Here is a 65,641-nt window from a genome sequence, read left to right on the forward strand (position 1 = left end):
ATCATCAGTAAAGTAATGGAAGGGGTCATCAACAGTGCTATCAAGTGACACTTGCTTAGCAATAACCTGCTCACTGACACCCAGTTTGGGTTCCGCCAGGGCCACTCAGCTCCTGACTTCATTATAGCCTTGGTTCAAACATGGACAAAGAAGCTGAACTCCCGAGGTGAGGTGAGAGTGACTGCTCTTGACATCAAGGCAGCAATTGACAGAGTGTGGCTTCAAGGAGCCTTAGCAAGACTGGAATCAATGGGAATTGGGGGAAAACACTCAGCTGGTTGGAGTCATACCTAGCACAAAGGAAGATGGATGTGGTTGTTGGAGGTCAGCCATCTCAACTCCTCAGGGTAATGTCTTCAGCCCAACCATCTTCAGCTGTTTCATCACTGACCTTCCTTCTGTCATAAGGTCAGAAGTGGGGATGTTCACTGATGATTGCACAATGTTCAGCACCATTCGCGATTCCTCAGACACTGAAGCAGTCCATGTCCAAATGCAGCAAGATCTGGACAATTTCCAGGCTTGGGCTGACAAGTGGCAGTAACATTCGCACCACACAAGTATCAGGCAATGACCATCTCCAGCAAGAGAGAATACAACCATCGCCCCTTGATGTTCAATAATATTACCAGCACTGAATCCCCCACCACCAACATCCTGGAGGATACTATTGACCAGAATCTGAACTGGAATAGCCATATAAATACTTTGGCTACAAGAGCAGGTCGGAGGCTAGGAATAATGTGATGAGTAACCCACCTCCTATCTCCCCAAATCCTGTCCACCATCTACAAGGCACAAGTCAAGAGTGTGATGGAATACTCCCTACTTGCCTGGATGAGTGCAGCTCCCACAACAGTCAAGAATCTTGACACCATCCAGGACAAAGCAGCCCACTTGATTGGCACCACATCCCCAAACATTCACTCCCTCCACCAGGAATGCACAGTAGCAGCTGTGTTTATCATCTACAATATGCACTGAAACTCACCAAGGCTCCTTCGATAGCACCTTCCAAATCCATGACCACTACCATCTAGAAGGACAAGGGCAGTAGATAGATGGGAAAACTACCACATCGAATTCCCCCTCCAAGTCACTCACCATTCTGACTTGGAAATATATCACTGTTCTCTCACTGTCACTGGGTCAAAATCCTGGAACTCCCTTCCTAACAGCACTGTGGGTGTACCTACACCACATGGGCTGCAGCAGTTCAAGAAGGCAGCTCACCACCACCTTCTCAAGGGCAACTAGGGATGGGAAGTAAAATGCTGGCCCAGCCAGAGAAGCCCACATCCCATGAATGAATTTAAAAAAGTGAACCAGATGTTGACACCTGAATATTTGAAACACCAATTATAACAACTTCAACTCCAGACCAACAAAGTCAGCCCAAAGCAGTTGAGACTACCACTCCTCCAAACTTGAAAAGAATGAGATCTGGAAGAGGTGTAAAGCCTCCAGACCTCTGAACCTGTAAAGTCAGACACTTGTGAGGAAAAGGATATCATGTAAGTATTATTGTAAATATATTAGGGTAAAGACTTACGGGAGCCCTAGTAAGGCCTCCTTGAGACTGTAAGGGTTAATGTGGGACTGGGGAAACAGTATCGTCCACTTATAAGAACATAAGAAATAGTAGCAGGAGTAGGCCATTCGGACCCTCAAGCCTGCCCCGCCATTCAATAAGATCATGGTGGATCTGCCCCAGATCTCAAGTCCTCTTTCGTGCCCGTTCCTCACAGCCCTGAACTCCCTGATATTTCAAAAATATATCTACCTCCTCTTAAGATGCTTTCAGTGATCTAGCCTCCACAACTCCCTGGGGTAGAGAATTCCAGATATTCACTACCCTCTGAGAGAAGAAATTCCTTTGCATCTCAGTCTTAGCTGAGTATCCCCTTATTCTGTAACTATGTCCCCTAGTTTGAGAATTCCCCCACTAGTGCAAACATCTTATGATGTAGAGTCACATGGGAGTAGTGGAGCGTACTAGTGAGTCTGGTAGAAGTCAGCATGAAGATAACACCTAGTAAGGACTATATCCTATGTATATGTAAATAGTTATGTAATTAATAAACAGTTATTGTTCAACCATAGAAGCCTCTAGGACTCTTCATGAGACAACATTCAACCTTTTCATAACTCCAGGACATCTTAGTGCACTTTGCAGCCAATTAAGTAATTTTGAAGTGGAGTATTATACAGTGGAAAGAACGTTGCAAATCTGAGGGAATGCTGCACTATCAGAGGTACTGCCTTTTGGATGATGAGCTGACCTTTTATGTCCTCAGTGGTGATTGTTGTCGTATAAGGGTCTGGCCCATATAGGGTTAACATGGGATTGACTACTGTACCGTCCACACAGTGATGTAAGAGAACACATGACCTGCACCTAGGGGTCAGTCTAGTGTTAGACAGAGCCATGTGCACAAGCAGGCATGGAGATAGTTCCTAGATTGAACCCTTTACTGTATATATGTACACAGTTCTTCTTGTTAATAAATACATAGAGTTAACCTAGCTAAGACTATGAGGACTTCATTAAGACCTATCAAAAGCCCTAAACTATAGTGGCAATGAATGGAAAACCTCAAAACCATGCAAAAAATACAGAATCACAGAACCACATTGCAGAAGAGGACCTTCGGCCCATCAAGTCTGCACCGACTCATGAGAAACACCTGCCTACCTACCTAATCCCATTTACCAGCACTTGGTCCATAGCCTTTAATGTTATGATGTGCCAAGTGCTCATCCAGGTACTTTTTAAAGGATGTGAGGCAACCCACCTCCATCACCCTCCCAGGCAGCGCATTCCAGACCGTCACCACCCTCTGGGTAAAAAAGTTTTTCCTCACATCCCCCCTAAACCTCCTGCCCCTCACCTTGAACTTATGTTCCCTCATGACTGACCTTCAACTAAGGGGAACAGCTGCTCCCTATCCACCCTGTCCATGCTCCTCAAATCTTGTACATCTCGATCAGGTCGCCCCTCAGTCTTCTCTGCTCCAAAGAAAACAACCCAAGTCTATCCAACCTCTCTTCATAACTTAAATGTTTCATCCCAGGCAACATCCTGGTGAATCTCCTCTGCACCCCCTCCAGTGCAATCACATCCTTTCCTATAACGTGGCAACCAGAACTGCACACAGTACACCAGCTGTGGCCTCACCGAGATTCTATACAACTCCAACATTACCTCCCTACTTTTGTAATCTATGCCTCAATTGATAAAGGCAAGTGTCCCATATGCCTTTTTCACCACCCCACTAACATGCCCCTCCACCTTTAGAGATCTATGGACACACATGCCATGGTCCCTTTGTTCCTCAGCACTTCCTAGTGTCATGCCATTCATTGAGCACTTCCTTGTCAAATTACTCCTTCCAAAGTGCATCACCTCACACTATTCAAGGTTAAATTCCATCTGCCATTTATCTGCCCATTTGACCATCACATCTATACCTTCCTGTAGCCCAAGACACTCAACCTCACTGTTAACCACCAGCCAATCTTTGTGTCATCCGCAAACTTACTAATCCTACCTCCCCACAAAGTCATCTATGTCATTTATAGAAATGACGAATAATAGGGGACCCAGCACAGATCCCTGTGGTACGCCACTGGACACTGGCTTCCAGTCACTAAAGCATCCTTCTGTCATCACCCTCTGTCTCCTACAACTAAGCCAATTTTGAATCCACCTTATCAAATTACCCTGTATGCCATGTGCATTTTCCTTCTTTATAAGTCTCCCATGTGGGACCTTGTCAAAGGCTTTGCTGAAATCATATAAACTACATCAACTGCACTACTCTCATCAACACACCTGGTCACCTCCTCAAAAAATTCAATCAAATTTGTTAGGCATGACCTCCCTCTGACAAAGCCATGCTGACTATCCCTGATCAAACCTTGCCTCTCCAAGTGGAGATAGATTCTCTCCTTCAGAATTTTCTCCAATAGTTTCCCTACCAATCACTTGAGACTCACTGGCCTGTAGTTCCCTGGCTTCTCTCTACAACCCTTCCTAAATAGTGGAACCACATTAGTTGTTCTCCAGTCCTCTGGCACCTCTCCTGTGGCCAGAGAGGAATTAAACATTTGGGTCAGAGCCCCTGCGATTTCCTCCCTTGCCTCCCTCAGCAGTCTGGGACACAAATCATCCGGACCTGGAGATTTATCCACTTTTAAGCCTGCCAACACCTCCAGTACCTTGTCACTCCCTATATCAATTTGCTCAAGAATCTCGCAGTCTCTTTCCCTGAGTTCGATACCTTCATCCTCATCCTCTTGGGTGAAGACGGATGTGAAGTAATCGTTCAACACTCTACCAATGTCCTCTGGTTCCACCCATAGATTACCTCCTTGGTCCCTAATGGCCCCTACTCTTTCCCTGGTTACCTTCTTCCTATTGATATACTTATAGAATTCTTAGGATTTTCCCTACTTTTACCAGCCAGAGCTTTCTCATATCCCTTCTTTGCTCTCCGAATTACTTTCTTAAGCTCCACCCTGCACTTTCTGGCCTCTGCTGATTTGCTCCCCTTGTACCTGCTAAAAGCCTCTCTTTTCCTTCTCATCGTATCCTGAATATCTCTGCTCATCCATGGTTCTCTGGGCTTGTTACTCCTTCCTATCACCCTAGAGGGAACATGTTGAGCCTGTACCCTCCCCATTTCCTTTTTGAATGCCCCCCACTGCTCCTCTGTAGATTTCCCCACAAGTAGCTGTTCCCAGTCTACCTTGGCCAGATCCTGCCTTATTTTACTAAAATTCACTCTCCTCCAATCCAAAACATTTTTTTGCAACTTGTCTATTTCTTTGTCCATAAGAAGCTTAAATTGTACCATGTTGTGGTTGTTATCACTGAAATGCTCCCCCACCACCACCTCAGCCACCTGTCTGGCTTCATTCCCCAGAATTAGGTCCAGCACTGCGCTGTCCCTTGTTGGACCCTCTACATATTGACCTAAAAAGTTCTCCTGTACACATTTCAAGAAATCCACTCCATCCAAGCCCTTAACACTATGCCTATCCCAATTAATGTTGGGAAAGTTGAAATCACCTAATATAATTACCCTATTGTTATTGTTTTTGCACATCTCTGCAAATTGTGCACATATTTGCTCCTCAATTTCGTGCTAACTATGTGGTGGTCTATAATAAACACCTAACAATGTGGCTGCCCCCTTTTTATTCCTAAACTCTACCCACAAAGCTTCATTCGATGCCCCCTCCAGGATATCATCTCTCCTTACTGCAGTAACCGACTCCTTAATTAATAATGCAATGCCTCCTCTTCTTTTACCCCCTCCCCTGTCTCGCCTGAAGATTCTATATCCTGGAATGTTGAGCTGCCAATCCTGTCCCTCCCTCTACCACATCTCAGTGATGGCTACTCTATCACAATTCCATGTGTCAATCCTTACCCTTAACTCATCCGTTTTACCTGTAATACTCCTGGCATTAAAGTAGAGACCATCCAGCCTTGCCTTACTCCCTTGAAACTTAATGCAGCTGTACTCCCTCTGACTTGATTGTTTTACTGTATTATGATGTGTCCCTATTCTGCTAACAATCTGTGTCCCCTCCCCCTGCTGAATTAGTTTAAACTCCTCCCAGCAGCACTAGAAAACCCGCCCGCAAGGATGTTAGTCCTGATCTGGTTCAGATATAGACTGTCCCACTTGTACAGGCCCCACCTTCCCCAGAAATGATCCCAGTGATCCAGGAATCTAAAACCCTCCCTCCTGCACCAACTCTTAAGCCACATATTCATCTGCACTATTCTCCTATTTCTGAGCTTGCTAGCACGTGGCACTGGGTGTAATCCAGAGATTACAACCTGAGAGGTCTTGCTTTTTAGTCTACTGCCTAGCTCCCTGAATTCTTGATGCAAGACCTCAAAAATTAAAATCCTGCAAGACTGAAGAAAACTTCAAAGAAGCATCCTGAACTGAAGAAAATCTTGAGAAGCAGGCATGCAGAGGGAAATTGCCAGGGAAAGGCTCCAAAGAAAGGTTTGGAAGCTGAAGGCAGATGTTTAAAATTCCTTGCTGCAGCAGAAGACTCCATAGGATCTCTTGGAAGTCCAGCTTCAATTGTCAGAGTGCAGAGTCAGCAGACCCAGCAGAGTGAGCTAAAACTTTTCAATTCCAGGATAAAACAGGACTTGAGAAACTTTTAAATAGTTCAGTAGTCAGAAATTGCCATTTAAAAACTACGTCGGAAAAACCAGATCCCCTAGTCTGCGTCTGAGCTTGCTCTGGAAAGAAAACAAATAATTAATTCGGAAGAATCACGACTAAAGAATCACCTTTAAAGACCAGCAAAGGCCAGAATTTGACGTTCTCACGACCCTAAAGCATGGCACTGAAATGGAGAAGTCTGCAGATAGTCAATCCAAGGAGCCATATTTTAAAATATTATCAAAGCTGAGAGCAAGCACCATTACACTGGGACCCCGCCAAGGTGTGGGTGAACCCTTTGTCTTCAAATGAATGGTGACACCATCTTGAATTGCAGCAACTTCATAAAGCTGAACCTACACTTCATTTTTTTTTAGCCATGGATCAGAAATCCACTCTTCCAGATCAATTTGGGCTCATCCAAGGCCTGGATCAAGTACATAACTGGTTGAGAAATTGAAAGAGAGAAAGGTTAATTAGATACATGTTTGCTTCAGGACTAGATAAAAATACAGAAACACAACAAGTTAATACACTGAAACAAAAACAAAAAATGCTGGAAAAACTCAACGAGTCCGGCAGCACCTGTGGAGAGAGTTAATGTACTGCTTTATCGGTAGGCCCAATTGTGGATGACATTATTGTTAGACAAGGAATCAATGAATCATCTGTTAAGTTTGAAGAAGTACTAAAATCATTTGATGTTTATTTTAACCTACGAAGTGACAAAATCATTGAAAGGGCTAAATTTAATAAACATATCCAGCAGCCAGGAGAACCTGTTGACTCATTCATGAATGATCAGTACAGGATGGCTGAAGGCTACAAATATGGAGACCTAAAATCGGAACTTATTAGGGATAGAATAGTTGTAGGAATAGCGGACGATGCACTCTTAGACATGCTGCAAGCAAAGGGAGATCTAACCCTCAAGAAAGCTATCCAGATTGTTAGGCAGTCTGAACTCAGTGTATTGCACAGGTCCATTTTAAGGGGAGAAAGTAAACTGTGGTACAAAGGAAACCCACAGTCCAGTTAGTAAAAGAGCACAGAAACAGGGACCCTCCAGGCCAAGGGAAGCAATACCCTAACCCAGTTCAGTGACCATGCCAGTACTCTGGAGCAAATCACCTCCACAGGTGAGATCAATGTCCTGCAATTTCAGCTCAATGCTTCCAATGTGACAGAATTGGATGATTTGAAAAACTGCACAAGGCCAAAACAACTAAATGCACAGGAGACCCAAAGTCGATTCATGAGGTCGAGACTGCAGACCAAAATGACATACAGCCATGCTCCTTAAACGAGGTCAAAGGTCCTGGATTTTTGTTTTGGAATGCGGACATCTGGGCTAACGGCCAACTCACAAATTTTAAATTGGACAAGGGAGCCAGTGTTATGGTCCTACTGGACAAAGAACCGTGGCTAAGAGACCCCTGCCTTCAAACAACAGACACACCACACCATGGGCCAGGAGGAATCTGACTCCCAGCCATAGGCATGATTCTGGAACCACTAAAGTATGGTGGCAAACAAATCTTTGAGCCAACGTATGTCTTCTGTTACCAGCTTTTTTCTCTCTCAAGCCTGTGTAGCCTTGAATCTCCTCAAAATGGCAGAAAACACTCTGTCATAAATTGCTGCAAGTTCCTGAGTACTCAAACAAGAAAGTGTATCTTGACAGGGACTTCAGCTCTGAACTGTCTTCTCTTTGCCCATTTTTGGTACAGGTGCCGGAAAGCCCTCACTGGTCAGACCAGCCAACCACTCAGATGGTTACCATAATGACTCCAGTGGAGGATTGACCGGAGACCAAACAACAACCAGAAGAGCATCAACCTCTGGTTCCAATGACTGTTGATGAGGTCAACACTGACTACATGGAAAATGCTGCAACTTTCCAGCCAGCATGACAGACGATGCTGGAACCAAGTAGCAGCTGTCCACTGCCAACAGCACACCACACAGTCAAACACAAAACCACAGCCTCATAACAGGAATGACCATCTTGCATCACAGACCCACAAGATGAAGGAAAAAGAGGAAAAAATCAACATAGAGGCCAGCACAATATTGACCACCCAGCAAGAAACAGGATGGAACAATAACCACCGATCACCACAATTTCCAAATCTTCAAAGAGCTCAATAATAAGGAATGGAAAAAGAGGATGAAAGGATAACCAGGTGTCAGGGCAACCTCCAAATCAACAGAGGTTACATGCAATGACAGAGTCTACCACTCCTCCAGCAGTAGTGCGAACAAGATATGGAAAGGTTAAATGGCCTGTAGACCGCCTGAACAAATAAACTTAGAGACTTGAATTGGGGAGATGGGGTAATAATGGTTATGTAAATACATGCTGTGGAATTTTACGCCAGTGGGATTTTACGGTCGTTCCAAAGTCAATGGCCATTTGAACAGCTTGCTGCATTTTACGGCATTGCCCTGCTGCGACTGACTACAGTACTGCCCACACTGTGATGTAGGAGAACACACAACTTGCACCTAGAGGTCAGATAAGTGTTGGACAGAGCCGTGTGCACAGGCAGGCATGTATACAGCTCCTAGCTTGAACTTTTTACTGCATGTATATATATTGTTCTTGTAGATAATAAGTAAATATTAACCTACTTAAGGCTATGAAGACTTCATTAATACCTACCAAATGGTATCCAACATGCTACAATAGTTGTAAAATATTCCATAACATTCTTTGAAGAACAAAGAGTTCTGGTGTCTTAGCCAACATTGATCCCTCAACCAACACCACTAAACAAATTATATAGCCACTCATTTTATAGAAATTTGTCAGACTTTCCTATATGCAGTTTAGCAGGTGCATTTCCCGATGTTACAGCAGTGTCTACACTTCAAAAGATACTTGATTAACTATCAAATGCTTTGTGATGTTTTGTGATCAAGAAAAGGCATAAATAAATGCAAATTCTTCATTTCTTAGTAATACTGACCCAACAAAGTGGAAAAAGAAAAAACAGAATTACTATTGGAGCCTACTTATAGCACATTACTATAGCTGGCTGTTTCTGTTAAAATAAACAGGAAATTCTGATAATTATAAAACTGTTTAATTAATCAATAAGCTATTAATCAACACTATACAAACCTTACCATTAGTACAATAACACAAAACACATTTCCCAACAAAAATATAATAGGGTATTATGGGTAAGAGAGCATATTTATCTTTGATAAGGAAAAAACTAAAGCTATTTGTGATGAGCCTTTATAACTTTTGATAATGAGTTTGGCAGTATCATGTTAGTGCTATAAAACACAAAAAAATCAAATTTTTTTTTTTTGGTATGCTTTTGGAGAATGGTTCCTTGAATAATAGTTAGATTTTGGAAGGGAGCTGGATTTCATGCTATTGAAAAGGAGGAAAAGATAACTTTGATGGCATTTGAGGTAACACACTGAAGGGGAAACTTAATGATGATTCCAAATTATGAAGTATAAGATTGTCATTTGGAGACAGGGTAATGTACCTGTATGTGGGAAGGGTGGCTTTCAAGGGCTGCACATTTCCATTGAAGGCTGAAAATCATCACATGCACTGATAGTAACTATTAAATTTTCTTTTGCAGAATCTCAGAATTTTTATGGTGCAGAAGGAGGTTGTTTGGCCCATTGTGTCTGCACCAGCTCTCCGAATGAGCAACTCATTTAGTCCCATTCTCCCCATAACCCAGCACATTCCTTCTTTTCAAATTGCACTCTAATTCTCTTTTGAATGCTTCAGTTGAACCTGCCTCCACCACCCAGGCAAAGCATTCCAAACTTGCTGCATGAAAACATTTTCCTGACATCATTATTGCTTCTTTCACTAATTACTTTAAATCCATGCCCTCTCATTCTCTATCCTTCCACCAATGGGAATAGTTTCTCCTATCTACTCTGTCCAGACTCCTCTTGTTTTTGGATACCTCCATTAAATCTCCTCTCAACCTTCTTTGCCCAGAGTATTTGAGGAAAATAGCCATAGGTGCAGATGAGGGGAAGCTAGGTAAACATATAGAACCATAGAACCATAGAAAAGTTACAGCACAGAAGGAGGCCATTTGGCCCATTTTGTCCATGCCAGCCCGAGGACACCCAGGTGCCCTTTCTAATCCCACCTTCCTGCACCTGGCCCATAGTCCTGCAGCTTACAGCACCTAAGGTGCAGATCCAGGTACTTTTTAAAAGAGTTTAGAATTTCTGCCTCTACCACCAACTTGGGCAGCGAATTCCAGACACCCACTATCCTCTGTGTAAAAAAGTTCTTCCTCATGTCCTCCCTACACCTTCTGCAACTTATCTTGAATCTATGACCCCTGGTTCTAAAACTCTCCACCAAGGGAAACAATTTTATCCTGTCCACTCTATCTATTCCCCTCAATTTTGTACACCTCAATCAAGTTACCTCTCAGCCTTCTTTGTTCTAAGGAAAATAACTCCAACCTATCCAATCTCTCCTCGTAGCTACACTTTCCTGGCAACATCTTTGTAAACCTCTGCTGCACTCTCTCCAGAGCTATTATGTCCTTCCTGTAATGTGGTGACCAGAACTGCACACAATACTCCAGTTGTGGCCTCACCAGTGTTTTATACAATTCCAACATTATATCCTTACTTTTATATTCTATACCTCTGCCAATGAAGGAGAGCATTCCATATGCCTTCTTTACAACCTTGTCTACTTGAACTGCTGCCTTCAGGGACCTGTGTACCTGTACGCCAAGATCTCTCACTTCATCTACCCCTCTTAGTATATTCCCATTTATTGTGTAATCCCTGTAACTGTTTGACCTCCCTAAATGTATGACCTCACAAAATCCAACTGCCACTTTACTGCCCACTCCACCAACCCATTTATATTGTTTTGGAGATTATGGCTATCCTTTACACTATCCACTACTCGGCCAATCTTTGTGTCATCTGCAAATTTCCCAATCGTGTCCCCCCCACCCCCCCCCCAACGTTCATGTCCAAATCATTAATATATAACACAAACAGCAAGGGTCCCAACACCAAGCCCTGTGGAACACCATTTGAGACAACTTTCCATTCGCAAGGGCATCCATCGACCATTACCCTTTGTTTCCTGTTACAAAGCCAACCTTTTATCCAGTTTGCCGTATTACCCTGAATCCCATGGGCTTTTACTTTCCTGACCAACCTGTCAAGTGGGACCTTGTCAAATGCCTTGCTAAAATCCATGTACATAACATCCACTGCACTACCTTCATCAACCCTTCTTGTCACTTCCTCAAAGAATTCAAATTTGTGAGGCAAGACCTTCCTTTAACAAATCCATGCTGACCATCCCTGACTAGTCCATACCTTTCCACATGACAGTTAATCCTATCTCTCAGGATTGATTCTACTAATTTGCTCACCACCGATGTAAGACTAACTGGCCTATAATTGTTCAGCATTTCCTTTGATCCCTTTTTAAACAATGGAACTACATATGCATTTCTCCAGTCCTCTGGTACCTCCCCTGTATCTAGTGAAGATTGGAAAATCTTCCTCAGAGCATCTGCTATCTCCTCCCTGACTTACTTCAGCAGCCTCGGAAACAATACATCTGGCCCTGGTGACTTTTCAACTTTCAAGGATTTCAATCCTTTGAGTACTTCCTCTCTCTTTATGACTATCCCATCTAATATCTCGCAGTGTTCCTCCTGGGCTACTATATCTACATCCTCCCTTTCCTTTGTAAACATGGAAACAAAATATTCATTCACAACCCTTCCCACAGCCTCTGCATCTACACGCAAGTTTTTATCTTCATCTCTGATAGGTCCCACTTTTTCCTTAACTAATCTTTTAGCATTAATGTATTGGTAAAACATCTTTGGGTTATCTTTAACTTTACTTGCTAATCTTTTTTCATGCCCTCTCTTTGATTTCCTTATTTCCCTTTTTTACTTCATCCCTGCACTTCCTATATTCACCTAGGCTATCTGCAGTGCTTAGTTCTTTGTGCCTATCATAGGCTTTCTTTTTCTGTTTGATCTTTCCCTGTATTCCTCTAGACAACCAGGGGGGTCTAGATTTGGCAGTACTACTCTTATTTTTATAGTGGACATGTCTACTTTGTACATTTAGGATCTCGCTTTTTCATGCTTCCCACTGGTTTTCCAATGTTTTATCCTCCAGCAGTGCTGTCCAGTCCACCTCAGCCAAGGCATTTCTCATTTCTGCAAAATTTGCCTTCCCCCAGTTCAAAACTTTTACTCTTGCCTTATCTCTGTCCTTTTCCATGGTAAAGCTAAATCTAACTGAATTGTGATCACTGTCCCCGATATGGTCGTCAGCTGTCGCTTCATCCACTTGCCCTTCTTCGTTCCCTAAGACTAGGTCTAGAATTGCACCTCCTGTCATTGGGTTTGTCACCAATTGGTTGAAAAAATTCTCCTGGACACACTGCATGAATTTTTCTCCCTCAGTACCCCTTATAGTGTTTGAATCCCAGTTGATATTAGGATAGTTGAAGTCTCCTACTATTATTGCCCTCTTGTTCTTACAAGCAGAAATTTGCCTTTGTTCTTCTATCTCCCTTTCACTATTTGGGGGTCTGTAGTATATCCTCAGGGGTGTGACTGCCCTTTTTTTATTTCTAAGCTCAATCCATAAAGCCTTGTTTGTTGACCCATTTAGTATATCATCCCTTCTCACAACTGGAGTTGAGCCTTTAACCATTAGTGCTACCCACCCCCCTCCCTTTTTATCTTATACTCAATTGTGTCTGAAGACTCTATAACCAGGGATATTGAGCTGTCACTTTTGTCCCTCTTTTAGCCAGGTCTCCGTTATAGCAATGAAATCCTGTTGTCATGTGTCTACCTGTGCCCTTAACTCATCTACCTTGTTTGTAATACTCCTTGCATTGAAGTATAAACAGTTTAACCCTGACAATTTCCCTTGCTGGACACTTAAACTTTTCTTCTCCTGTAACTCCATGTTTATCACAACGTCCGTAGCTATTGTTCTACCTCCATTTTTCTGATCTGAATTTGATCTATCTGATCCTACTCCTGGGATCCCGTCCCCCTGCCACACTGGTTTAAATACTCCCCAACAGAACTACAAAAGCCCCCACAATGACACTGGTCCCAGCTCTGCCAGGGTGCAGCCCGTCCGGTTTGTACAGGCCCCACCTTGCACAGAACCGGTCCCAGTGCCTCAAGAATCTGAATCCCTCCCAGCTACCCTGAGGGAGAAAAGGGTCTGATAGGATTAGAGAGTGGGAGGAGGCTTGTGTAAACCAGAACAAAGTAATTAGGGTAAACGGCCTTTGCGCTGCAGGCTCAAATACTTGTTGGAGTGCAGCTGGGGAGGTGTCAATCACCCGTGACGCGCGGGGGGGCGGTGTTACGCTTGAATGACATCTTTGTGATCCAATAAGAGGCGGGTGTGTGTAGGCGGGGCCTGGAGGCAAGGATTTAGGTCGGGGAGAGTGCGAGCGGGATTCAGGGGTTGATTAACGCTCAGACGGGGAAGATGGCAGAGACCAGGGATCCAGCCAGAGACCAGTTAAAGCAATGGCAAGATTCAAGAGCCGACAAGGTGAGGGGATGGCCGGCGCTCACAGGGTTTAGGGAGCTGAGGGGGCCCGCTCCCACAGCTGGGGGAGGTGCTGGAGATTGAATCCCATTTACTTAACGCTTTCGGATCTTCAGCCCCCTTGAGAGATTTCACTCTCCGTGGGGTTTTTTTTTCGTGGTAGTGCTCCTTAACACGCTGTTTGTCATGTCGATAACATAGAAGAGGTAGCAGGGCAATGCATTTGGACTGGTGACTTGGGGTTAAAAGACCAGCCGTGCCCCAGTTATCCCCCCCCCTGTGCATTTAATGCAACATGAGCACAAAGGTTCTTTCAGTAGAAGCTGCATTGACTTAATCTGAGATTCCAGGTCCAATTTTGGCATTTGTTATAGCTATTATAATAAGAACAGATTATTCACACTATCCGTTTGCTGTCTTTACGTCTTGCATTAGGTCCAATCCAAAGTGTCATTGACTAAAACGTGTTTGCATTAGGAACGTTGACTGATTTTTGTTTTTTTTTTTGCAGGCCCTACTTATGAGTTCTGTTTTGAACTGAGTGAATGCTGTTGTCTGAGTTTCTGGCTGTGTATGTGTGCATGTTTGTGTCTGTCTGTCTGACTGCAATTCAGTGGATCCAACTTAAAAGTTTCAGTCCACAGAGGATAATAAAAGCTGAGCAAACTCCAGTATGAATAGGGTGTGTCACTTTGTAGGTGTCCCTGGAGGATCCATCCTTATTCCCATGTCTGTTTTCTTGTCTATATGCTGCCTCTTGCACAATAACATAAGAAATAGGAGCTACAGTAACCCATTTGGTTCTTAGAACCTAAAATCATGGCTGATCATCTACCTTTGGCCCACCTACCTGCATCATCCCCATAATCAGTAATTCCCTTTGTACTCAAAAATCTGTTGACTTCTGCCTTGAATATATACAATGACTGAGCACCCACAGTTTTCTAGAGAATTTCAAAGATTCACAAACCTTTAAGGAAATTTCTCCTGTTGCCTCATAAATGGCTGACCCCCTTATTCTGAAATTGTACCTCTGTTTTAGATTCCCCGGCCAGGGAAAACGTTTTCTCGGTATCTACCCTGCCAAGCCCCTTAAGAATTTTATGGGCAGAATTTTTTCCTTGGTGGGTGTGTGCCTGAACCGAATGAGTGTAAAATAGTGCGTGACAACGTTGGGTGAGAGTCCTGACATCATGCACTCGTGATATTTGGCTTGGTGGGTGTGTGCGCGAGGCAACAGTGTGCCCACCAAGTAAGCGACCTATTAAAGTTCTTAATTAATTGAATCAAATTTTGAGCTGCCCATCCATTCATTCGGTTGACAGGTGGGCGAATAGGCCAAGTGGCCTTCGCATTTTTGCGAAACCGCATCCACAGGTGGGGTGAGGTTTCAACCAGTGATTTTAAAAACAAGATAACTTTTAAAACTCAATTTCCTTAGTTTTCAATTCTTTATTTGTAATGTCAACAAACCTTTAGCTCCCTGAGGCAACTCTGTGCCTTCAGGAAGATTTCACTGAGTGCAGCCCCGCGCATGTGCACACTTTAGCACTTGTGCTCCTTGCTGAGGCTCTGAGTGACTTTCACACTGGCTGGCTGTTAATTGTGCCGCCTGTGTGAAATTGCAGTCAGGGCCCGATTGCGGCTGATTTCATGGCTGTTCCTAGGCTCGCCCAACCGATGAGGTAAAAATCCTGCCCTGCATTTCAATTAGATGACCTCTCATTCCATTCTTAACTCCTCTTGGGGCAAACCTTCACTTCCTCTATGTCCTTCCTTTGTTAAGGAGACTAAAACTGCATACATACTCCAGCTGTGATCTCACTTATAGCCTGTATATATGTAGTAACACTTCTGTACTCTTGTACCCCAACGCCTTTGTAATGAAAGCTAACACCATTTGTCTCTGGGAAACATCTCTGAAGTGTTTGGAAGCCTGTGAATGGCCTCCATCTGACTAATTTTGAAAATTCAGATTTTAATATTATGAAAGAAGTGAACACTGATGCACAGAAAAAGACCTGCTGCTCCATCCAGCCTTAATCAACCTTCAAATCAAAATTGGAGCAGTAAATTGGGCCTCAAAAGATCAACTCATCAGTCAGTTAAAGGCCACAAAGCTAATCAGAGATTCCATAGTGGAGGATATTCATTAAACGGCAAGTGAACACGTTTCGTGTTAGTTTTTTTTGAGGGAAGCAAAAGAGAAATGTTTGTAGACATTTTAAGGGGGAAAAGTAAATCTCATAACAACTGTAAATAGGCAGTTAATATGAGCATTGTACATTTACCTGTTTGGTGTTCAGTAAATTTGTATAGTCTGAACTACAGTCTGATGTTTATTCTGTGTCTGTAGTTAAGTAGATCATGGGGTATACCATTTGTTCAGTGAAGTGACCCATAGTGCAGTGACTTCTCTTCAGCCCCTCTGTCGCAGTACTTTTCCCTTGATATTGGCAGGCCAAGAAACATCATGAACTACACAAAGTCCATCTACAGTAGAGGCTGATGTTAAAGAGCCAGAGGAAAGTACCAAAGACTTTTTTAAAAAAAAAAATCCACACATGTAAAACATCCCTAAAATCCTTACTTGCAAGATCACCAATTCTATAATTTTTCATTCAGGTTTTCTGATTATTGGATAATAGACCATTTTAAACTTTTCCTATTGTCTCCAAATCATGAAAGGCAAAGTGTCATACTGTAAATAAGGTTAATGTTGTGCATGAGTCAACACCATTTAGAACAAGCATTTAAAGAGTTTAATCCAAGCCTACAGTTCAGGATATTCTTTGAACTTCTCAATTGAATACATCTGCTTCAATATGTGTTCCTAACAGTAAAGGTTTGGTTTGGAACTGCCTGGAGTACCCAGAGATCCAGGTACTTTCCAAAAATATACCGTAAATATATTTTCAGGTGGCTGAAGGAGTAGTTTAAAGAATGCTTGAATTATCTCCCACCACAATGGATCAGTCACTAGCCAATTGGCTTCTTAAATGGGATATTTTTCACCATGTTTAGTCTTGTGTTGTTGCATAGAAAAAAATATCAACATGGGTCTCTGTCCAGCAGACTGGCTGGCGATTGATATTTGTTTCCATTGCATGATACAAAATAATTTATTTTTTGATTCAAGCATTTTGCGTAGGAGCAAGTTGAAAGGACAGTAATGAAAAAAGAAGTTTGGCGTGCATTGTACATGATAATCCTAAATATTCGTACATCTAGTAACAGTTTTTTATATGTCTTGTTTAAAAAGGCTGAAGTTAACTAGGGAAGTAGGAGCTTACATCTTTCGTGTCTTTTTAATCGCAGAGGAAGCTTGTTGATCAAATGAAGTCCCTTTTCTTTTAAACAGAATATGGCAGCATTGGTAGGTAGGTGGTCAGTGAATGTTTTTCACCCTGGAGGAATGTAAACAATTGTGTCCTTCAGGGATCAGAGTTGAGAACATTTTATATATCTATTTAAAAAATGTTTAGCTGCAATTTAATGTGGAGAAATGAGGTGAAACATTTTGGGCAGAAGGATTGGAAATTTATACTTAAAAGGGAAAACTTTAAGCAGAGCAAAATATTTAGGAATTCAGATATGCAGATATCTAAAAATGAGAGGCCAAGTTGGCAAAGCTTTTTTAAAAAAAAAATTACAATTCTATTATTTATAATTAGGAAGCTATGTACAAGAGCAAAATAGTAATGTTAAAATATATACTGTACAACAAAGTACTGAAGACAAGAGACTGTAACCTGTTTGTTGGGGAACAAAGCCTAGCATACTTCTCAAGGCTGAAGTGTTATATTGGGAGTGTGGAACTTTATGTGGAAGAAGATACATTCCCAGTAATCTTGATGAATTTAGAAAGAAAACAAACTGCAGAAATTGGAAAAAAAAATGTTGCAAATATATAGTTTGGTTGAAATTTGCAGACACAGTTTTTGAGATGAGAAAATTTCTTGCGCCTAAAATAATAATCTCTCTTGCATTTATTTGTAGATCCTGAGTTACCTGTATTTTTCCAGCATTTTCTTCTGTTCTTGACAAGTTGTAGTTTATTTAAGTGGGAGGCAGCAATAAGTGCACTGGAAAAATTGAGCCTTAATGTTTGAGTAGGTTTGGGTCCCTGTAGGGTGGTAACTGGATCATTTTTCGGTGGTGAATATGTTTAGTGTCAGATTGGATGTAGGGGAAAAAAGGAAGAGGAGTTCACCCATGTGTGAAAACCGACAATGTACTTTCAGATGTTGCTGAGCAGCAACTTGTAAGTGATGAGGGGTGACACCCTGGGGATAACCATGACCAGAAACTGAACTGGACTAGCCATGTAAATACGGTGGCTACAAGAGCAGGTCAGACGCTAGGAATTGTGTGACAAGTAACCCACCTCCTCACTCCCCAAAGCCTGTTCACTATTTACAAGCCACAAATCAGGAGTGTGATGGAATACACACCACTTGCCTGGATGAGTGCAGCTCCCACAACACTCAAGAAGCTTGACACCATTCAGGACAAAGCAGTCCACTTGATTGGCACCACATCCACAAACATTCATTCCCTACATCACCGCGCATAGTAGCAGCAGTGTGTACCATCTACAAGATGCACTGCAGGAATTCACCAGGCTCCTGAGACAGCACCTTCCAAACCCATGACCACTACCACCTAGAAGGACAAAGGCAGCAGACACATGGGAATACCACCGCCTGGAAATTCCCCTCCAAGTCATTCACCATCCTGACTTGGAAATATATCGTTGTTTCTTCACTGTCGCTGGGTCAGAATCCTGGAACTCCCTCCCTAACAGCACTGTGGGTGTATCTACACCACATGGACTGCAGTGGTTCAAGAAGGCAGCTCACCACCACATCCTCAAGGGCGATTAGGGATGGGCAATAAAATGCTGGCCTAGCCAGTGAAGTCCACATCCCATGAATGAATTTTTTAAAGAAAAGGATAGCGCCTTGGAATACACGTAAGTTACACGGAGGTATGGGAAGAGAAATCACTGATGTAAATGCACTGTCCTTTTTGTGGCTGGCTAGAACCTTAGGATAGCAGGATGACAGAGGTAGTTTGTGGAGATGAAGTTTCAATGGAGGATTTGTTAATTGACAAAGTGCTGGCAGGATAAGGAGGGAGGTTGAATTATAGTCACATACTGCGTTTGGCCAGTTCAGTTTCAGTGTCATTAGTGGAAGTGAAATCAGATTGGAGAGCCCGAATTAGAATGTTACAGGAGCTCAAATGTGTTCTGGTATTTAGACCAAGAAGATTGGACGCGTAACAATTTAAAACAGGCAAGGCAACAAATCTAGAACTGTGCAAACACAATTGTGGTCAAAAGATTTTTCAGCCCATGTTTACATCTGGTAACTGGAGATTTGAGGCATTTGTTTTGGACCAACCAACTGAGAAACAGAAAGGGGAGCAGCCTACTGGAGCAGATGGTTCAAACCTTGTGTGCCTGGAGTTGGATGTTAAATGAAGGTTTATTCCAGGAAATTTGACTGCCCAGAAAAAGAGAATTGCGTGAGTTGGTAGTTGCCATATTTTTTTGCTTCACCTTCAATGGCTTAAGGCTTATTATAATGGCTTGTGTCCCTTCATGAGTTTTGTAACTTTCAAATCATTTCTTTAGAATGTAGATACCTTGACCACTGGAGCAGGCCAACCTGTTGGTGACAAGCTAAATGTCATTACGGCAGGGCCTCGAGGGCCACTATTTATTCAGGATTCCGTGTTTCTTGATGAGATGGCGCACTTCGACCGGGAAAGGATCCCTGAGCGTGTTGTACATGCAAAGGGGGCAGGTGAGTTTAAAGTTGACTAATGAATTACCTTAGTCATTTGTGAATTGGAGGTTGGAACTTTCGGCTCTTCAGTAAAACTGTGTCCCACCCACAGCTGATTGTCAATCTTACTATAATTCAGGTATGTTGAGTATCAGGAGGACATTTAGCAATAGGAATTTATAAAATAACACTCATTAGGAAATGCTCAAGGTCAGTCTTTAGAAAATTGTTATCACTGACTCCATCAATCCCCTTATAAAGAGCTATATGCAGTGTTTTAATGATGGGTTTGCACCATCTTGAGCTATAGTATTCATCATGCATCACAAGTTGTGCCGTGGAATTCCAGGAGTTGCTTGAATTTGTTTATCTTTTCCCACTGAGCCTCCTTAATTTTTTTGCTCGGTTTCCAATTAGCCAATAATTTCCTGCAGAGGTGAGTGCTGTCCCCTTTTTTTGATTAGTGCCTCTAGTCTGCTCACTGTCGAGGGCATTTATTAAATGTGACTTCAATCCTCTCCTCCCCTAAATAACCAAAGAGGAATAATGTGGCTCACCACCACCTTCTCAAGGGCAGTTGGGGATGGGCACCAAATGACCCCCATATCTCATTAAAAGAATAAAAAAAATTCAATTGAACTTTCTGAAAGTGGGATTTCAAGAAAACTACAAACTGGTTGAGCAAAGGGATGATTTCCTTTTGAGGCATGTCTTTTTGTGATGAAATGGTTTGTGAATTTTTTCTTTAATGTGGCTAGCCAATCGTGATGGCCATGATTTCATTGAGCATTTGTTTTGTGTTCAACAATTACTCCCGAGTAACAGTACCAGTTGAATGCGACCAAAGATGTTCAGTTTGGACATCCTCCATTTTTCCAACAGTCACAAAGTAGTTGGGCATGGTAGTGCATTGGTTATGGGTTTTGGACCATGAGTCAAGAGTTCAATTTCCACCATAGCAACTTGTGAAATTGAATTCAGTAAATCGGGTAACTTATGTTCCCTGTACTGGCATCAGAACAGAGAATTCTGTTAAACCTGGTTTGTAAAAACTGGTTTCATTAATGTCTTTCAAGAAAGAACATTCCAGTCTTTTACCATATAGCTGTGCAGTTACTAGCAAAAGGCTCAGCACAAATACCACCATCCTCTCAGGGCAATTAGGGATGGACTGTAAATGTGATCTTGTAAGTGTCAACATCTTGAAGACAAAACAAAAAAAAATGGATAGAACTGACAAGAAATCCTGGTTCAGATCCATGATGCCAGGTTTCTATTCATTAAATGTTGTGTCCAATGTTATGATGTTTGAAGGCTGCTTGATGTGTCTGCTGGCTCATGGGTGTATCCAGGAAAATGAGGGGAAATTTGCACATGAATTGTCGTGTTGTCTACAGTGCCATGATACTGATTCAGCTACCTGCCCATGTAAAATGACTGTCCATGGTTGCTGGGGCTGTGCTGCTCATTGAAGTAGCTTTAAGAAAATTGGTGGAATATTTGGTGGCTATTATTGCACTGTTTTTCTATCAGAATCAGATTATGAAAGGTAATACCCATTTCTCTGGCAGATATGGAAATGTCTTATACCATCAAATAATTTAATCCAAAAAGAAATATCTCCATGTGGATTTTGGGTGATCAAGGCTGCCTTTGACTCATGACACTTGGGTGCTATGGAAGGACACAGTTGAGCAAAGGACTCTCCTATCAGAGGAAATATTTTCTCTCCATCTACCCTACCTACTTCATTAATCATCGTAACCTCCATTCGATCACTCCTTAAGGGGCTCAGTGTTTGGGGCATTGCTCACAAGGCACATCATCCTAAACTCAGCTTGACACCAACATTTATAAACCACTTACTGAACTCATGGCTTCATAAAGAAAAATTTCCCCCCTCCCCCTGCCCCCCAGTGCTGGCATTCTCTCGTTAGCCTGTCTTCCCAACCCAACCTTTTCAGCCAAATCTTTATATATTTCTCCTTTTCAGATATATCCTGCTCTCTTTGAAATGTAGCTTTAGCCTGCATTCCAGACATCACATCTGGTGAAGTATCCCTTGGATTTAAGCCTTCAGTTCGAGAACCTTCTTCCTTCCTCCCTATTGTTTCTTCCAACTTGGTTGCCATTCCCTAGTTCCCCACCGGCCCATCATAGAACCAATTTTTCACTACTTGCTCATATTAAGTTCTCCAAGTTTAACTTGCCACTTTCCTGCTTTTCCCCCTCTCTCAGTGCCTCTTCCACTCACCATGTTGCTATTGCTGTTCCCAGCTCTCTGTGAAATGCTGGTCACCAAGCTCAATCTCCAGACCAGTAGACCCCTTCTTTGCTGTACACTCCTATTCCCTAATTCCTCAGTTTCTCTCTTCCCCAAAGTCCTCTATATTTTGCGACCCCTCCATTCCTGTCCCACATCAATTTTGGAACCCCTCAGGAGTTCTGACACACTCCATGAAAGTGATTCCCAAGCCTCTTGATTCCTAAGTCTGCAGCCCTCTGACTTCTGTAACATCCACACTGTTATAGCTCTCTGTGGTGGTGGTTGGGTGAGACTACTGAGCCTGAGGCTTTAACAGCAGTCAGTAAAGTGCCAGTGTGGGAGGGGTGGAGCAGTGGACTACTGCAGGAAATTTAAATTTCCTGATCTTCTGGGCTGCTAGAAACAAACCTCTAAAGAAGCACCCCTGATTCCGGGAACTCCGGATCATTCTAGAGGTGTTAGGAACCCAAATTGTAAGCGATATTAATCTTTGGGTAAGTTAAACAGAGACCTCAGGAGTTCAAGTGGAGCTGTAGGTCAGATGGTAGTATTGATAACCTGACAGGATAGTATTCGTTTGTTCAGAAGAACAGATGTTCTTGGGAGCAGGAGTAGGTCATTTGGCCCTTCGAGCCTGCTCCGCCATTTGATAAGATTATGACCGATCTGATTGTGGCTGCAACTCCATTTTCTTTTCTGCACACCCCCCCCCCCCCCCCCAAATGTTAGGCTAACTTATAGTTTCCTGCTTTCTGTATCCCCCTTTGTTGAATAAATGTGTTACATTGTGATTTTCCAATCTGCTGGGACCTTTGCAGAATCTAAGGCATTTTGGAAGATTACAGCCAATGCATCTACTACCTCTGTAGCTACTTTTTTTAACGCCCGAGGATGTAAGGCATCAGGTCCCAGGGGACTTGTCTAGTGGTGTAGAGGGAAATTTTGAAGTACAGGAGCTCTAAGAAAATGTGTTGGCCATATCATTTCTAAATCTGTTGTTACGTTGTTTTCATATGTATTAATCATTTGAGTCCCAAAACATCAGTAAAACTATGCTTTTTAAGTGAAAAATATTAGTGCCAGTAGGCATTTTATTTGGAATCATGTGATATTTTAAATCATTAGCCTTTAGCAAAGTTAGAGTTTCATTATGCAATAGTTTAATTATTTAATTCAAGCCTATTAAAAACATAAATTACAGAAAACTACTTACAGGATATGGAATAAAACTGGGTAAATAGAATTAAGATACCGATCAGCCATAATTTAACGGAATGGCAGAACAAGCTCAAGGGACTGAATGGCCAACTCTTGTTCCTATCTAGATATCGGTGATTGGAGTTTGACACATGTGTGCAAGCATTCATGCATCAAGCTCTTTCTCCAGTCACTTCGAACTAGTCCAGGTCTCAAAGAATTATTAGTCAACTAAATTAATGGCCTGCATAGTACCTCCTATTTTCTACAGCATTTGAGGTTAAATGTTATCAGTTCCAGCAACCCCATCAATCTTCAGTGCCTCAAAGCAAGCTAAAGCCATTTATGCATTTACATTTTAAGGAGTCAATATCTAAAGTATTTGTACCTACCACTGTATCACCTTCAGTCATGAAAATAAGTACAAAATATACATTTAACATTTTGACCATATTCTACTCAATCCTAACCATTGTGCTAAACCTTTCAAAGGACATATGTGGCTTTTCTGGCCTCTAACAGAACTTATAAAGCTTTACCATGAGAATGTCACCTGATCAGTTGTTTTTTCCAATGCATTTTTGGCATTCAATTGTGGCTATAGTTAAGTTCAGCTGTATTTGATACCTATACATGCAATCTTGCCATGGTTTTATACTTCTGTGAAATATTTATTTTTGAGGCTACTTTCCCTATGTACCTTCATGAAGACGTTTAGATTCCAACTTAGCACATACTCTCCTATTTATGAAAAGGACATACATAAATAATCTTATGTTTCTTCCCTATTACTCATTTCCATCAACCAGCACATCCCAGTCTCCATTTCTGAAACTACTTTATACCTGAAAATTGAGACCATTCTTACAGCAGGCACCAAGTTGTCTGCAGTAGTAATTTTCACAACCAAATGAAAGCTGATGATACACTGACTATTGAAATGAATTGAGGGGTTGTTAGGACATTATATTGTTCCCACCAGGAACAGTGGCAGGAATAAAATCCATCATGCGTTTCATTCCTGAAATTAAAAAGAGTATGGGAATAGGACAATGTGGATAGTTCTTTCCGAGAGCTCTGCAATTACAACGATGGGCCAAGTGGCTTCCTTCTGGGCTGTGAAATTCTACAGTTCCAACAAGGAAATTGGGTATCATCTCAGGAGTACTGCTAAAGATTAAATTCATTTCTTCCCAACATGTTGAGTAAGGACGAAATTCTTGCCTGCACCCACAACACACTTTTTTCCTTGCCATCCTATCTATTGAATAAGGCAACGCACCCTAACTTCTGACCAATTATCATCGTTTCGTAATGTATATAGCCTTTTTGTTTTGGGTGTTGTGATTATGCTTCAAATAGGATAAAGCAAGTGATTAACAAAACTTCTGAGGCTAGAGAAACCTCTATATTCCTAAAGAATTTGGCTTTACATGATCCAAGTTTTGATTCTTACAAAATGCATATCAGGTTGGGAAGCCTAAAGAGGTCGCAGCCCTGGTGCTGAGATTCTATAATGGAGGTCATTGCCTGATTCGCTCCTGCTTGTGGAAGGAAGAAAGGATGTTAATTGAAAAGCAGATTAGATTGTTCTACCTGAGGGAATGCAGGCTTGAAGTGGACTGATAGCCTTGCTTCAGTGCTGGGTTGAGGAATTAACTTGCAGAATGTGTTTCTCTTTCCCAATGACCTGGTGGCGCACTCCTGTTCACCACATTCTGCTGCGATGGCGGCTTCCCCTTTGACGCTTCCAGTAGCCAATTGCATCACAATGTCAGGTGGCGCCTCCCTGGGTGGAAGCTGTTGCCAGGACTAGCTTACTCCTGAATTGGGGGGCCCATTTCCTGGATACAAACGGGTTTCCTATGCACGCGCACGCACGCTCGCTCCTGTGCGCACACACTCACTCGCCTGCTCCCATACACGTGTGCTCCCGGCACGCACCCGCACCCCAACATACACACAGACACACAGCAGTCAGCCTCTTCCTCCCATGTGGCTGCTCCGGACCTGGGGCTCCACTCTGCAGCATCGCACCCCTGGGCAATGGGCCTCGCAGCCAGCTTCTCCTCCTTGGGACCTCGGCATTCCACTCCCCTGCACTCTGCTCCCCAGGCCCTGATTGGAGGTGCTGGAGTGCCATTCTAGTGCACTCTGGCTGTACTACACCACTGGACCTGTTGAGCCTTCAGTTCTAATACTTTTTTTAGTACCTTTTCCCTAGTGATTGTGGATTTTTATTTTAAGTTCCTCCCTCTCTTTTACCTCTTGATTTTCAATCATTTTGGGATTTTTTTGCGTCCTCTACAGTGAAGACAGATAACAAAATACTTGTTCAATGCTTCTGTCATTTCCTTGCTCCCATTTGTAATTCCCCAGTCTTGCCCTAAGGGACCAATACTCACTTTAGTTAACTTCTAGAAACTCTTACTATATGTTTTTGTATTTCCATCTAGCTTCCTTTAAAAAATCTAATTTCTCCCTTTTTTTTTTAGCCATTCTTTGCTAGTTTCTAACATCTGTCCACTTTTCTGACCTACTACTAATTTTCACAATAACATATGATTTTCTTTCAATTTGATACTAACTTTAACTTCCTTAGTTAGCTGTGGATGGTGCATCCTTATCGTAGTCTTTCTTTCTTAATGCAATATACCTTTGCTGAAAGTTATGAAATATCATCTTCAATGTCTGCCACTGCTCTACACTCCCACCTTTTAACCAATTTTCCCAGTTCATTTTAGCCAACTCAGTCTTCGTACTCTTGTATTTGCCTTTGTTTAAGTTTAAGATGCTGGTCTTAAACCCCCCCACTTCTCACCCTCCAATTGATTGTGAAATTCTACCATGTTATCATTTCTGTTGCCTAGAGGCAGCCTTTTATATTGAGTTCATTAATTAATTGTGCCTCATTGCACATTACCAAGTCTAAAATAGCCTGCTTCCTCATTGGCACCAGAAGGTACTGTTCTAAGAAATTGTTCAGAATAGACTCTGAACCAATATTTCAGGCTTCCTTTGCCAATCTGATTTGTCCAATGTGCATGAAGATTAAAATCACCCTTTTTTGTTCATTCTCGGGATGTGGACTTAGCTGGCTGGGCCAGGTATTATTGTCCATCCCTAGCTGCCCTTGAGAAGGTGGTGGTGAGCTGCCTTCTTGAACTGCTGCAGTCCATGTGGTGTAGGTACACTCACATGGCTGTAGGAAGGGAGTTCCAGGAATTTGACCCAGCTACAGTGAAGGAACGGCGATTATATTTTCAAGTCTGGATGGTGAGTGACTTGGAGGGGAACTTCTAGGTGGTGGTGTTCTCATCTGTCTGCTGCCCTTGTCATTCTAGATGGTAGTGGTCATGGTTTTGGAAGGTGCTGCCCAAGAAACCTTGGTGAGTTCCTGCAATGCAATTTGTAGATGGTATACACTGCTGCCACTGTGTGTCAGTGGTGGGGCAGTGAATGTTTGTGGATGTGGTGCCAATCAAGCTGGCTGCTTTGCCCTGGATCGTGACCAGCTTCTTGTGTTGTTGGAGCTGCACTCATCCAGGCAAGAGGGGACTATATCATCACACTCTTGACTTGTGCCTTGTATATGGCGGACAGGCTTTGGGGAGTCAGGAAGTGAGTTACTCATCGCACAATCCCTAGCCTCTGATCTGATTTTGTAGCCACAGCATTTATGTGGCTATTCCAGTTCAGATTCTGGTCAACAGTAGCCTCCAGGATGTTAATAATGGAGGATTCAGTGGTGGTAATGCCATTGAACATCATGAGGCTCTTGTTGGCGATGGTCATTGCCTGGCACTTGTGTGGTGCGAATGTTATTGCCACTTGTCAGCCCAAGTCTGGTCATTGTCCAGGTCTTGCTGCATTCAAACATGGACTGCTTCAGTATCTAAGGAGTTGCGAATGGTGCTGAACATTGTGCAATCATCAGTGAACATCCCCACTTCTGACCTTATGATGGAAGGAAGGTCGCTAATGAAGTAGGTAAAAATGGTTTGGCCTAAGACACCACTGCAGGAGTTCCTCAGGGTAATGTCCTGGAGATGAGATGATTTACCTTCAACAACTGCAATCAAGTTCCTTTGTGCTCGGTATGACTCCAACCAGCGGCGAGTTTTCCCCGATTCCCATTGACTCCAGTTTTGCTAGTGCTCCCTGATGCCACACTCGGTCAAATGCGACCTTGACGTCAAGGGCAGTCACTGCCACCTCACCTCTGGAATTCACCTCTTCTGTCCATGTTTGAACCAAGGCTGTAATGAGGTCAGGAGCTGAGTGGCCTTGGCGGAACCAAAACTGGGCGTCAGTGAACAGGTTATAGCTTAGCAAGTGCCGCTTGATAGCACTATTCATGACCCCTTCCATTACTTTACTGATGATTGAGAATAGACTGATGGGATGTTAATTAGGTGATTGGATTTGTCCTGCTTTGTGTACAGGACATAGCTGGGCAATTTTCCCCATAGCCAGGTAGATGCCAATGTTGTAGCTGTACTGGAACAGTTTGGCTTGGAGCGCAACAAGTTCTGGAGCACAAGTTTGCAGTTCTATTGCCCGAACATTGTCAGCACCCATAGCCTTTGCAGTATCCAGTGCCTTCAGCCGTTTCTTGATAATCACTTGGAGTGAATTGAATTGGCTGAAGTCTGGGGACCTCCGGATGAGGCCAAGATGGATCATCCACTTGGCACTTCTGGCTGAAGATTTAAGCAAATGCTTCAGTCTTATCTTTAGTGCAGATATGCTGGGCTCCTCCATCATTGAGGATGGGGATATTTGTGGAGCAGCTCCCTCCAGTGAACATGTTTAATTGTCCACCACCATTCATGACTGCAGAGCTTAGATCTGATCCATCGGTTGTGGAATCACTGAGTTCTGCCTATCACTTGCTGCTTATGCTGTTTGGCACGCAAGTGGTTCTGTGTTAAAGCTTCACCAGGTTGACACCTCATTTTTACATACGCCTGATGCTGCTCCTGGCATGCGCTCCTGTGCTCTTCATTGAACCAGGGTTGATCCCCTGGCTTGATGGTAAGGGTAGTGTTTGGGATATGCTGGACCATGAGGTTACAGATTGTGTTCGAGTACAATTATGCTGCTGATGGCCCACAGTGCCTCATGGATGTCCAGTCTTGAGTTGCTAGATCATTTCGAAATACATCCCATTTAGCATGGTGTTAGTCCCACACAACACGGTGAAGAGGTGGAACTTCATCTCCACAATGACTGCAGTGGTCACTCTTGCCGATACTGTCATGGCCAGATGCATCTGTGGAAGGCAGGTTGGTGAGGATGAAGTGAAGTAAGCTTTTCCCTCGGTTCCCTCACTACCACCTGCATACCCAGTTTGGCAGCTCTGTCATTTAGGATTCGGCCAGCTGGTTCAGTAGTGGTGCTACTGAGCCACTCTTGGTGATGGACATTGAAGTCCTCCATCCAGAGTACATTCTGCACCAATGGCACCCTCAGTACTTCCTCCAAGTGGTGTTCAACATGGAGGAGCGCTGATTCATCAGTTGAGGGAGGGCATCAGGTGGTAATCGGCAGAGGTTTCCTTACCCATGTTTGACCTGATGCCATGAGACTATATGGAGTCCGGAGTCTATGTTTAGGACTCCCAGGGCCACTGTACTGCCTCCTCTGCTATGTCTGCCTTGCTGGTGGGACAGGACATACCCAAGGATGGTGAAGGTGTCTGGGATATTATGTGTAAGATATGATTCTGTGAGGGTGAGGATGATTATGTCAGGCTGTTGTTTGACTAGTCTGGGAGACAGCTCTGCCAGACTGGCGCTTATCCGCAGATGTTAGTAAGGAGGAATAAAAACAGAAAATGCTGGAAAAATTCAGCAGGTCTGACAGTATCTCTGGAGAGAGCGGTATTAAGGGTCATACAGACTCGAAACGTTAACTGTTTCTCTCTCCACAGATGCTGTCAGACCTGCTGAGGTTTTTCCAGCATTTTCTGTTTCTATTCCAGATTTCCAGCATCTACAGTATTTTGCTTTTACCTTAGTAAGGAGGACTTTGCAGGATCGACAGGGCTGAGATTGCTGTTGCTGTTCCGGGTGGTCCATCCAGCGTCATTCCTTTTTTTGAGGCATTGTAGTGGTTTGATACACTTAAATGCCACTGGAGTCACATGTAGCCAGACCAGGGAAGTATGGCAGGTTTCCTTCCCTAAAGGGCATTAGTGAACCAGATGTGTTTTTACAACAATGGTTTCATAGACTTATAGTCATTAGACTTCTAATTGAATTTTTATTGAATTCAAATTCCACCAACTGCTGTGGCAGGATTCAAACCCGGGTTCCCAGAGCATTACCCTGGGTCTCTGGATTACTAGTCCAGCGACAATACCGCTAAGCCATCGCTTGCCTTTCCCATGATTATTGCAGTACTTTTCTTACAAGAGTCACAGGTACAGATGATTTAGAGCTTTGTAAGATCTTGTGATCTTACAAACTGTTCAGTTTTGAGCTGCAATTCATTGAACCTAATAACACAAGAAAAGGAAGTAACCTTATGGTACTTGCAGACAAGGTGACTGTATTATGGTGGCTAAAGTGAAAATGGAATCTGAAGATCATTGAAGGTTACGAATGTCTTTTTAAATTTCTTTCAGGTGCCTTTGGCTTCTTTGAGGTGACCCATGATATCTCAAGATACTGCAAGGCCAAAATATTTCATCCAGTTGGAAAGAGAACATCTGTGTCTGTCCGCTTCTCAACAGTTGGTAAGAGCTCCTCCTCCTTTTGGTTTGGGGTCAGTTTTGTCTGATTACACTTGTGAAGTGTATAAGAATGGTTTTCCATGCTAAGGGTGTTATATTCATTCAAATTCTTTTTTGAAATAAAATGGAGTGTGGTGACACTTGAATAGTAATCCAGAGGCCAGGACTAATAATCCAAAGGACAATTAGTTTAAATCTCACCATGGCAGTTTGAGAATTTGAATTCCGTTTGAAAAATAAAACTGCGATCAGTAAGTGATTATGAAACTGTTGGATTTTTATAAAAACCCAGCCATTGAGGGAAGGAAAACTGCCATCCTTACTCGATTCAGCCTGTTTGTGACTCCAGTCCCATACCAATGAAATTAATTCTTAACTGGCTTCTGAAAGAAAAATTGTTTTTAGCAGTTAACGAACGTGCAAGTTTCAAAAGACATTCAGTACTCAAAAAGGTTAATCTCTCTTTCAATTCAGTGATGTGTGCCAGTGGCTGTTTTTATATATTGCACTTTCCAGCTGTTGCGACTCGTTTACTCTGAACATTCTACATTCAAGCCACTCAGTTGTACCAAAGCAGAAATGTAGAATTGCCATCACCTTCTTAAGGCAGTGAAGGGTAGCCAGTAGTTACTGGTCTGGCCAACAATGCTCACATCCCCAAAATGAATAAAACAAAGAAAAGGTGACCTGTTACCTATCTGACTACAATCCAACCCCTTGCTATGTTTTGCCTTACCTTAGCTTGGCAAATGTGGGGAATTGCATAGTTCCAATACTTGTGTCTCAACATGCTTTCTATTGATTTTTTTTTAAGAAAGTTAAGCCTTTTAGACAAGATGGTGCTTAGTTGAGTTCTTGTTGATATTGACTTTAGCTGTTGACCTACATCCTTTGGTGGACCAATAAAATCTTGTTTTTGACACTAGTCCAATTGAATTTTGAAACCATTTTTTGTATATTTGTGAGATCCTGTCAGTGCTTGAAACAGGGCAGTATAACTCAGACAAATTAAGTCAAGCAGCAGTATTGCAAACTAAACTGGTGTGTGCCCATACTCTGCGATGCACACTTCCTACACCCAGGTCAATAATTACTGTTCTTGCTAGGTAGGAAGCAAGAAGGGAAGAATGGGAAAACTTGAGGGGGAGGTGGGGTCAGTTGTCAAACTTATAAAAGTGCGTGTTCATTACTTATTCTGCTAATTATATATGGAGATCAAAAATTAATGTAAAATGTTACTCTGCAACAGTTGGCACCCTGATCTAAAGCATCAGGTGCTGCCCATGTATGGTTTCAAGACCTGCCAATTCCCTGAACCCCTGCTGCTCCACAGCAGGCTATCTAGTGCCATGTTACATCAAACTGCACAGCCTCAATTAAAAATAAACAGCAGCTCCAAACCATTTCTCTTTTTTAAATGTGTGGAAGTAGTCCTTTGAACAACTACTGAAAGCCAATTATTCTACAGCATTCTAGGAGAACAGATAAAGGATATTTGGATAAGTCTTCAGCCGACACCACATCGACTGAACAATTTATATAAGAATCTATATTACTTTTTGAGAAATTTGCATCTGAAGCATGTTTATCAGAAATCAAAATACCATTTGTGTCATGAAATATATAATTTTCATAATTGTGATTTATTGTAAAAGTGGATTAATAGTGAGGTTTAGATTAGTTTATCTGTGGTGGATTTGATTGAATTAGAGACAGTTGGTCTGGAGCTTTTGTGTTATCAACAAGAAGCTAGGTTTGACATGCTAAATACGTAAACATGGCTGAAGTTTTACAATGTGAGGTGTGAGGAACATTTAAGTTTTTTGATAAACTCGGTTAGTTTTAATTTCAAAGAGATGGTAAGATGTTACACCTAGCCATAAGAAGCTAACTCCACAGTGTGCTTATTTTTCCTAAAGGTTGCTGATAATATGAGCATTATGAAAGATTAATATTATGAGAAAAGTAAAGTTATATAGACATATTGGAACAATGGAATTTACATTAAAAAGAGAAACATGTAGAAAGGAGATGAGATTTGTAAGGGGAAGGCATTCTGAGATCTAATGCAAGTTGTGAAAAGCTTCCAGCCTCTGTGTTAAGCTGCTGTCTATAGGAATCAGAGCTAAGAAAACTCACTTCGAATTCTCTTATTAAGGGCATCATGTTGCTTTGCCTAGATCTGTTTAATCCATTTGTTTTTTTGCTGTTGCCTTAACAGAGGTGTAAATGGGAGTCAGATTAATTAGGGGAGTTAGCAGTTAGTATAGTAGTAAATTGTAGACCTATGTATTTGCTTACAATCTTTTGTTCTATTGATAAATGTTTAAGTTAGTTTTGTAAAAAAAAAACCTCTGTCTCAGCAGACCTATTACTTCTGAATTCAAGGCACGCATCTCAAAATAAAATACAAATTGCAAAACAGTTGTGGCAGTTGTTTCAAGTTTCCCTCTGGGATTTGAGCAGCTCAGCATTTACCATTGTTGTGCCACAACTTTAGCCTTGGCTGTTACCTGCAGACACTCAATGCTGCAAAAAAGAGATTTTCTTTTCTGCTAAAAGACAGAAACTATGCATTCTGAGGTGAAGTCCACCAAAACCCTCATGACTCTATAAAAGCACAAAAAACAGTTCTGAAACTAAGTGGGCTAGTGTCAAAAACATAAACCTATTGATCCACCAAGGTATGTAGTTTAACAACTAAAGTTAATAACGAGAGAAGGTCAACTGAACGCCATCTTGCCTAAAAGGAAGCATTTTTTAAAAGATGAAAGTAAATCAACAATAAGTATGGTGTGATGTGTGACAAGTCTTGGAATAATGCAATCGCCCACATGGCAAGTTCCTAAAATCAACTACACTAAAGTAAGAAAGGGCCTGTGACTCTCCAAGCTGGTTTCAGAATAGCATTGGTATAGACTTGACCTAGTGACTCAGTTGTAATGGTCAGCACTGGGCATAACTCTAGTTTGTTGTGTATTCTGTACATTATATTGGCACACCAGAATAAAATGCGAAAGGTGCCAGTGCTTTAAATGTTGGTGCCTCCAGGTGCCCTTAAATCTGGCTTTCTGCAAGAATAGAAAGTTAGTAATGTTGAGTTCATGCTCCATGTAGAATTCCAGCAGAGGTCATTCATTGTCATCACAGTTGCCAGTGTCATATCTGTCCATGACACCTTGCCATGCTCTTGTCGCTCCCAATCATCATCCAAAAGGAAAGACCCATGAACAGGGAAACTACATGTCAGTAGACTCTATCTAGCAGAAATAAAAGCAGTTTTCCACAGCAAGCTTGAAGACCATTTTCACAGTGACCTGATTCTGGGTAGTGATATTGATCCAGTGGGAATAGTTAAACCAGCCTTACAAAAGACAACTGCAGAAATAGTTGGCTGCTCAACCATTTGGAACCAAGCTGCATTTGATGGAAATGAAATTAAAATCCAAAAGCTTCTTCAAAAGAAATACTTCTACCATAATAGATTATTTGCATGCCCAGATGATCAGGTTACAAAAGCTGCATATAGGGAAGCTTGCAGCACTCTACAAACCAACTTCAATCATTTAGTGACTAGTGGATCATGCAGTTGTCCATCACAAAGACCTCCTGGGAGAGGGAAGTGCACCGCTAACCAGTGAAGAGATCAGGACCACTACAACAGAACTTTAATTGCGCAAATCCTCTGGAATAGATGTAATACCAGCTGAGGTCCATAAGCAAGGAGGAGGTGTGATCCTTTAATAGGCTTGCAGACCTGTTTTCAGCATGCTGGGAGAAGAGACAGTGCCTCAGAAACCTTTGAGTTTGGGTGATTGTCTCCCTCTACAAGAGAGAAGCCTGCCTGCTCAAACTATGGAGACATCACCTTGCGTCTAGTTGCAGGCAAGAGCTTGACCAAAGTGCTTCTAAAATAGACTTGTTCTGACAACTGAAAGCCATCCTGTAAATTTATGCAGGTTTGGGCTCAACAGGACAACTATATGGCTTTTCTGCTGAGATGCAGGAGAAGTGTAGAGAACAAAATGTGAGCCTTTCTGCTACTTTTGTTTGATACAGTCAGCCAGAATGAACTTTGGAAGGTACTATCCAGATTGGGGTACTCTCCAAGTTTCCTCAACGTTCTGTCTACTGCATGAAGACGAGAAAGGTCAGATCAAGCAGAATACAGCCCTCTGAGACATTTTCCCTATCTCCAGTGGTTTTAAGCAAGGGTATGTTCTGGCACCAACCATTTTCTCTATTTTCTTCAATATCATGCTTCAATTGCCAAAGGCAGGCATGACAAGACCTAGACATCCACTTCTAAACACATGGCAATCTCTTTAACCTGTGATGACTACAGGTGCATACCAAAACCAGTGAAGAGCTTGTCATACAGCTTCTGTTTGATGATTTGGCCCTTCTGGCACACACAGGCAATGTAGCTGATTGTAAAGCTTTTCTCTGAGGCAGCAAATGCTTTTGATCTTACAACTAGCCTAAAGAAAACAGAAGTGCTGCACCAACCATGACCATGAAATTACAATCCACCACAGATCAGCATTGACAGCAGCAACCTCAGTGCAGTAGAATAGTTTACCTATCTAGATGGTATTATCACAAATGATGCCACTGTCAACAAGGACATAGACAATTGACTGTCCAAGGCCAATGGCTCCTCTCAAAGAGTATCTTGCAAAATCACTCATGATGCATCTCTAACAAATATACAGAGTGGTTGTTATCACCACCCTCTTCTATGAGTCAGAATTATGAACCCTGCACAGAAAACTAATGACTGCTGGAGCATTTTTATCAATGCTGTTTTCAATCTATCATGGACACCAGATGGCAGGACTACATCGCTAGCAGTGAAGTCCTCCACAGAGCCAATTTGCCCAAGATTGAATGCATTGTCCTACGAGGCATTGAGGTTGCTGCTGTCAATGCTGATCTGTGGTGGATTGTAATTTCATGGTCATGGTTGGTACAGCACTTCTGTTTTCTTTAGGCTAGTCATAAGACCAAAAGGATTTCAGAATGCCCAAAGCAATGCTTCAGTGAGTGCAACTAAGGTACACCTCGGAAATTCTAGAAAGACTAGCTGAAAAGACAGCTCTCTGTGGCTGACAACCAACAGGTTTGGGATCAAAAGGCTGCTGATTCGCAGTTGGTGCTCGACAACCAAGAAAGCAACTTACAAGATTGAAGCAACCATGCATGAGACTGCTGAAGAAAGATGCAGATAATGGAAGGAGCCTGCTTATACTGGAGCCCTTCCAAACCATGAGTTTCCAACTGCTCAAGAGCCTGCAGATCAAGAATTGACTACTTATGTCACCAATGCTCATGCCAGCTATCTTCGCCAATAAAGAATCTGCTGTCATCATCATCTTCACTTGAGATGCACTGGAAATTGAACCTAAATGATCAATGCCAGCTATTGCTGGTGCCCAGATGTGTTGATTATCCAAAGTTTTTTTTTTATTGTTGTGTTTTGTCTCAACACTGGTATTTTTGTTGCTGACTGATCCGATCTATTTATAGGGGGCGAAGCGGGTTCGGCAGACACTGTCCGTGACCCTCGAGGATTTGCTTGCAAGTTTTACACTGAGGAAGGGAATTGGGATCTAACCGGTAACAACACCCCCATCTTCTTCATTCGGGACCCTTTCTTGGTTAGTATTAGCTGGAGATGGACGTTAAACACTAGTGCTGACAGTAATTTGAAAAACAGTTAATTGAATGATGCAAAAAATACTTTCTCATCACTGCGTTTCTGCATGCATTTCTCTAGCTTTTCAAATGCTGTTTTGTGGTTGCCTGGTTGATCTATTAATGGGATGTTTCCAGAGCTTCAAAGACATGCACATCTTTCTTTTAACCTAAAAATTTCTATTTACTGAAACCTTTTGGTTGGATCTGTTAGCTAAAGTGTGTCGGGTTAAAATGTTTGAACTGGGTGCCTTGTAAACATTACCTTGAGCTTAAAAGATAGTCTGTCCTGAATTTTGCAATTAAAAATAATGATAAAGCTATCAATGCTCAGCATTCCTAAAGAATAAATCAGATGCCAACTTCTGGCGTCTGCATATTTGCAGATAAATGTCGAAATCGAGAAATTGTTGCTCGAGTTGCCCTGCTCCAGTAGTTTTGCTTATATTGGTACCTTACCAAGGAATTCACCATTGAAACACATAACTACCACAACTTCATGTCTTTCTATGTGATAAATACCTCCTAAACTCACCAGAAAAGTTGAGGCTTTTCCAGAAGTGATTTTTTTTTTTCTCTGCCTTAACGATGTGTTTAGTTGCAGTTACTGCAGAACAAGCCCTCAGGTACTGAAAAATGAGTCCCATTCCTTCAGATTGTTGGAGCTTAAGAAAACTTTTAAAAACTTTTTTGTCTCTTATCTCTATTTTAAGAAAGGAAAAGAAAGTTGGGATTATTTTAGAATTGCTGAAAAGTGGCATTTTGTCAAAGCTTCTTGTCTTGCACTCATCAGGACAATCGCAAGAATACCAATGTCAAGGGATGCAACAACTTTACACTGTATGAGAAGAAAGTGCTGATTGGTTGGTTTGGACACTGGTAGAGACATGCCATGGAGAATACACCAGTTAATGGTGACTGACAGTTAACTGACAAGCATTGTTTGAAATTTAAACCAGGCAGCTAGTTGTTCGTCTAATCAACATTCTAGTCATGGCATTTCCCTGGGGAATGAACCAACGAATGGCTATCACTTTGCGCCTGTTTCAGCTGAAACAGGCGCAATGTGTATGTGTTCTTTCAGGTCCCTGCATATTAATATCTGTAGTTTTCAGTACATGCAAACGCACCACACTGTGAGCTCGACTGACAATCTTAAATTGGATGTCAGTGTAATTTTTAGTACACTGAGGATATTTTAGCAAATGTTGTCCAATTGTGGAATTACATCTAATGCTGGACACTGTTTTGAGTTTTGCAAGGATGGGCGGTTAGGTACGGTCTTTATCATGTCCATTGCGAACAACAGAAGGGACATTGTGGTCAATACGATCTGCCAGTCTTTGGGATTTATGGCCTACATACCTAACATCACACTGGCACAATTATGCTGGCAACCAATTATTTGAGGTTGAATTAACTATGCTACACTTCCTTGTTCAGCCACTATGTGTCTCAGTAAGAATTGTGTATGTGTAACTAAATTTGCTTGCCTTGTTCACACAGCCCCCAGAGTCACTGTAGAGGGCGCTATGCTGCTTTGGCACTCGAATAACACAAGTTCTGGTGCAAAAGCTTACAAAGCCTGTGGGCAGTTGTAAGTGTAATGAATATCTGTCAGTGTTCATTCTCCACTAACAGTAATATCTGAGCTGTACAGTGTACACCAAGAATTAAACTTTAAAATCTCCTTTGTGTGAAAACTGACATGTCAGTAATACTGTAATGGCACCCGTTGAAAGCCACAGTTCAGGTATCTTAGCCATTTTCAGATTTGGGCCTCATTTACATTTTACCAGAGAGCTGGCGGTATTAAATGGAGCCTCCTCCTCAGTGGAAAATTTTCTGGCTTATGTAAAGCATCAGCTGGCAGGTGGAGGGTGTGACAGGGGAGAAAGTACCCAGAGGCTGTGGGCTGGAGATGGAAAGAAGGGCTGGCAATGGACCAGAGTCTTTTTGTACTCCTCCGGCCCCACAAAACAGAAGAATGGTACATTTTTCTGAGCAGCCTCCAACAGTTCCTCTAAGGATCCACTGCTGATCAAGCTTCTAAGTGCTCATTTAAAGGCCTGAAAATTGAGTTGGACGAACAAATGGCTCCCAAAGTTGCCACCAGCATTCCCTTTGTGGTTTGTATATTTTTTTAAATTGATAAATAGTGACCAGCAACATTCTCTATTATTTTCTTGCGGGGGGGTGGTGGGCAGAGGGGAGCGAGAGTGTACAGAGATGGCTAATTTGTGTGTGACTCCCTGAAAATGTTTTGCCTGGCTGCACAATGGTGGCAGCTTATAGCGGCCAACTTGTGTGCAAAGTTTTTTGGGTTGTGCTTAGTGGACAGCTGTTTGAAAACCCATCCCCCTCCACCACCACCACCGCATGATCTCTGTGGTTTGCCTCTCTGACACTGCATCTCTTGTTCTTTTGCTTCTTTCCTTTTAACTGTCTTTTACTTCCATGTCTTTCAAGCTTGGCTGTTTTATTTTGAAACTTGACATGTTAAATAGAGAAAGATGCACTTGTTTTTCTCTCCTCACTTGTCTGTGATGCATTATCTCTATTGCACTCTATATGGAACTCAGAAAAGTTAGGAAAGGATGCACTCAGAAAATTATTACATTTTGAATTGGCCCTTCATTTGGTCAGAGTATCATAAATTAATGAAAATATACTTTGTGGTTATAGCTGCCTGAACATTTCTAATGGATCCTGAAATATTAGCGCATGTTCAAATGCACAGTTCACCTCAGTATCATAATTCGTAGAAAATATATTAACTACAAGCCCATTGGGAGAGGCCAAGGCCTTCAAGTAAAGAATTGTGTAAAATAATGTTAAAAGTCATTACAGTCCAATGGACAGATTTAGTCATGTTATTGTGAAATATGTAATTTTTATTTTTGTTAAATGTTGCTTTTGGCTTTTCAAAATTTAAGTTATTGAGAGAAAAATGACAGTTGAAAAGCCTTTTCGGCAAGCATTTTGAGAGAATTGTGGGAATCAGACTAACTAATTTAGATTCGCATATACCATTATAAATATGAGCATAGGAACTAAATGGGGGGGAAAAAAATTACAATTGAGAATTGAAATCTTATACAGTTATGACTTTTAATTTTGTTTTTAACACAGATGCATTTTCAGAGTGGTATATATTCATAACAATAAAAACAAAATGCTGGAAAAACTTAGCAGGTCTGGTAGCATCTGTGGAGAGAGAAACCGAGTTAACATTTCGTGTCTGTATGACTCTTCAAGAAGGGCCATACAGACTCGAAACGTTAACTCTGTTTCTCTCTCCACAGATGCTACCAGACCTGCTGAGTTTCTCCAGCATTTTCTGTTTTTATTTAAGATTTCCAGCTTCCACAATATTTTGCTTTCACCTTAGTGTAAGTTCATGTTCATCTTTCTCTCCTTCCAGTTTCCGTCATTTATTCATACCCAGAAGAGGAACCCGCAGACCCATCTCAAGGATGCAGACATGACCTGGGATTTTTTCTCACTTCGCCCTGAGACACTTCACCAGGTAAGAATGTTATTATGCAAAGTTCCTAGATTGGACAATCCTTTAAAGCAGTGAGTTGTCTGAGAGCAAAGCCTGCATTACTTAGTAGAGCTTCTATGGAACTAGCATTGTGAGGTCACTTAACCTGCTTCTGTTAACTTGGTTAGAAAATAAAGTTTCCTGAGTGAGGCACTTTTTTTAATGTAAAATGGACTGTGAACCCATATTTATTTTGACAGACTGAATGTGGCTTTATTTAGTTTTCTTGTAGAAGTAACTTAATTAGTTTTCTGTTTTTCTATTTTAAGTTTCCTGTGCACTTTTCATATTTTGCTTTACATGTTTTGAAGAATTAGTGATGTGAGAGATTCCATGTCACAAATGAGCCCTAAGAACTGAGAAAAAGATCACAAAGGACTGTAACATGACAAGATTTCAAAATATTTTGAGAATGTGCAAAATTCTAAATATTTGAATGATAGTCATTCTTTAAAATATTGATGGGAATGAATTTAAAATGTGAAACAAAACCAAAATACTAGACATCTAAAATAAAGATTCTAGAAATACTAAACAGGCCTGGCAGCATCTGTACAGGGAGAACCAGTCAATATTTCAGGTCTGTGACCTTTCAACAGAACCTGGAAAAGCTGGAGATGTAACAGGTTTTAAGTAAGTGGGTGGGGGGGTGTGTGATGGCAAAATGGGGAAAAAGAACAAAAGGGAAGACCTGTGAAATGGTGGATAGGAGGAGAAATTAACTGAGAAAAGGTCTCATGGTGCAAGGCCAAATGGGTGGTAATGGGACAAATTAAAAAACAAAAGACATGGTGAGAGGAGGTGTGAAGATAGGATAGAGGATCTATCTCCAGCTTTCTTCTCTAACACTAGGTGCAGCTTATTTGTATTTACATTTTTTTTGAGGCTAAAAGCGTCTTGGTACAAGCAAACTGCACTCAGTCAGGCACAGTATACAGAAAGTGAGAATTATCAGCTCTAATGCATTGAATCCCATTCAGTCATTGCACTTGATTCTCAGTATTCAGAACTGGCTTTGTTCAGGTTTAAAAACAAAAAAACTGCGGATGCTGGAAATTGTTGCTTCTCTCCTTATCTTAGCAATATCAATCAACAGGATTGTAAGCTGTCCATTTTAATTGTATTTTATTAGCAAGTATTCCCATGAGACACTGTTTAGTGTTTTTATTTAATCACTACAGTGTCCTCACTCCGCATCTCTGGGTGGGTGTGAGACCTGCTGTTGAGTCTCTGCTCAATCTGCTATGATGTATGTTGGATATTTTGTTAGATACTGTATTTCTTTATCCTAGCTCAGCTTCCTGTATAGTGACCGTGGAATTCCTGATGGATTTCGTCATATGAATGGATATGGGTCGCATACCTTCAAGCTGGTAAATGACAGAAAAGAAGCCGTGTATTGCAAGTTCCATTTCAAGGTACTGTGAAACTTACTGGCTTGCTGTTGGGTGAGAAATTATCAGGGCTTAGGTTCACATTGCTAATTTCTTAGGCATTGAATTTCGATCTTGAGACTGTCTTCCAATGTCATGCATAATGCAGGTTGTGTTGCTCACTTGTTGAGTAAGATTTTATATTAACTCTTCTGTGATTGAAGACTGCGTGAACTGCGGATCTGCCACTAGCCTTTGCAACCAATGCCACATAAGTAAATTGAGGCTGGGAGGAGACTGATAAAGTGGAATAAGTTTAATTTAACTCTGAGAAGGTTTGGATAAAAATTACTCTTTGCAATGATGTAATGCCACTTCCAACCTTGCTTAAAAAGTGGGGAGCCATTGGCCTAAAACTACATCATGTCTCCCTTAGCAAACAAATAGTTTTAATTTTAGCTTGAATTTTCAATTATAGCTACTGCACTTGAGAAAATGAAAGCCGCACTAAGTATGATTTATCAAGATTCCAAAGCCTAAAGATAAAGCACAAGTAATTATTTGAATTGACAAAATTTTAATGGTTTTTCACAGACAAATCAAGGCATCAAAAATCTCTCTGTGGAGACAGCTCGTCAGTTGGCTTCTGATGACCCTGACTATTCCATTCGTGATCTCTATAATGCCATTGCAACTGGAAATTGCCCATCCTGGAGTTTCTATATCCAAGTCATGACTTTTCAGGAAGCACAAGCGCACCGCTGGAACCCCTTTGATGTGACTAAGGTCAGCTACTGAGCTTTGCTGATTATGAAGAGCATACCTAAAAGAGATAATAATCTCAAAGTGAGACACTTAGGGCTGTGGGTTTCTTCGAACTGGAGAGCATAATTCTAGTATGGTCAGTACTGGCTAAATTCCCTGATCTAAGTTTGTTGGGTTTAGCTGCCAGGCACATTTGGTACTGAACTATTGACCATCCATTCAGGATGAAACCATTGTGAGGCAAGATTAGACTGTTGAAATTGAAACACCACGTAAAACACTTGAGGATCTCATTCTGAAGTATTTATAATAAAGTTGTAGCAAATTCCTTAATGATGCAAAGATTTCAGAGCAATCCTGCTTGCTAAGTTTGAAATTCCTTTTGGCTTTAAAACAAAAAGAAGTATAAATGGATCAAATTCCTCTAGTGCGCCTCAGACAGGAGTTAGGACTGATCTGACTATGGTTGGTAATGTTATCTTGATCCCAATAAGTTGAGAACTCTAAGTGGTATACGTCTACCAGCACAGTCTTCTTGCAGCATGCTACTTTTTAAAAGGTCCTATTATGTGTGAAGTCCTAATTGCAGAGACTCTGATGGTTCACTGATAGGACAAAGGAGCTGGAACAAATCCTTTTGAACTAATCTAATTTGAGCAACAGCGGGTGTTGAGTTGTTTTCAGTTTTCTGTCCCACACAAGCGGTGTCCTTTCCTCGTTGCTCGTAAAATGAATTTATTTTCCAAATCCTCAATTTGTAATGACAGATTCAGTGGGCAGAGAACTGGCAGCTATGCTTCAACACTTTCATGTGTGACTTCATGAAATCAGGTAGAAGAAGTGAGAAAACAAAAACAGAATTACCTGGAAAAACTCAGCAGGTCTGGCAGCATCGGCGGAGAAGAAAAGAGTTGATGTTTCGAGTCCTTATGACCTTTCAACAGAACGTCAACTCTTTTCTTCTCCGCCGATGCTGCCAGACCTGAGTTTTTCCAGGTAATTCTGTTCTTGTTTTGGATTTCCAGCATCCACAGTTTTTTGTTTTTATATAGAAGAAGTGAGAATGTGACTGGCATATTAAATGCCAATGTCTTTCATGGCAATAGGAGAAAGATCTGGGGTGTTGGCTGGATGGGTCATTAAAACATTTCCTTCATTGTTTGAAGGCAGCGGAGAAAGCTAATGTTAGATTGTATAGCTGTGTGTGACAGTTATAACGAGGTAACACAGAAGTTGTCTCTGAAGTGCTGTGCTAATTTTGTACTCCAGGGGTGGAATCTTCTGCTCTTGCTGGTAGTGAGCTTTGAGTTGGGAAGGGCATGTAATTAGGCAGTATGGTGGCATACCGGAACCCCACCACCTCCCCGTCTCCGCCAGAATTAAGTTCCAGGCAGGAAAGCCCATAGCTGACCTTCCCATCCTGCCACCTATTGGCCCTTAAGTAGCTGATTAATTGCCACTTAAGGACCTCAAGCGGCTGGTAGTAATGCATTCATGATGTGTAATCTAAAGGGTTTATGGAAAAGCACATGGATCACCACTCAACATATTACTAACTTAATTCAGCTGTAGGTGGTCCTGTCACCATGTGGTGTGCACAACAGGTAAAACCATGCACCCAGCTTGTCGTCTTCTGGGGTGGGGGTTTGGGGGCGTCCCTCCATCAAAGGCACTTGGTGCCTGATTGAGGGACTTGAGGGAAGGGGGTGTGCCACTGAGAGCCCAACCCCCACAGTCCTTGTTGCTGACCCTCTCTATACTTTCTACACCCCTCTCCCTGTGAAACCACCCCTCTGCCCCCACATTGCCTATTTGTGCCCTGGGTCGCTTGTTGAACTGGAACTCTGGTAGGTGTTTTTCATGCAGCACTCATCACCTCCTCTGTGCCTCTGCAGAGCACAAGAGCTGCCGGCCATGGCTGCAGCTCTTAGCAGGTGAGATTTCTGCCCCGGGGTCTTGATTCCAGGGGAAGGCCTGCCGGTGGCCTCTCCACTGCCTGATTGGCTTGTGGTTCAGCAGCCCTTCCTGAAAAGAGGCAGCGCCATTTCATTCCAGCTGGCAGGCAAGACGCCTGAACCCTCAACAAAATTCTGCCCGAGAGAGCTTCAGAAGGTGTTGGATGTAAGGCTGATTTCTAAACTTTCAGTGGCTGCATTATGATAAAGATTGCTTCACTTCAGAAGGAGGGTGAGGGAGTATAGTACAGGTCATTAAGGAGAATTTGGATTCGGGGAATTGTAAGTGCAGGGATCTGAGGGATCCAATATAACATTAAGAATATCAGAAAATTTGGCCAACTTTTGTTTTTAGCAAAAAATGATAATGGAGTTGTGGAACCAATACCTAGAAAGATGATCAACCAGGGAATACTTGAGTTTTAAAGATGGAACTGGATGAAGTTCCATTAGGAAAAAGGTACAATATTTTTCATTCCTTATAAAAAAAAATCTGATGTGAGGTTTGAAAAGTTTGGGAAGATGGACAACAGTCTTCTGTTCAAAAAAAAACTCCTAATTAAAAATTGATTTCTGTTCCATCCCAGGTTTGGCCTCATAAGGACTTCCCACTAATCCCTGTGGGGCAGATGGTCCTGAACAAGAATCCAGTCAATTATTTTACAGATGTGGAACAAATAGCTTTTGACCCTAGCAACATGCCGCCGGGCATTGAACCTAGCCCCGACAAGATGCTACAGGTTTGTTTAAAGATATGGATTTCTTTCAGATTTATTAAAGAGGGGGGTGAAACTCCAATTTAATGAATATAATCTCTGCCATCCTCTTTCCTGGTCAGGATGAAACCTGTTTCAGACGCTGCTACTCTGAAACTGACTATTCAGAAGCAAGTGAGAGCATTCTAGTTTGGATTGTTCTATCAGCTTTTCTTTGCCTTGGTTCTTTAATACAGCCAAGGCTTGGTGCATTGTGGTGAAATTGCTGGTGTTTAACACATGTCTTACATACCACATTGGATTAGTTATGTTCCTGGGTTAGCAAGCCAGAGCTCAGATCATGTTGTGGCAAATGGCGAAATTGGATTCAGTAAATCAGGTCATCCATAATAACTGGAAAGAAATGACCATTTTAAAAACACTGTGGGCAGTATTTTGCCCTCGGCTGGCGGGCGGGCCCCACCAGCTCAGCAGCGGGCGGGCCCCACCAGCTCAGCAGCGGGCGGGCCCCACCAGCTCAGCAGCGGGCGGGCCCCACCAGCTCAGCAGCGGGCGGGCCCCACCAGCTCAGCAGCGGGCGGGCCCCACCAGCTCAGCAGCGGGCGGGCCCCACCAGCTCAGCAGCGGGCGGGCCCCACCAGCTCAGCAGCGGGCGGGCCCCACCAGCTCAGCAGCGGGCGGGCCCCACCAGCTCAGCAGCGGGCGGGCCCCACCAGCTCAGCAGCGGGCGGGCCCCACCAGCTCAGCAGCGGGCGGGCCCCACCAGCTCAGCAGCGGGCGGGCCCCACCAGCTCAGCAGCGGGCGGGCCCCACCAGCTCAGCAGCGGGCGGGCCCCACCAGCTCAGCAGCGGGCGGGCCCCACCAGCTCAGCAGCCGAAGCGGGCCCCGCCACTATTTTGAGAGGGCGGGCCAATTAAGGCCTGCCCAATGGGAAGTGCTATGCGCTTCCTGTGCAGGGGAGAAGGGATTCCCCATCAGTCAAAGTGCACTCTTTCGCGCATGAGCACGAAAGAGTGCACTGCTTCCTGAGATTAAGTGCTGTCTCAGGGAGGTCAGTGAAAATGTTACAAAGTTTAAAAAATAGAAAAATAACAATTATTAACACGTCCTCCTCATGTGACAATGTCACACGAGATGGGACATGTTAATAAATATCACATAAAATTTATTAAAGTTTTTAAAAACGGACATGAAACCTCCTCCCGCCAGTGGATGAGGTCCCATGTTTTTTCAGAAGCTCACTGGGGCTCCTGGCCTGCCCACCAGCCTGAAGATTGGACGGGCGGAGTCTTTAATTATCTTAATTACCCTGTCAATAGCCTCAATTGGCCATTGACAAGTCGGCGGGCGGACAGCTGATTTCGCAGTGCCCCCGCCTTAAAGATTTAAATGGACTAGGATGACATCGGGGGTTCTTCCTGACGTCATCCCGCATCATTTTCCCATCAGCGTGCGGGCCCCGCTCCCAAATCGTCGATGGGAAAATTCAGGCCTATGTGGTTTTTGTAAAAAAAAAAAAACAGCCCACAAATGTTTTCAGGGGAAGGGATCCTCCTTCTGGTCTAAACATGTCTCCAATTCTGGATTATGTGGTTGGCTTTTAATGGCCTCAGGAAAACTAGGGATGGGTAGTAAATACTGTCTTGCAAATGTTACCAATTTGCAGGAATTTGTTTTACCGAATGTGGCATGGTACTCATAAGAACTAGGAACAAGAGTAGGCAATTCAGCCCCTCGAGCCTGCCCCGCCATTCAATACGATCATGGCTGATCTCATTTCAGCCTCAACTCCAAATTCCTGCCATCTCCCCATAACCTTTCAATCCGTTACTAATTAAAGATCTGTCTATCTCCTCCTCAAATTTATTCAGCGTCTCAGCATCCACTGCACTCTGAGGTAGTGAATTCCACAGATTCACGACCCTTTGAGAAAAGTAATTCCTCCTCAGCTCTGATTTAAATCTACCCTTAACCCCTTAACTTAAAACTATGGGCTCTCATTCTAGAATGCCCCAGAATGCACAACATCTGTTCCACATCTACTTTATCTATCATCTTTAGCATCTTGGTAGCATGATGGTATAACATCTTTAGCAATGTAGCAGTATATTCTAAGATGTATTGTAGAAATGTAGACTCCTGAATTGTGTTTGAGTCTCTTTTGGGTTGAATGTACGTTCTGGTATATTTGTGTCTCTCCTACTCCCTATCCATCCTCTCTCACTGTGTCATGTCATATTCCTATAATCAAAAGATCAAAAGAAAAACACATGCAACTATTAAGCAGACTGCTTCCCTAGTAGCTCAGCAGATAAATGTATCACCCAGTTTAGGGCTGGGCTGCACAGATTCCAGGATAGACATGAGTGAGTGAGGCCATTCAGCCCATTAATGATACAAAATAAAATTAACTTGCATTTCTCATCATGTTGTCTAACTAAGTCTATTGAGCAAGTCTAAGGGCTTTCCCTTGTCTGCCCTATTTAGAAAACCATTGCAACTGTTGGTCACTCTTTGGATAAATTCTTAAACTTTACTTTCACAGGCTTTAACTATGCCCCATATTCGTGAAGTAATGCTGTGCGTGTTTTCCTCTTTTTTAAATATCTTTTCTCTGCAAGGTCTCGACTGTCTTTTTTTTATTCCTTTTTAAAAGCCTACCGGTAGATCTTTTTACCTTCTGTGTTTTGGACAGTTTTTGTAAGTGGACCCTAGCTGCTTATACTTGGCTAATATCCAGTGTGTTCCTGGAACCATGCTTCTGTTTATTTCAGTTGCTGGCTGTGCTGTGTAACCCTCCCTGTCTTTGCAAAGTAGTAGAATAGCACTGCAATAAACTTTGATTTAGAATTTAATTGCTACTCAAAGTTTTTAAACAGTAATGGGACAAATTTAGAGCAGCAGTAATGTAACATTTTTATGAAAGTGATTAAGCTTACTCTGATCCTCAGTTAATCACAAGTAATAGGTTAGCACAACATTTGCAAATTATTATACAAGTAATGTTCTTACTTAGACTCCACAGATAAAAAGGCCATAACAAAAGCCTTCCCTAATTTGGAAAAAGGAGCTGCTTAAAATGCCTTCAAAAAAGTAACTGGGAAGCTGTCGATTTAAATGATTTGAAATTAATAAGTACTGCTAATTTAAAGAATTTGAATAACCCCCGTAAGGTGTCTATATTTAAATTGATTAGCTTACTTGGTTCTTCCCTGGCACCAGGTGCTGATTTAGCAATAGTTGTCAGGATGAGCTGGAACATTTCTCTGTGAAAGAAGCTGGCTTTTACCCCTTGTGTACAATTCTCCCAGTCACCCTGTTTCAGAGCTCAAGAGCTATAGTTCATCAGTCTCTGCTTGTAACTACCCTTCAGCCTTGTATCTCTTCTGTACATTGCCTACATAATTTGAATGCCTTGATGACCAAAACAAAACTTATTGAGGTCTGGCTAGGACATTAAGTTTAGGGTGAGCTCTTCTAATTTATACTCATCTGACCTCTGGATATAATTTAATTTATCTACTAGCTTTGTTTATTGCCGGCCACACTGACTTGATGCTAAATGTCGGATCTACTATTGTGCCTCTATAACTTTCTGCTTCATCTTTAGCTATTTCTGAACCAGGTTGCTTGCTATTGACTGTAATTATATGGTACTATGTTTTAAATAGTTTCTGAAGTGTGCATTTTGTGCCAAGTCTGTAAAGAATTTCGGGATTAATGTTGGTGCAGTTATCCATGTTGCTTTTGTTGGAATTTGTACCTGGCATTGCCCCACCTGGTGTCTGCTGTTAACAGAAAATTCTCTCTTCCTTTCCTCACCACATGCATTGAGAGAGATCATCAGATATTGCTTGTTTTCCCCATGGTGTCATTGAGATCAGAACATGGCTGGTTTGGAAGTTTGGTGTGAGAGAGTATGGGATGAATCTGCTTTCTGTAGTTCTGTGGCTCTGTTGATGCATCAATTCATAGCAAAAATTTTTTACACACAGCTTAAGTTCATTACATTCATATCCCAGCTCCGTTTCAGTTATCGACTTGTTACCGTGGCGTCTTTTGAAGGTCTAGGCATTCTTGACTAAATTTATCTGTAACCCAGTACTCCATTTGAGGTATTTCCCCTTGGTGTAAATGGTAAAACTGACTTAATTTCTGTTGATCTTTCTAATTGAATGTACTTAAGGTGTTGTCAGAAAGGAATAAAATGAATTGAGATCAGAAAGAAAGGGACAGAGATTAGGCTACTAAACCTTAAAGTAATTTATTAAAGCTCTAATTGGAAGATGTGATCTCCAAACGTTGCACTTTACAGGGAAAGAAGGGGGATTGAAAGAACAAAGTAGGAATGAGAAAATTAATGGTGCTCCCAGGGGCTAACCTCCTATGTTTATAGTTGTGTCTCCCAGTACTGGCTGTATTTGTGTAAATTGTGGACAATTGTGCTGAGTTGGCTTTTCCACATTGTTCCAAAAAGTGATCATCTTGCTTTCAGGGATTCCAGATTTTAAACTTTTGAAAAGGGGGCTCCCAATATAAAATAGGTATAAATTCATTGATTAGTGGTGTAGGGTCTGTGTGCTGCTCTAATTTTCTCCCAATTCTTTTATAGGGTCGCTTGTTTTCATACCCGGATACTCACAGACACCGCCTGGGTGCGAACTATCTTCAGCTTCCTGTGAACTGCCCTTTTAAGTGCCGTGTAGCTAACTACCAGAGAGATGGACCCATGTGCTCAACTGATAACCAGGGTAAGCATTTCAACCTTCCTCTGGCAGGATCAGTTTTTGTGCTACTTGGTCTGTTTATTATTTTGTTTTTAATTTGGACCCAGTAATTTACCCCAGTTCTAGAATGTCAGTGTTGTTCCTGAGCGTGCCTTCCGACAAGCAGCTGACTGAGTTGCAGATTTCCATTGTGGTGCCATAGGCACATTCAAGATCTGTTCCAATTGAGAAAGTAAAGTCTGATGGGACTGCCTAGTCCAATTGGTAGCCTGGGAGCAGGTATTCTCCTCTTGATTATGAATGGCGTGGGAAAATTTTTTTTTAAGAGGCTTTGCATTTCAACAAAATGTAGGGTGTGTAAGGCACTGCACTGAGACTTAGTGTTATTGTCCTGCAGCTCCTTGCAAGTAACTACCCTGTCTTGACTGTAGGAGAGCTAAGACCACAAGGCAGGATTGATGCTCATGCATTCCATTGTCCAAAGGGACTAAACTGGAGGTGGAATGCCAATGACATGGAAGAAAACGGTCAGGCAAAAATAAATGTCAGTCATTTAGCACAGAAGGAGGCCACTTGGCCCATTTTGTGTGTGTGTGCGCTAGTCAGAAAAGAACTATTCAGCTTATCCCAATTTCCAGCTCTTGTTACATTGCCCTTTTGGTTACAGCACTTCAAAAGCATATGCATGTACTTTTTAAATGCAGTGAGCGTTTTTTTGCCTCTACCATCCTTTCAGGCAATGATTTCCAGACTGTTGCCACTCTGAGTGAAACATTTCTCCTCCACTGCTCTCTAATCCTACCAATTTATTTTAATCTGTGGTCCCTTATTATTGACCTCTCTGCTAAGGGAAATCCTTCCTATCTACTGTCTATTTAGGCCCCTCTTAATTTTATACACCTCAATTAAATTTCCCCATCGTCACCTTTGTGCCAAAGTAAGCAACCCCAGCCTAGCCAATCTTTCCTCTCCAGTTAATTTTCCAGTCCTAGCAATATCCTCATAAATTTCTTCAAATCCCCTCCGATTTATTTCTGAGCAGGTGTGTACTCTGTAAGGTTTAAAAATTGATCAGATTGGATTTTCAGTGTAGTTAATAAGGCACCAGTGAGTGTTGCTGTAAAGTATTTCTTTCAAAAAAGCAAGGACATATTGCACTGTTTCCAAAGCAATTGCTTTTTGATCCCTTATAATTGAACAGAGCAGTGTAATCCTGCCTAGCTTCATATGTGAACATTAAACACTAATAAAATTTTTCAAACATTTTCCTTGCTTCTAAGGAGTGGCAGTGAAAGATCACTAATGCCCTTGAGGTTTCTGTGTCACTCAGATTCCATAGCAGGTAGTGGAGCGAGGTGGGGGCAGCCAGTTGAGGCATATCTTTCAACAATATGCAGCTAAACTATCTGCATTCTTGCACACAGGTTTTAGCTGTTTATTTTTCGACCCTATTATCTCTGTATAGAATCAGGAGTCCAAAGAACAAGGTCTAATTATATGGATGGGACTATTTTATGTTAAGGATGGTATAAACATCACTTAAGTTACGAGACAGGTAACCTGTTTTCAGGGCATGATTTCAATCATGCTGAGTCCTTTTTTTAAAAAAAGGAATTTGTGCAACTCCCATTAGTTTGTGCAACCCTTAACCTAGCAAAATAGCTGAGGTGCTGTTTGGTTTCTGCTAATCGTGAGCCTTAAATTGTTGGCTTCATGTCTCTGAAAATTAATTTCAGAAAATTCTCAGGGCTGTGTTATGTTTTGGAGGGTACTATCGCTGATCTGGGGCTAGAGCTACTCTTGGATCCTCGTAGGCAGACTGGATGCACTGTCACTTTATTTAAAGTCAACAGCTTGACTTGTCTTACGGTATCATTGTAAACTTTTCATACTAGGAACATTTCTCCTGAAGCTAACAATTAACTCCTGTTGGGACACCATTTTATGGGTATTGACAGGTTTTTCATATGAGAATTTGGATTGTGAATGGCAGTGGGTTATCTGACAATGTGGGGCATCACAGCTGTCTCACTGTACTCCCCCAAAGAAAGTTAGTATAATCATAAAAGTAAAACCCTGATTATTTGTTCTCTGGTGTAGGTGGAGCACCAAACTATTTTCCAAATAGTTTTAGTGGCCCTGAAACTCAGCCTCTGGCCATAGAGCACTCCTTGACTCTGACGAATGATGTTGCTAGGTACAACAGTTCCAATGATGATGATTACTCCCAGGTAAGTAGAGAAGAGCTTGAGCTACTGACTATGAAAATTCTGCTTTTCTTTCTCCTCCTCTTGCTGCCATCTCTTTCCCCACCATCACACCACACCCGCAGCTACACAGCAAAAATGGACCCCATGTTCAATAAACCTGGCACTACATAATGTATGTTGATTTTTTTCTTGATGTACTAAGGCTTTGAGTGTGGGTGAGGTTAGGAATGTTTCTTTGAGGCTGGGTCATGTGTAATTGCTATGTGCTGCTTTTGTAAATTGCAGAGCAACGAGCCATAACCTCACGATGGGAAAACAATCAATTCAGTTTATGTTAATTTTAATGACGTGCAATATTTAAATAAGGTTCATTTTGCCCCATTATTGTCAAACTGTACCTGGCACACAGCCTTCACAGAATGGAAGAGGGAGGGAGGGGCTGTCATATAACCTTAAGTACAAAATAAGCACAATTAATGTCTAATGGCAGGGTTACAACTAGGCTCTATTTAAACCACAGCATAGGCCTGTCACAGCCTGTGTTCACCAGGTAGAACTAGAGTCCTACAGTACATTGATCTTATGTCATAGTCTTCCCACAAGGACATGATAACCAAACAAGGTGGTGCAATCATCTGGGAATGGGCTGAGTTAGCTTACTACCTGTTTACCTTTTGGGACTTGGGTTTGATCCAAGCCAGGCTAATGGGACAAAAGGTTATCTATAAGAATTTAAGAAGTTTCAACACGGTAAATTATAAATGTGTCCACAATGCAGAACAGACTCTAACTTGGCAATAATGAGCATGCAATCAGGCTTCTTTCATGAATCTTTCATAAGGATCTCTAGTGGGGGAAATGGAAATAGCACATTGCAGTAAAGGGTGCCTGATATTCAGTGACTTGCACTAATGCTTATTGCTTGGAGAGAGTACAAGCAGCTGTAGTGTGCATTTGACTGCTCTGTATCTGAACCTGGAACCTGAGCCTGATGTTGGCAGACTGGCCAGGCATTCTGTTCACTATTTTAACTTTCTTCACCCACGTGTGCACAGCTATTTACCAGAAAATTACCAGCAGTCAACAATGTATATCTGTGATCTTTAATAATTCTTTGGGTGTTGGTAGGTCACCCACCCTTTGTGCATGACTCTGAGTAATGATGTTTACCAGGCAGTTGCAGCCATGAGTATTCTTGATGTCAATATCAACACATATACATTGCCAGTTAAGTGTTAACTCTGACTGCATGAAATGTAAGCTAGATCAAAATCCTCCACGCTTTCTGGAGGAATGTTTCAGCAAGGCAAACATGGCTTAAAGGTTTAGTGCAAGATCTTCCAGAAGTGCAGTACACATGTGCAAGCAAACACACCCACCATGTTATTTCTTGCTTTGCATTCATGTTCTCTCAGCTTCTTTTCTTCCCTTTTCTTTGCTGAGACATTGCATAAGCCGCCCATAACACTTGGTATAGGCCAAGGTTTAAAACTACCCTTTCCAATTGATGACGCTTGGTGCCACATTGTGCCGTGCATTAGAATCATTGAATCCTACAGCATGGAAGGAGACCATTCAGCCCATTGTACCTGTGCCAGGTCTTTGAAAATACTGTCCATTAGACCACTGCAAAATTGGAAGTTCTGATTATTTTGTGTCTCCTTTTTCTTGTTGGTATTTGTGTGATTTTCTTTTCCCAAAATGTGCTCCTACAAGCACTATTTGCAATGAGTTTAAATTTTCATGGGTTTTTGTCTGGATTAGGTAACTGCATTTTATCTGCATGTGCTGAATGCAGACCAGCGTCGAAGACTGTGTGAGAACATAGCAGGTCATCTCAAGGATGCTCAGCTTTTCATTCAGAACAGAATGGTGAGTTGAACACTGAGGAGGAGATACTTGGCTTTTGTCAGTATTTAGAGAAAAGAAAATACTTAATCAAATTTCAAAAATGTTGCAAAACTCCATTTAGATAACCATTGTACTCTGTGGGCTTTGAGCTGCATCAACATTTAAACTAGATCAAAATCTTCAGCTCTTTTGGAGGAATGTTTCAATAAGGCACACATGGCTTAAAGGTTCAGTGCAAAATCTTCTGAAAGTGCAATGTACACATGTGGGAGCGTGCACACCCCTGCACCATGTTACTGTTAGCTTTACATTAACGTTATCTCAACTTCTTATTCTAGGAAGAGGAATTTCCACTTTTCTCAGCATCTCCCTAGATACTCTTGCAAAAATGTAGATTTTCTCTTGTGGGTCCGTCTGGGAAAAGGGACTAGGCTGCTGATTCTCTGGTTTAGTGTTTTGATACTGTAGTGCCACTTTCATTAAATGAAGTGAACGTTGGAACAATATGTTAATACTAAACAACTCCCAACGCCATTGAGAAGAGTGGGCACTAGGGCAGTGTACTGTTATGAACCATGCACCTCCACTATTTATAGAAATGGGAATTCAAACAGTGTGCTCCTACAAACCATACATCACCATCATTTAGAGAAGGCAACATTGGTGCAGTGTACTGGTACTAATTCTGTATCACCAGCATTGAGAGCAATGGGCATTGGGATAATGTACTGACACTAACACTGCGGCAGAAGTAAACTAATGCTAATATTGCAGCAGCACTGATCGACAAATATTTGGACGATACACTAACCCTAGCATCACAAGTGGGCACAGTGTCAATGTTCTAATAATATATTTCTAGCACTCCTGGAGACAAGACCTGATTTGAACACCTATTTTAAAATTGCTTTCCTTTTAAATAACTTAAATTGTGTTGACAGAACTGGATGGAGAGGGTGAAATTTCTGCTCCTTTGTAGACAGTAATCATTACAGAGGCAAATTCTTAAGTTATAGCATTTTTAAAGCTGACAGTATCCCTGATTGTGTGCTAAAAGGAAAGATGAGAATGAATCGAGGCATTCAAACAAATTCAATTTCTGTTAGAACAATGAGAATGTTACCTGTGGAATTTTTCTCAGATTTTTGCCCTGACCAACAAACTGCATGTTTTTATAAATGTTGATAAACCTGCCTGCTCCTGTTTAACAGATGGACAGGACTACAAATATTTTTTTTCAGCCCCAACCCCTGGGACTGATAAATCTGAAGAGGAAGAGTATTGGAGTTAAAATATAACCCACATCATGTTGGCAAGCAGCTTGCCCCTTTATTCTGCTGCATGGTGACTTCCTGATCTCAGTACTTCACTATGGGGAGGAATCTGCTGGAAATCCATTTCTTCTTCACAGAAAGGGAATTTTGTAGAAAGAGTCACCAAGGACTTGGGTCTGATAGAAAGAAAGACTTGCTTTATATCTTGTATTAATGTGTTGGCAGAGGCCTCAGAATTAGAATGTAGTCTGACCTCTGGGGAAGATCTGTATCACAGAGCTTCAGAGAAATTCAGAAAGGTGCTGTAAGGAGGGCTGGTGTTCTGTGGAATGCTAATGCTAGAGTACAAATGTGTATTTCTGACTATAGTCATTGCCTTTCCAGGTGTGTCTGTTAAACAAAGTTCATCCTGACTATGCCGCTCAGGTCCGCTCATTGCTGGAGCAGTACAATGCCAATGGTACTCAGAAGGTACATGATCCACTTTAATTTTTCTACTCAGCTTTAATTTTAATTGTACCTCTTGCACCTTAATGGACTATTTACTAAGCTGTCCTTGGTCTTTTCATGAAGCACGTGGTTTGATTATGGCCATGGGATTACAGCTTAATTCCAGTTTACTGGGAAAGGATTTTTAATCTTTAGCTACATCAGCAATATTTTGTATTGATCTCATGTCCCATATTCTAATCTTGATTTTCTTTGTGGGATATTGAACTCCTAATGTAAATATAACTTTGAATGACTTGTGGACAACTTTGCCTCTTTCCTTCCCAACAATTTATCTCTTTCTCTCCTCTCTTCTCAAATATTTAGACTTGATAGGGCAGTGTTTAGTCTTGCTGGTGTATGACTCCATAGGTGCAAACAGCTGTGTGGCCCTGATGCCAGCTTATATTTTAGTTTGTTGTTGAGATATGAACCATACTTGCAAAGCAGTGTTTATTGCCCATGTTTATTTGAAGGAATTAAGTCAACCAGATGTTGTGGAACTGAAGTCACATGTAGGCTTGACTGGTTCGAGTGGAAGAAAGCGTCAGGTTTATTGATTTTTTGTGAAAGCTGCCAGTTATTATACCAGGCCTGTGGGTTAATGAATTTATTCATTTTAGTTTAACAATTGATAGGATTTAAACTTTCAACCTCCGGATCATTAGTTCAGTGCTTTAACCAGCAGGCCATTGTACTAATAACCAAAGCAATGTACCACGGCTGAAATCTACTACTCGGCATAGACAGAATTGAACCTAGGGTTTCCTGTTATGTGTAGCTTACTGTTGTACTAGGCAGTGAATTTTATTAATGGAGATACCAAAACAAATGCGGTATTTTTTTCAGTGGAGGGACAGTGTTTGTGGAAAAACTTCATTCTACATGATTTTATCCACAAGACCTTGTAGCTATATAGCGTTTATGTAAAATGTGTCCTGAGGTGTTTTGAGTAAAGAGAAGTAAAATTGACAGTGAGCCAGGAAGTGGGGCATTAGGTGCGATGACCGAAAACTTGTTAACTATTGGTTTTTAAAGTAATAGAGATGGGTGGAGAGGTTTGGGGAGACAATTTCAGGGAATGGGCCCTGACTCTGCTCAAGTGGTTGGATAGGGAGGGATCTACAGGTTCAGAGGAGCTGCATGCTCAGGGATGGATATGTGGTTGGTAGAAATAGCAAACGTAGGATTAGATGACACCATTCGATTTCAAGAATGAGAACAAGAATTTTAAGGTTTGAATTGGATGATGATGACTCAATGAGGCTGAGGGCAGTTGGCGAGTAGATTTTGATGCATGATGGGATGTTGTGGCAGATTTGTGCTCAGATTGGTTTTGAGGAAGGTAGCACAGCAAGGAGATCATTGTAATGGTCAAGTCTGGAGATGACAAAAGAAAATAAATGTGTTGGGTATTGAAGGTGAGCTTTGTGACACAAGTGGACCTTAAATGGTCTTTGAGGTGAAGAATATTTGGGATTGAATACCAACCTCAGGGTTAAACAGGATTCCAGTGTTGTGATGAAGAGTTTGGGTCTGCCACAGGTATCTGTCGCTTTCTTAAATAGCCTGGTTGCTTTGTATTTTTTGGGTAGACTTCTATTGCCTTATATCTGCTAGAAAAATAATAGGACATGGGAATGTAGCAATGAAACTCTCCTGTGACCCACAGTGCATCTCGATCACTGTACTTTATTAATCTTTCAGTAAACAGACCAAGTTAACAGTAGGTGAGGTACTATTTTGATTCACTTCATAACCTGCATTATTCCACAGTAAGAGCAGTAGACACAGCCTCTCTTTGCTGATCCATAGAAATCAAGAAATACCAATGTCCTAGTTGTATTTTTAATGGACAGACAGTTATTGAATTGGCCACTGTTTTGGTAATTACTTTGCAATGATTGCATCCAGCATTTAAATGACCACCTCTCATCTGCCTATGGATGGCCAAGCTAGTGTGCACTATCTGGAGTAAATGCTTCCTTTCAGGCAAGCTTCAGCCTTGAACACATTGAAATCAACTGCATTCAAGTCATCTCTTGGAAGGATGGTCAAAGAATTTCAGACTATGACAGTTGCTGGAGAGGGAATATAATTGATGCCAAGAGTAAGGAGGTTGTGGTGAGGGGTACAGAGAATGGCTTCAGTTTTTCCAGTGTTGACCTAGAGAAAGTTGCAACTCAACCTAAATTGAATATTGGACAATATTGAAGCAGAGTTGAATTTCCAGTATTCACAGATTATGGAATGAAGCTTTTGCAGTATGAAGTTAGTTCCCTTACTAATAGCATTTTATGGTTTACAAGCTATCGTGTTTCAATTCTTAACCTCAAAATTCAGAGATTTATGATGGTTCAAACCCTGCACATGACCATCATCATATGCTATATATGTGATGAGAGTCAGATCTTTCCAGCAGCTTGTGAGCAGGTGCATTTTTTTTTTTAAAGAGCCTTAGTAATGGGTGCTAATATTGGGTGTCTTCCTTTTACAGGCAGTGATCAGAACCTACAGTCGTCATCCTTCAGCTGACAGGTCAAACCTGTGACAGGTTAAGCCTGAAGTGAAGTGCCACCACTGCAACAAGTTTCTTTAATGCAAACTGACTAGACCCAAATAGGCTTCAGTTATTAACTATGATTGTGTAACTGATCCTTAACCTTCAAATCTTGTAACTCAATAATTTTCTTTTGCATATTTTGTTTAAAGACTTAAAAAAAAAATCTTGTCTAATTAATGCTTGCATTTATAACCAATCAGAGTTTCTCCTCTCTTTCTTGCTCCCTCACTCTTTTCCATTTGCATTTGCAAATTCTAACCATTACTTGCTCCCAGACTTAAGATACATGGTCTTGGAGATTAGGTTTTTTTTTACTGTGCTTCAAATGATGCATCTGATCACATGATGCCTGGTTGATTTGGGGCACGTGTTTGGCTGAGAATTCATATCGGGCAATCTCCAGTGAGCTCTTCTACCTCCACTGCTTACTTTTAGCAACACTTTTTTTGAAGATTGTTCTCCATGACCCCAACTAAATGCCTTTTAACACTTATTCTTATTACATAAGTTAAGGCTTCTGCTAAGTATAGCTTTGAATACCCAATGTGCTAGATTCTCTGCCTTTGTTCTTGCAGTGTGAAGTACAGGATAATAACTTGGCTTATAATGTGTCAGCTGTATTGAACAATACTGATTTATTTTTTTTATATAACCTGGGAAGTGGGATGCCAGATAAAGGATAAAACTCAAATTAATCTATTAATGCAACTTACAAATACTGTTGCAAATGCAAACTAACTGATGGAAATAATAGTTGTGGCTCAATTTATAGCACTTTCACCTCTGAATCCGAAGGTGGTTGGTTTAAGTCCCTTTAGAGATGTGAGCACTAAAATTTAGGCCAATGCTCCAGTTCAGCGCTAAAGAAACAGCACTGTTGAAGGTGCCATCTTTTGGACGAGATGTTAAACCAACGACCTGTCTGGCCTCTTGGATCCCTTAGCACTAGTTCAAAGAATAAATGGTGTCCTCCATCCTTCAACCAACACACTAAAACTGACTATCTTGGCATTATCACATTGCTGTTTGTGGGAATGTGCTGTTGCAAATTGGCTGCTACGTTTCCTAAATTACAGCAGTGACCCTCTGTGTTTTAAATGTTTTGGACTGTATGTTGTGTTGAATTGTGTCCCTTCTGACTTGTTCAAGTTTAATTTCCCATTAATGTGGTAGTGACTGCACTTTCCATTTGTAATGTCAAAGCAGTTTAAAAATAGGTCGTTGCTCAGCATCAGTAAACATGGAGTAAAAAGTAGCAAGGACCAATTTAGTTATTGTGAAAATCCATTTCCATTTTAAGCTGTCCAAAATGTTGAATAATAGTTAAGAAAGCATTGTGATTCAATAATGAACTTATATTTATGTAGCATCTGTCATAAACTCAAGACAATACAAAGCACATTTCAGCCAATTAAATACTTCTGAAGTGTAGTCACTGTTATAACGTTAAGAAACTTGGCAATCATTTTGTTCCATAAGCAGCAATGAAATAGATACCTTGATAACCTGATTTTGTGTTAAAGGCTGGGGGATAAATGTTAGCCAGGACACTGGTGAGAGCTCTCCTGCTCTTCAAACGTGTGTGAGAATCTTTTACAACCACCTGAGAGGGCAGCCAGCATCTCACCCGAAAGATCTTGGCGAATGAATATATTGCTGCAAAGCCTAATCGGATGCAGCTTGGTGTCAGATTCTTCAATCTCTAAAACTAAGAAGACTTGCCTAGACGTTTTAATGTTAGAGGAATTTTGGTGATGCTAATCATGTAACATGTACTTGGGCTTCCTTTTGTTTTCATAGACAGAGTTAGTTTCCTATAAGCAATCTGTTTCGGTTCCTAAAGCTGCTTTTTTTAACCTGGTGTTTATGGATTGTGCACACAGTTTTAACAATTAAACAATCTGCTGCAACTTGGAGTTATCGGAGGATACTCTGAATGTCTCTTCTGTTTCAGGAGATGAAATAATGCCACCGGATCAATGGCTGCAGACTTAAACTTTTTAGCTAATTTGACAATGTTAAAAATAATGCATAAGGGAAAAAGTCATACTGAGATTCAAGCACAACATAAGCTAGTTTTTAAAAACCAGTAAGGGGAAAAAAATCAGCTTTTCTCAGCAAACACCGTTCATGGTGTTATTTTAAATGATGATAGCATGCAGTTTCCATCCCTCACTCTTCATAAAGGTTTGAGGAAACTAAACACCACAAGCATTTGTGGGTTTATGTGGAGCCTTTATCATTGATTAAATTTTGCAGAATTAAAAATAATTGGAAAGTACAGTTTGGTTAAAATTGGATTGGATTATACAATACTCCTTCAAAGAAACAAAGTTGTTTTAAATTTAGGAGCAAGAGGTTACTGAGGCTCAAAGTTAGACAATGGTTTTCTGATATTTTTAGCTGAGACTTAAAATAAATTTTCATATCTAGTATGTACTTTGACCAATGTGTACTCTTTCTGGAATTATATTGCATACATTTGCATGCAATATTTCTTCTAGCTGATTTGCTTAATTATTAATATGAAAGTTAACCCAATCATAACTGAAATAAATAAACAAATACAATGTGAAAGTGGTAATGTGAACTAGGAACTTGTGACAACAAATCAAGCCTGAATAGGCAGCAAAGTCTCCAATACAAGAGAAGGAAGCCAATAATATTGCCTGTAGCGAGTGGTTAAGGTTAGGAATGCTCTGCCTGAGAGTGTGGTGGAGGTAGGTTCAATTGAAACATTCAAAAGGGAATTAGACTGTTATCGGAAAAAGAAGAATGTGCAGGATTACAGGGAGAAGACAGTGGAATGGCATTAAGTGAATTGCTCGTTCGGTGAGATGGTACAGACATGATGGGCTGAATGGCCTCCTTCTGCACTGTAACAATTCTGTGAAATACTTCTCCAGCAAAACTGAGAACTTACCACTGGAAATTAAATTTGTAACTTGGTGGAGGTTATTTTTAAAGCTTAATAAAATTACAAGAATGTGATTGATTACATTTAGACAACAGCATTTTGTGTGTAAATTGTTTCTAAATATTTTGCATTGAAGCCAATGCCTCAGAGTCCTCGGGCTTAAGTTCTAGAACTTCGAAGAGACATCACTGTCAGCTGAAGAGTCACCACTGTCAACTGAAGAGATTTAACAAGTAACAGGCTACAGTTCCCAGTACACCAGGCCCAACTAGAACTATTTTGATTGACAACCAAAAATAGTCATTCACAGAAGATGCTATGGCTTTTTGTTTCGGTCCTTTCTCCCACTACACACTCCCTGCCCCCCCACCTCCTCCACTCTAATGCATAAATGGAAAAGTACTCAGGATGAGAATCTAATTTTTTTATTGAAGCAATGTCCTTTAAAAACCAATGTAATTATAATTGAGGGGAGTATTTTTAACATGGAGAATGTTATATATGTGACAAATGAAACTTTATACTTTGATGTTGCAACCCATCAAATTTTAATCTAAATTATTGACACTGCATTCACTTTTATTGCATTAAGCTCAGAAATTAACAGTAGAAAGAAATGCAACATTAATAAAATTTTGCAGGATGATCTTAAATAAAAACATTTGAGAAGAATGGTTTAGCAGTATTAAGTGTTAGGAAATAGAGACAATTTAAATTATATTTGTATTTGTGGGTGTTGGGAATGAGTTTCAGTTTTAAAGTAAGTTTGATTTGTATTTCTGTACTTGTGTGTTAAGAAAAGGTCAAGTTGAGCTTTAGTTTCACTTTAAAAGATGCCTGCATTTCTAATGACTTTTATGACTCCTAAAGAGAAGTTAAGCAAACAAGAGTAGAAAAAACAGCTGTTGCCAAGCATCAGGGGTCAAGAGAAGCAGGCCACACACACACACACACACACACACACACAAACTAAAGAACTAGCAGTTTTGAGTTCAGTTTGAAGACAGCTGCCAAGCAGAAGCAACTAGAAGGGACAGATAGCCAGTCCCAAGCTAACATTGGTTGAAAGTAGCTGCCAGAGAGACTGGAGCAAGAGACAGATAGCAAGTCCCAAGCTAAAGAAAAATATCCCCAAGTGCAGGGGAGTGGAACAGTAGACAAGTCCCAAGAAGATCTTCTAGTCCAAAGGGAGGACAGGAACTTGGGAAAGGTGCTGTTAAGTGAAGTTTGAGGAATAGAGAAAGGCTTAAAGAGATAAAGGCTTGGGAATAGTCTGAAGGTCCAAAGAGATGACTGAAGTTCTGTAGCTCTTTGCTATGGGCATGTGAAGCAGTCCTCTTGACAGCTGAGTTGGTGAGGGAGAGTGTGGAGGAGAGCTTGAACGCTTGTGATGACCCCAGGCAGAAGAACATTGGAAGGAGAGTTTGAAATCCTGGAGGAGAACCTTTGCGGAAGGCATCTGAGAGAGGGTGTCGGTTTGGGAGAAGATTCCAAATTGAGTTCTTGGAAAGTGGAGATTGCAAACACTGATGTGAAAGACGGAGTTCAGTGAGACCAGTTGGCTCATGGTGTAACAAGCATTTGGGAGGAGTTGAGAGATGCATAGCATCTGCCTGGAGTGGCATCTGTCATTTGATTTCAGAGAGTGGTGTGTCTGACCACGTCGCCTATTGGTTTACATGGACTATGTACCTACTGTGAAAATTAGAGTATGAGTTTTTGTGACTGGCTTTATCCTTACAAATCTGTATATATCTATAAAGGTATAGTTGTGGGTAAAGGAGCATTGCAATATAGTTTATCTTTTGTTAAATAAATGTTTTATTCTTTTGTTAAACGTTCATTAGCTGACTCCAGTGACTCTGTTCAGGAGCCACTCTCTACATATCTAAACAAACAAACAAAAGTTAGGGTCAATTAAGCCAGGTTCCAGCCTGGGACCAGGCTTGTCGAGTTGTAACATCAGCTGGGATCATAATATAAGAGTTACAAATACTTTTATACCTATATAATAGATTAATTCATATTTACACAACAGATGAACAGTAAAGATCAAATATTACCCACATAACATGCAGCAATTTATTTATGTGACTGCTACATGAAGGGAATTTTCTATATAATGTACATATCCAGTGGGCAAGGGAAAAAGGATTATTTTTCATTCTATAATATCTTCATATCCTCAAGTAATCCCAGAGCTCTCTGCATCCAGTACAGTACTTTTACAGTGTGATCACTTATAGCCAATGCCAGCAGCCAAATAATGCAGCAACCTGCCACAAGCAGTTGAAATTCATGTCATAGTGGGATCAATTTTGTGTCTTGAAAGCTTGCACAAACCTATTTCCAAATTAGTGAGATGAAGATGTGAAGTCTTCTTCCAGTCACACCACAGCAATACACCTTGCAAAGGTGTAACTGCTGACTCAGCATAAGCAATGCCAAGGGAGTTCTGGTGATATCGATCAATATGTTACATACATTCTGTTGGTGCACATCACATAGGGTTATAGACACAAAGCAATCTTAAAATGTTGACTGCTTCTGACCTAATCTCTAGCTTCAAACAGACAAGCTTGTTACAATCTGTAGAAGTCTGTAACTAACCAATTAAGCAGGGCTTGACCTGAACCCTGTTTAGTTAAACTTTCCAGCCTTATGTGGGCACAGATCCATGATATGACCTTAGCAAAACAACACAGAATAATACATAGAATAACATTTAGTTGACAAGACGTAAGCTGAAAATTGAGGAAACTTGGCTTGGCTTTGCCACCTGTGTACCATGTGCCCATTGATACAAACCTGTAATTCTCAGTCTCTGCCCCTTTTACACATGATGTTTATTCCAGTCTGGCCTAGCAGGTTGGATGAAGGAAGCTACTGTAGGAGATGCATCAAAATATGCTAATAACATGAGACATTGTTACATGTGTCAGGTGTAGCTCTTCCCAACCCTTATACCAGGCCAATGCTGCACTGTTAAGATGCCAATATAAAGTGATATCCAGAACTACTAGGTACTGAAGAAAGGACCAAAAAGGAGCTTGATACAGCAAATGAGATTTCTGGCCATTTGTCTTCTCACACATGGGTTGTAACAAGCCTTTGTGGCAGTAATTTTCATTTATTCATTCATGGGAATGACTATATTTTTGGAAGAAGATGTGGCGTCCAACAGGGCAGACAGGCTACATAAGTAATTCTCCTTTCTCACATCTGGCTATTGCAGCTAAAGAGGTGGCCAGAACTCTCTTTGGTAAATGGTTACTGCATGTGGAGGATCTGATTTTGCATGTAAATTGAGACAGTGGACTTAATGGCATAGATATTTGTGACGGCGTAGCTACCTGTTATACTGGGGATAATTCTGGATATTGCTGTACTTGCAATGGCACTGCACCAAAGAAGGTATTAGTTGATTGTGGGGATCGGCATCCATGAGCTCTAAATCAGCTTGGAGCCAGAACCCGTGCAATCCCACTTGGTTTAGGACACCTACTGCTAATATGCAGTTGAGAATTGGCACAGCCAATGATTACATTGGTTTCCTGTGCCCTCAAATCTACATTGACCTCCTTCCAATCATGTTGCAATGCAATGGAATGGCACAGAAAGTAATCCTCCTTGAAACCATCTCATGCAGCAGCAGATCTCCAACAGACGTCAAAGTGGTTGTGTGGTTTACGTGCACTTATGTCATTGTATTTATTTTTTATTTTGTTGACTCTTGTTTCTCAATCCCTTACCTCTTCATTCTTGGTAAAGATTTGTGATGGGTTGAGATACTTTTTGAGCTTTTCCACAGGCTTTTAGAGTTTTTGTCTCCATATTGTGGCAATTCTCTTTTAATTGTCCCTGGTGTCTTTAAAATTCAGACACGCAATTTTCTATTACCACCACTAGTGTGCTTCCTACACTTGCTCAAATTTGCACTTGCATTTCTGAATAATTATGCAAATGACTGATGCAAGGAATTTGAGCACTATTTGCACTTAACAGTTCTGTTAGGGTTATCATCGGTCCTTAACTATTTAGATATACATACATAAACCAGTAGATGGCAATTAGCCTATTTATCTTTTTTTATTCCTTCACGAGATGTGAGTGCCTAGGCCAGCATTTATTACCCATCCCTAATTGCCCTTGAGAAGGTGGTGGTGAGCTGCCACCTTGAACCGCTGCCGTCCATGTGGTGTAGGTACACCCACAGTGCTGTTAAGGAGGGAAAACCTACAATGGTTAGTTTTTAATTGCTAGCAAGATGAACTATTCACAAATTGAGCCAGGACTTGCTGTCTTCCTCCTCCCTGGCCCACCACTGAAAAAGCAACAACAGGAATACAATTTAAGAGCAGTAAAACTATAATTGTAGATTGAAGGGCTGCATAAAAGTACAAAAACTATTAAAAATTAAGAAAACGAGCACAGATCCTGGAAAGCTGAAATCAAAACAAAATGCTGGAAATAGTCCAGGCAGCATCTGTGGAGAGAGAAGAGTTAATAGGCTGAATCTTCCATGGATTGGCAATCACCATTGCATTTTTGTGTGGTTGGGGAAGGTTGGGTGATGGGGGTTGGGGTTAGTTGGGATGTGGGGGCGGGTCGGGTGATCGGGGCTTAGTTGGGGGGGGTTGTTGGGTGGTCAGTGGGGTTGGGGGTGGGAATCGTAGTCATGGGGTGGGTGGTCGGGGCTGGTGGGGGGGTGAGGATAGTTGGGGGTGGGTGGGGGCAGTTGAGGGATGGGGTTCCAGTGGGGCTCAAATCAGTACTATAGTTGCCCAGGAGTCAGAAGTGGTTTTAATCCTTCTAACTTTTCCTGTGTAACTATTCCTGTAAGACAGTTGGAACTATCTAAAGACTGATTTAAATCACAGTATCGGAGGGTTCCAGGTGTAGGATAATTGCCCATCAGAAGTTTAAGCTTCCCGGGTAATTCCCGTGCAGTCCTTGTGTGGGGATCTCTGGGGATCCCCAGCACCATCTTCTGGGGTACCTCCGAGGTACAACCTCTCCTGGGCAACGGAAGCTCTGGGCTTATGTTTCAGGTCAATGACCTTTCATCAGAAGTGGGAAAAGTTTAAGATGTAATAGATTTTGAGCTAAGGGTCCGGGTAGGGAAGAAGAATAAAAGATGGAATGCAAGAGACATTAAATGGCATTAAATTGTTTTTCGAGGAGGTGAGAACAGCACAATGGTGAACTGCTGCCAGCCAAAAAACAAAAACAGGAGAAAAACGAGAGGAGAACCAAAACCAGCAAAGATAAAAAGAAGCAAAATGGGAGCAGAGGCTATGATCCGAAACTGTTGAAATCAATGTTGAGTCCAAAAGACTGAAAAGTGTCTAACTGTTAGTTGAGTTGCTATTCCTTGAGCTTGCATTGAACTTCACCGGAACACTGCAGGAGGCCGAGGACAGAGAGGTCAGAGTGTCAGCAAGATGGGGAATTAAAATGACAGGCAACCATAAGCTCCAGGTCATGCTTGCAGACTGAACAGAGATATTCTTCAAAACGCTCATTGAATCTATATTTGGTCTCCCCAACATCGAAAACCATGTTGTGAGCAGTGATGCTAAACCAAATTAAATTGAAAGAAGTGCAAATGAATCACTGTTTCACCTGGAAGGAGTTTTTTGGAACCTTGGACAGTGAGAAGGGAGGAGGAAAAAGAATAGGTGTAACACCTCCTGCGTTTGCATGGAAAGATGCAGTGGGAAGGGGAGGGGATGTTGGGTTGTGATTAAGGAGTGGACCCGGGTGTCATGGAGGAACCAGTCCCTT

General features: G+C 41.6%; 1 protein-coding gene across 4 annotated transcripts; it reads left to right on the forward strand.

The window, feature by feature from the left end:
• Positions 1–13,636: 13,636 nt before the first annotated feature.
• On the forward strand, positions 13,637–59,941 carry cat (catalase). Of its 4 annotated transcripts, none has more exons than XM_041196954.1 (14): positions 13,643–13,775; positions 19,038–19,304; positions 19,414–19,585; positions 29,662–29,772; positions 35,299–35,429; positions 38,891–38,995; positions 40,306–40,431; positions 40,981–41,172; positions 43,694–43,846; positions 48,436–48,574; positions 50,651–50,781; positions 52,525–52,632; positions 54,270–54,356; positions 56,872–59,941. In XM_041196954.1, the coding sequence occupies exons 2-14, from the start codon at positions 19,257–19,259 to the stop codon at positions 56,923–56,925; spliced, it is 1,557 nt and encodes a 518-aa protein (XP_041052888.1). In that variant the 5' UTR covers positions 13,643–13,775; positions 19,038–19,256; the 3' UTR covers positions 56,926–59,941. The 4 variants fall into 4 exon arrangements, with proteins under 4 accessions (XP_041052886.1, XP_041052888.1, XP_041052889.1 ...); XM_041196953.1 differs by lacking the exon at positions 13,643–13,775 and adding an exon at positions 15,748–17,152; XM_041196952.1 differs by lacking the exon at positions 19,038–19,304 and having other exon boundaries at positions 13,637–13,775.
• Positions 59,942–65,641: the final 5,700 nt, after the last annotated feature.

This window comes from Carcharodon carcharias, chromosome 10 (assembly GCF_017639515.1).
Source record: "Carcharodon carcharias isolate sCarCar2 chromosome 10, sCarCar2.pri, whole genome shotgun sequence".
Lineage (NCBI taxonomy): Eukaryota > Metazoa > Chordata > Chondrichthyes > Lamniformes > Lamnidae > Carcharodon > Carcharodon carcharias.

Coding starts and splice junctions, on each gene's coding strand:
- cat (XM_041196952.1), top strand. CDS start 13,710: ATGGCAGAGACCAGGGATCCAGCCAGAGACCAGTTAAAGCAATGGCAA. Junction 43,847..48,435: donor GCCCCGACAAGATGCTACAG/GTTTGTTTAAAG, acceptor ATTCTTTTATAG/GGTCGCTTGTTTTCATACCC. Junction 48,575..50,650: donor GTGCTCAACTGATAACCAGG/GTAAGCATTTCA, acceptor TCTCTGGTGTAG/GTGGAGCACCAAACTATTTT.